The following is a 72,089-nucleotide window of genomic DNA, read 5'->3' as shown; positions in this document are numbered from 1 at the left end:
CTTCGTCGCTATGGTTGCCGATGCACAGCCTGGAGTGGAGCGGAGCGGCGAACTACAGGACCCAGGAGGCCAGCGATGAAATGGAAGGTACGCATATTATATGCTCACCTTACCTTCTGTTGCATCGCCGGCCTCATGGTACTTGTAGTTCGCTGCGAGGACATTGCGATGTACCCGGGAACTACAAGAACCATGAGGCCGGTGGTGGAACGGAAGATAAGGTGAGCATAATACTGTGTGTGTGTGCGTGTGTGTGTGTTTTGTGCGTACATGTGTGTGTGTTTGTGTGGACTGCAAGTGCGGGTTAGAGCGCGGTGGATGAACGAAACCGGAAGTGTGTGCGGTGAGTATTTTGCTCGTCTAGCAAATCTTTCTCGTAAACCGGGTTACAAATTTAAAGAAAGCTTTGCTTGTTAAGCGAAATTCTCGTTAAGTGGGTTACTCGTTAAGTGAGGTTCCACTGTGTGTATATATATATGTATATATATACAGTGTGTCAACCCATATCCTGTCCACTGCCATTAACTTGAGAACGGCGGCAGCTATAGACATTGAAGTGGTGTCTAGGTATAGTAAAGTAGCCATGTGCTACGCAATGGAACCACCTATAGTGCCACCATTGACTTGATGATACCCTACAATTTTTTAATTCACTTTTCTTTTTTATCTCATTCCGTTTTCGAGATAAAAATGCTAACTCCATTGTTTTCCACCAGGTGGTGCTATAGGTGGTTTCATTGCGTAGCGCATGGCTACTTTACCATACCTAGACACCACTTCTATGTCTATAGCTGCCGCCGTTCTCAAGTTAATGGCAGTGGACAGGATATGGGTGGACACACTGTATAGTGTGTGTGTATATATACAGTATATATATATATCTATATCTATATATATATATATATACACACACACACACACACACACACACACACACACACACACACACACACACATAGCTTCAGTGTTAATAAGAGGGCTCTTCCTTTTCAATGGTATGCCAAAAGAATTCTGGACTGATGTTGGCTATTTATAATGCATTGGGAAGTTTTATTATTTGCAGTAATTGATATACTTACAGTATATATGCAGGTCATTTCAGTTAACAACATATATTTGTTTGCATCTATGCCACAGATAACTTAATAAATGTAAATAAAATGAAGTGATTAAATATCTTTTAAAATTTGTAGCCTCTAATTATATTAGAAAACACAGGTTTTGCTTATATAGATCTGTCTAGTAAATATCATACTGTTGATTACTTCCAATTGAAAGACATGGTTTGTCTACAGCTGGATATAGCAGTCATTCGACAATTTTTAATATCTATACCACAGGTCACATCTGCACCTCTCAGCACTACAGCACTCAAGCAAATCCATACCAATATACATATCCAGTAAAATAACATTTGCCATGAATTGTTTATATTATTTCTGCTTATTCTACATACAGTTATGCATTGTTTATATAGCCACATGCTGGGTAAAGCTGACATCTCCGACTAATTTAGCAAATTACATCTCAGTTTGATACAATGCGTATAATGGAGTGTGGAAGAAAAATTCTACTCTAGAGTGTTGACTGCAAAAAAAAATAGTTTCTAGTAATACATAGCCTAGTGTACTCATTAAAATTAGAGAGGGAAGGATGCACATGCTCATAACTCACTGATTGTTTGGCGCTATTTTTGGTTTCATTCTCCAAAATTCATATCCCTTTGTAGATTCTCAGGATTTATTTGTTTCTGAAAATAAGAGCATGGCTAATGTGTCCATTATACATCTCAAGGGCTTTCATTACTAATGTGATACAAACTCATCATCAAATATCATTTCCATACCGAATGATTTGTTATAATTTATACATCAGTTACTTTTAAACAGTTGGTAAAAGTTATAACACTTAAAGGGAACCTGTCATCAGAAATTTAGCTATAAAGCTAAAAGTTCCCCCCTCTGCAGCTCCTGGGCTGCATTCTAGGAAGCTTCCTATAGATTTTGTGTCACCTTTTATCCCAAAATAAACACTTTATAAACTGGTACCTTTTCGTATGTAAATTTCTTAATTTTCCATGTGGGCGGGCTGTCTGATGTACGTTGCTGTTCCTCCATCATATTGACGCCGCCCCCGAACGCTGAATTTGAAAGTTCAGGACACCGCCCCTGGGTGCCCGTGGTCCAGCGCATGCGCTGTTCCACTGTAGTGGTGCCGTGCACTGTGTGCACGTGCGACCGCTGTGACGCTTTGCGCGGGCACGAGGTTATGGGCGGCGCTGTTAGTGTCATCAGTAAGTGCCGCCCATAACCTCGTGACCGCACTTTCCCCTATTCCTCCAGCGTTATGCGCAAGCGCTGGAGGAATGATGCCCGGACGTCCCCTCCTTCCCATCATGCTCAGCACGAGGTCACGAGGTTATGGGCGGCACTTACTGATGACACTAACAGCGCCGCCCATAACCTCGTGCCCGCGCAAAGCGTCACAGCGGTCGCACGTGCACACAGTGCACGGCACCGCTACAGTGGAACAGCGCATGCGCTGGACCACGGGCACCCAGGGGCGGTGTCCTGAACTTTCAAATTCAGCGTTCGGGGGCGGCGTCAATATGATGGAGGAACAGCAACGTACATCAGACAGCCCGCCCACATGGAAAATTAAGAAATTTACATACGAAAAGGTACCAGTTTATAAAGTGTTTATTTTGGGATAAAAGGTGACACAAAATCTATAGGAAGCTTCCTAGAATGCAGCCCAGGAGCTGCAGAGGGGGGAACTTTTAGCTTTATAGCTAAATTTCTGATGACAGGTTCCCTTTAACCGTTGTTTTCATTAGTCAAAAAGATTTACATCATATGCATTTTTGCATGAGTGATACATTCTAGCCTAATGGAAATCCGTCAGCAAAATCAACCCTCCTAAGCCATCTATATAGGCATGTAGGTCCTAAGAAGTTGAACATAATGATTACTTTTTTAAATAAATGATCTTTATTTAAAATATAGGGGGCATTTCCAGTGTGAAACATGTAACTAACACTGAACAGTGGAAGTGAGCTATGTTTTCGTACAATCATGTTACCAATAGTGATGAGCGAGTACTAAAAAGCTCGGGTGCTCGAGGCTCGGGCCGAGCATCCCAAGATACTCGTGTACTCGTCCCGAGCACCGAGTCCAATGTTATCCTATGGGAGAACCGAGTATTTTTATGAAATGACCCCCGGCAGCATGTGGAAACCCTAAAAGTGTCACAAAAGTCTCAGAAGACTGCTCAAATGACATGGCAATAGCATGGGGAAGATCCCTTGAAGCATTTATCACTCAAAAGTCACAGCTGTGAACAATTTTGTCCGCGTTTTACGCCATTTTTACAGACTCACCAGAAAACCTTCCAAAATGACACCAAAATGAATTTTCATGGCGGAAATGTTAAGGGCACATACCCAATAGTGAGATAGAGCTGATGTATGTTACTTTTGGAGATTACATGAAAGATTTTACGTGAAAACATTGTGTGGCACTTCGATGTCCCTGAGAAGAGACGTACATGAAGGCCTCTTGAGTCTAATGTGCCCATTTTGAGGAAGTGGGTCTATTGTAGTATAGCCCTTTGGCAGGGCAGCCAATAATTGGGAGGCTCCACGTTGTCCCTGGATAGAGACGTGCATGAGGGCCTGTAAACCTGAAGTGCCCATTGTAAGGAAGTGGGTCTATTGTAGTATAGCCCTTTGGCAGGGCAGCCAAAAATTGGGAGGCTCCACATTGTCTCTGGATAGAGACGTGCATGAGGGCCTGTAAACCTGAAGTGCCCATTGTAAGGAAGTGGGTCTATTGTAGTATAGCCCTTTGGCAGGGCAGCCAAAAATTGGGAGGCTCCACGTTGTCCCTGGATAGAGACGTGCATGAGGGCCTGTAAACCTGAAGTGCCCATTGTAAGGAAGTGGGTCTATTGTAGTATAGCCCTTTGGCAGGGCAGCCAAAAATTGGGAGGCTCCACGTTGTCCCTGGATAGAGACGTGCATGAGGGCCTGTAAACCTGAAGTGCCCATTGTAAGGAAGTGGGTCTATTGTAGTATAGCCCTTTGGCAGGGCAGCCAAAAATTGGGAGGCTCCACGTTGTCCCTGGATAGAGACGTGCATGAGGGCCTGTAAACCTGAAGTGCCCATTGTAAGGAAGTGGGTCTATTGTAGTATAGCCCTTTGGCAGGGCAGCCAAAAATTGGGAGGTTCCACATTGTCCCTGGATAGAGACCTGTTAGGTTCTTAGTGCGTCCGTGCTTGCATTTAAAAACCGCACGTGTGTGCCTGTTGGTGGCAGCGTTCAGGTGCACTTGTGTGCGTTTTGCACAAACTTGGATATAACGCACAAGTCTAGTGAATACACATCAGCACAGCATTGCAAAATGCGCAAGGGCGTTGGCAACGAACAAGGAAGTGGACGTGATGGTGGTGCAGGCAGAGACCGAGGTCGTGTGCAAGCTCTAATTTCGCCACAACAAAGGGCCACATCTACTCGCTCGCACGTCCTGTCCCAAATTCTTGGGGACCGCAGCAGTACACCGCTCTTGAACCAAGACCAGTGTCAACAGGTTGTTAGTTGGATAGCGGATAATGCTTCCAGTCAGATTGGCACCACCACAAACACTCTGTCTTCCACACGGTCAAGTGTCAGTAGCCGTGATACTGCACCGCACATTTCAGAACCTGATCCTCCTTCCTACCACCAGGCCGAGTACACGTCCACGGACATTACTGATCCCACACTTGGACACTCGGAAGAGCTGTTCATGTTTCCATTCACATATTCTGGCCTCTCGCCAGCTCCTGTTGAAGTGGGCCATGACGAGATTGTATGTACAGATGCCCAAATATTTGAGCAGCCACGTTCTCACGAAGTTGGCAACGTGACTCAACAAGGGGTGGACGATGATGAGACACAATTGTCAGGAAGTCAGGAGGAGGAGCAGGGTGCGGAAGAGGAAGACGACGTGGTGGATGATCCAGTAACTGACCCAACCTGGCAGGAGGATATGCAGAGCGAGGACAGCAGTGCACAGGGGGAGGGAGGCGTAGCATCCCAACAGGCAGTAAGAAGCAGGATGGTGGCCACAGGCAGACGTCAGGCAACCGTTCCCCGGAACAACAACACGACACAAGGTGCCTGTACAAATGTTAGGTCTTCCCGAGTCTGGCAGTTTTTTAAGTTGGCTCCAGATGATTCTAAAAAGGCCATTTGCAACACCTGCCATGCCAGCATCAGCAGGGGTACCATAACTAGCAGCCTGACCACCACCAGCATGATCAGGCACATGTCAGCCAAGCACCCGACTTTGTGGGATGTACAACAGAGTCGAGGAGCAGTGCTTGCTGATGTCACTGCTACGTCTTCGCTTGTTGTGCATGCGAGCCAATCCCCTGTCCATGCTCCCCTTGAACAAGCCTCCTCCGGCCCTGCACCTGCAGTTGCCCACGCAGAAATAACACCATCATCAAGCACGTCCTTGTCCCAGCGCAGCGTTCAGTTATCCATTCAGCAAACCTTTGAACGCAGGCGCAAATGCACTGCCAACGCCCCACATGCCACACTTCTAAATGCTAACATTTCGCGACTGCTTGCGCTGGAAATGTTGCCTTTTAGGCTGGTGGAGACAGAAGCATTCCGCGACCTGATGGCGGCAGGTGTCCCACGTTACTCGGTCCCCAGCCGCCACTATTTCTCCCGGTGTGCCGGCCCCGCATTGCATAACCACGTGTCACAAAACATCACACGTGTCCTGAACAACGCTGTTTCAGCCAAAGTCCACCTAACCACAGACACGTGGACAAGTGCTTGTGGGCAAGGCCGCTACATCTCGTTGACGGCACACTGGGTTAATATTGTGGAAGCTGGGACCCAGTCTGAGCGAGGGACGGAACACGTCCTTCCCACACCAAGGTTTGCAGCCCCTACCTCAGTCAGGGTTTCACCCACACTCTACAGCTCCGGAATGTCATGCTCCTCAGCCTCCTCCTCCTCCTGCGCATCCTCATCCACTTTACCCTCCACACCAGTCCCAAGCTGGAAGTGTCGCGGGCGGAGGAGGGGACGCTGCGCTCTCCCACTGCTCGGGTCCGGCTGCCGCTGCTCGGTGGCTCGAGCGATGGCCGGATCCCGGGGACTCGAGCGGCGCTCCTCGCCCGTGAGTGAAAAGGGGTGGTTTGGGTTTTGGGGATATTGTCCGTGACGCCACCCACGGTTGTGGTGATTGTGTGGACACCACCGCTGCTCTGGACGGGGATCCCGGGAGCCTGTGACAGGGAGCAGCTTTGTTTTTATTTCTCCCCTCCGTGGGTAGGGGGGGTTGGTTGTCCCGGGGCCCGGTGATGGGGTAGAGATGGATGACAGGCGGGTTGCGGGGCCTGATGAGGTGCAGGGTCGCAGGGGCAGCGCTGTGCCGCACGGCACGGAGGTACTCACTCAGCCCAATGATGATGACACAGTTCACGGTAAAACAAGCGGCTGGATGGACGGGTCCCTCGGACGGCTGCGGTTGTTCCTCCCTGCAGGTTAGTGATGACTGTCTCTCCCTGCACCTAAGTTCAGTGTTGGTAGCGATGGGTTCCCACCGGTAACCCGCTCCCCGACCTGGATATGGGCCGGAGGAGCCCCTTTTGCCCACAGGCGCTGGCCCTGGGAGACGGTTGCCCTTGGCGGTGGCGGTGTCTCCCCTTCACGGTTGGATGGTTGCCTTCTATCGGGACTTGGCTGTTTGGAAACCCGGAGGTCCCCTTCACTAACGGATTTGGCAAATTCATGGCGACACCAGGCGTTGCCGGGATCCGAAAGGCCCCTGCCAATGGTGCTGGCTTCTCTTTGTATACCGGTCCGGTACCGCCGAGTCACCACCCGTCCACGGTCCTTACGGCAGACTCCAATCGGCCTCCACTGCAGACGGTCACCACATCCTGCCAACCTTGCTGTCCTGTCCGGGCCACACACCCGGACCAACTTCAGGCTCTTTGCTGTCACTTTTCTCCTCTCTACTACTTTCCTCCTTCCACTTCCTTAACTTAACTCTCACTGCCTGTGTTTTCCCTCCTCCAGGACTGTGAACTCCTTGGTGGGTGGAGACCAACTGCCTGGCTCCACCCCCCGGTGTGGACAACAGCCCCTGGGGAAGGCAACAAGGATTTTGTGTTTTGACTATGATGTGCCTGCAGGGAGTGTGGGGTGTGTAAGTGTTGTGCTCTGTGGCCCCTGGCTTGTCCAGGGCGACACAGAAGCACTGCAGCACTGCCTCGGCGAAGCGGCAACAGGCTGTGCTGAAGCTAATCTGCATAGGTGACAAACCCCACAATGCAGAAGAGGTGTGGACAGCTCTGAAACAGCATGCAGATCACTGGCTCACACCTCTGAACCTAAAGCCAGGAAAGGTTGTGTGTGACAATGGCCGGAACCTGGTGGCGGCTTTGAGGCGAGGCCAGCTGACACATGGTCCATGCGTGGCCCATGTGCTCAACCTCGTGGTTCAGCGGTTTCTAAAGTCATACCCAGAGCTGTCTGATCTGCTGGTAAAAGTTCGCCGCCTGTCTGCACATTTTCAAAAGTCACCTACTGCTTCAGCCGGCCTTGCCGGCTTTCAGCGCCATTTGCATCTTCCGGCTCACAGACTGGTGTGTGATGTCCCCACGCATTGGAATTCAACTCTGCACATGTTGGTCAGGATATGTGAGCAGAAGAGGGCAGTTATTGAGTACCTGCATCACCTAAGCCGTAGGGAAATGGGTCAAACTCCACACATAACACCTGAGGAGTGGAGATGGATGTCCGACCTATGTACCATCCGCCAAAACTTTGAGGACTCCACCAAGATGGTGAGCGGCGATGACGACATTATTAGCGTCACCATACCACTTCTCTGCCTTCTAAAATGGTCTCTGCTCAAAAACAAACATGATGCATTGCAGGCGGAGCGCGATGAGTTGGAGCAAGAAACAGTAGTGGGTGTGGGTGATAACACACAGCCCAGCCTCGTCTCATCACAACGTGCAGTGGAGGACTATGACGAGGAGGAGGATGAAGACATGGAGCAACTCTCCGGCCAAATTGAGGTTATGACATGCAGTCATATCCTCGGTTCAGCGTGGCTGGCCAGAGGACAGGGTAGATGATGAGGAGGAGGAGGAGGAGGAGGACAGCATGTTCAGTCATCGTGTTGGTCAGGATACTGAAGTGATGGCTGTTAAGAGTCTGGCACACATGGCTGACTTTATGGTAAGCTGCCTGTCTCGTGACCCTCGCGTTAAGAACATCTTGGCCGACAATCATTACTGGTTGGTAACACTGTTAGACCCATGCTAAAAGGAGAACTTTATGTCTCTTATTCCCGAGGCGGAGAGGTCAGGCAAAATGCAGCAGTTCCAGAAGGCCATAGTCACGGAAGTAGGCAAAGCATTCCCCTCACAAAACGCTAGCGGCATAGGTCAGGAATCAGTGGACAACCAAGGCGTACAGCCGAGAGGGGCACAAGTCCAATCCGCCAGAGGTAGGGGAACAGTCTTTAAGATGTGGGACAGTTTTCTCAGCCCCTCACATACCACAGCCCCTGAGGTGCGGGGTAGTGCCACAAGAAATCCTAAGTTTGCCCAGATGCTCAAGGAGTACCTTGCAGATCAAACAACTGTACTCCGACATTCCTCTGTGCCTTACAATTAATGGATATCCAAGCTGGACACGTGGCATGAATTGGCTCTCTACGCCTTGGAAGTCCTGGCCTGCCCTGCCGCTAGCGTTTTGTCAGATCGTGTTTTTAGTGCCGCAGGTGGAATCATTACAGATAAACGCACCCGCCTGTCAACTGAAAATGCTGACAGGCTGACTCTGATCAAGATGAACAAGGGTTGGATTGGGCCAGACTTCACCACACCACCAGCAAATGACAGCGGAATTTAAAGTTTGTAACGGGAATTTGCCATGTACCTCCACTCACCCATGGTAACACACTTCTGGACTTTGGCTAATCGCTGGACTGCTCCTCCTTCTCCTCATGCGCCATCATGATGACCGTTACAATAGTTAGGCCGTTGTTTCAGGTATACCCCCAGTGGTAAATTTTTTCGCCCATTCTTTCAGAATGGGCATTACAACGACAGGAGACCCGCTCCTTTGCAATGGGAACAATGTTTTGAGGCCCTCATGCAAATCTCTATCCAGGGACAATGTGGAGCCTCCAAATTTTTGGCTGCCCTGCCTATACTACAATAGACCCACTTCCTTACAATGGGCACTTCAGGTTTACAGGTTATCATGCACGTCTCTATCCAGGGACAATATGGAGCCTGACGCTGCTACCGACAGGCACACACGTGCGGTTTTTAAATGCAAGCACGGACGCACTAAGAACCTAACAGGTTTTTAGGAGCGACAATTACTGAGAAGTCTGACACTATCAGACACTGCTGACTGACGTGTATTATTCACTAGACTTGTGCGTTATATAATAGTTTGTGCAAAACGTGCACCTGTACGCTGCCACCGACAGGCACACATGTGCGGTTTTTAAATGCAAGCACGGACGCACTAAGAACCTAACAGGTTTTTAGGAGCGACAATTACTGAGAAGTCTGACACTATCAGACACTGCTGACTGACGTGTATTATTCACTAGACTTGTGCGTTATATAATAGTTTGTGCAAAACGTGCACCTGTACGCTGCCACCGACAGGCACACACGTGCGGTTTTTAAATGCAAGCACGGACGCACTAAGAACCTAACAGGTTTTTAGGAGCGACAATTACTGAGAAGTCTGACACTATCTGGACTGTTTTAGACTGTGTACACCAGCCCCAGATATGATGAAGGCTGGTATACGGTCACCACTAGGAATGGCTATATACCCTGCCTGCCTGCCTGCCTGTATACTGCTACAATAGTCCTGACAAGGACTCTTCTGGTCACTAGCCTGTATTCCGACCTGGCTATACCCTGCCTGTATACAGCAACAATAGTCCTGAGAAGGACTCTGCTACTGTACTCCGACCTGGCTATACCCTGCCTGCCTGTATACAACTATAATAGTCCTGAGAAGGACTTCTGGTCACACTGTTTGCAGCCCTGCTACGGAAATAACTATAAAGGGCCGCAAACCTTTCCCTGAAGCAGCAACACTCTCCCTGCACTGACTGTCTAGATGGCTGTGTGCAGAGCACAGCGCGCCCGCCGGTATAAAGGCTCGGTCACGCTGTGCAGGCCGGCCAATCACTGCAATTCCACAACTAACAGGGCTGTGGCATTGCAGTGGTCTGCCAGCCAATCCCTGCATGAGGGCTGGCTCTCAAAAGAGCGCCAACATGCAGGGATGAAGACCACGAGTACAGCACGAGTATCGCGAGATTACTCGGTCCCCGCCGAGTAGCCCGAGTACAGTGATACTCGTGCGAGTACCGAGTAGTAACAAGCATACTCGCTCATCACTAGTTACCAACCGTGTTCTCATAGCTCTGTTGTATTGCAACACTGACTGCCTATGAGATGAACTGAAGCTGAAAGGAACCAGCAGATGTGTCAGTTATATTGATGTGCAAGCACCAAAATGCTCTAGTGCTTCTTACTTGAATCGAGCAGGTCCAAAGAGCTCGATTTGAGTAACAAATATAATGAAAGTCTATAAGGATCTTGAGCATTTCTATGACAGACCCCACCCAGGAGTGCTGGGAAGTTTGAAAATGTGCTGAAATTGATGCAAACAGGTGAACCCAGGATAATGTGGGGGAGTCTTTATTCAAACAAACATTTTTTTTCCTATGTCTGTGTGTGTTACTATGTCTGTAAAAGCCTGGATCCGCGTGGTTTCAAAGGTACCCGGGTGCCGAACCCAGTCCCGGGATTCCGGGTGTTTGATCTGGATCCGGCACTCAAGAAATTTAAAAAAATAAAGGAAAAATAAAGAAAATAAGAATGAAGTGAGAGCTTCGCTTCATACTTATCTGTACGTTGCTCCCGCACGGCTGTACACTGCTCCTGCGGCCTCTTCTTCACTACCTGCGCCACTCATCATTGCTCATCAATATGCACTGCATTCCCTGCCTACCGACCGGCCTGGTGTCTGTGACTGGTTGGAGGCAGACGCGCCCCCAGCCTGTGTGACTGAGTGCAACCAATCACAGTTGCTGTCTGCGGGTCAGTATTGTGGTATAAAAATAAATAAAACAATTGACGTAGATTCGCCCCATATTATGATACCCAGCACAGATAAAGCCCACGACTACAGGCTTCAGCCCAAAGCCCTGCACTTATCTTGGCTGTATATTAAAATAAGAGGAACCGCATGCCTCTTTTTCTTTTGAATATTTAAATAAATAATTAAAAAACTGGTGTGCAGTCCACCCAATTTTGATACCCAGCCATGATAAAGCCTGACACCTGGGGGCTTGTGTTCTCAGACTGGGAAGTCCTATGGTTATTAGGCCACCCCCCCAACCTAAAAATAGCAACCTGCAGCAGCCCGGGACTGTTGCATCCATTAGATGTGACAAGCTAAGCGCTTTACTCGACTCTTCCTGATTGCCCTGGTGCGGTGACAATTAGGGTAATAAGGAGTTAATAACAGCGCAAGACTGTGATCAAGCCCAAAATTAGTGATGGGTAGGAGAGGTTCCATGATGATCGTGGCTCTGCTACATCTCAGTCACAGCAAACGGCCATAGAGCATGACTGCCCGCTGTGACTGCAGACAGAGACTGAGCCGCAATGAGCGATGACGTCACTCAGGTAATTTGCAGTCACAGCTGGAGGTTCCCACCTGTGACCGCAAATAAACTGAGTGACCTCATTGCTTATTGTGGCTCAGTTTCTTTCTGCAGTCACAGCAGGCAGTCATGTACACTGTGCATTGAGAGAAAGCTGCTAATCTGTGATGGGAGCAGGGTAATATAGAGCAGCAAACAATTAGTGATAATCTCCTGCTGATAAAACTCTGATTCAACCAATCACAGACGCTGTCTGCTGGTCAGTATCATGGTGCAAAAATAAATAAATAAAATATTTGGTGTAGGGCCACCCATATTAAGATACCTAGCACAGATAATGCATACAGCTATAGGGTGCAGCCCCCAGTCGTGGGCCTATCTTAGCTGTGTATCAAAATATTAGAAACCGCATGCAGATTTTTTTTAAATTATTTAAATAAATAATGATAAATAAATGGCTTGCAATTCCCTCCTACAATTTTGATACCCAACCATGATAAAGTACAAAAGCTGAGAGCTGGTATTCTCAGCCTGGGGAGTCCCATGGTTATTGGGACCCCCCCAGGATAAGAATAGCAGCATACAGCCGCCTCGGAAATGTCACATCCATTAGATGTGACAAGCCAGGAAATGTATTCGACTCTTCCTGATTGCCCTGGTGCAGTGGCAATCGGGGTAATAATGGTTAATGACAGTGAACAACTTTCATCTAGCCCAGAATTAGTAATGGGTAGGGATCTATGAGACCCCTCCATCACTAAGCCTATAAGTAAGAAGAAATAAACACAAACAGAGAAAAATTCTTTATTTGAAATAAAATACAACACCCTCTTTTCCATCTTTATTAACCCCCAAAAAAACCTTGACATTCTGCCGTAATCCACAAGATGTCCCACGACGGTCCTGGCTCGGATACATCGGAGCCTGGAGAAAACAAAAATATGTCCGATTTCTCCAGGCTTCAGGAAAACTGACAAGGGAGACCCGGCTGGTAGCAGTGACGTCACTCAGATTACCAGAGGTCATACCTGGGTTCCCACAGTATGACATCTGGGGACCTAAGCTCTTTGGCTTAAAGTGCAGGGCCATACCATGCACTCTGCCAGACATTTATCACTGACAGTTCTGGCAGGGGAATGCGGGGATGCCCCGCACCATCCTCCCTGACCTGCACTGTCACTGTCAAAGTGCGGGCTGAGCCCCGTCTCCATACCCCGCCATCCCTTTAACACTGACAGTGCCAGCAGGGGGTCGGGGAGTGCAGTCACAGGTGGAGGACTTCAACTGCAAAGGTAACTAACCTGAGTGATGTCACTGCTGATTGCTGTGGCTCATTTATTCTCTGGAGCTCACAGCAGGCAGTCATTGTGCTATGGCCATGCACTGTGAGGTTCAGATGTAGCAGAGGTGAATCATTGTGGGATCTTGTGTGGATTATGTTGGACCTGCAGGGGTGTTTAGGGAGGTTAATAAAGTGGTGAAAGTGGGTGTTTTTTGTTTTTTATTCCAAATAAAGGATATTATCGGTGTTTGTGTTTATTTACTTTCACTTACAGATTAGTGATGAGGGGTGTTATAGACGCATGCCATTACTAATCTAGAGATTAGTGGCAGCTGTGGGCTGTTATTAAGCTCTTATATTTCCCCAATTGCCACCGCACCAGGGCGATCGGAAGAGGCAGGATAAGTGCTGGGTTTGTCACATCTAATGGATGTGACAATTCCAGGATGGCTGTAGGCTGCTATTCTTAGCCTGGGAGCAGCCTAATAACCATAGGACTCCCCAGGCTGAAAATACCAGCCGCCAGCTGTCGGGTTTTAACAAGTCTGGGTATCAAAATTGGGGGGAACTGCACGCCGATTTTTTAAATTATTTATTTAAATAATTGAAAAAAAACTGCATGTGGTTCATATTATTTTTGATACACAGCCAAGATGACGCCCACAGCTGGACTTTATCTGTGCTGGGTATCATAATATGGAGGGACCCTACACCAATTGTTTATTTATTTATTGTTGTACCACGATATTGACCGGAAGACAGTTGCACTACATTTCCTGCCCACTGGCCATCCTGGCGCCTGTAATTGGTTGCAGTCAGCTGACACAGTGCCACTCAGGATGGGGGCACGTCTGACTGTAACAAATCACAGGCCTGTCAGTGGGTGGGGAAAGCAGTGCATATGAATGAGCAATGATGAGTGGCCCAGTAAGTGAATGCGTGACCAAGAAGCAGCATATACCCGCACAGGAGCTGTGTACAGTCCCAGACACCAACGAATTCTCGCATCCGTGTTTTTTTATATACTGTACTTTACGTAGAGTGCTGAAATAAGTTTACTGTTTTGAAAGTGACTAGCTTCTCATAAAGCTGTGCAAAAGTTATCCCTATAATTTTAGTAACAGCAACAGTTTCACTGTTTACCAGATGAAAGAAAGATATTTTAGCAAGCCATATAAAATGTATCCTTTTTATGATAGAAACAGGTTTGCTGTTTTGAAAGTAAAAAAAATCAATGGCTTTGCAACTAGCTGTCCAAAAATTATCCCACTTGTGGGAGCAGAAATATATCCTGAACAGGGTATACCTCTCTGCAGCAGCAACTATATACAGTAACAAACTGAACAAGCAGGAGATGAGTGTGAGCATCTAAGAGCAGCACATTTGGAAGGGGAAGCTGCAGCTACAGTCCTCAGTACAGAATATGACAAAAATGGCTAGGAGATATCTAGCAGCTCCAACTACAGCCATAGACTATAGCTTTATAAAACAGTGCACCAGAAGGAGATGTGTGGAAAGCATGTCTGTGGCAGTAGATGCACAATATAGATATATGATGAGGCAGATAAGGAGGAGTCTGGAACTGTAAGGCCAGCACTGACAGTACAGTATACAGTAGATGACATGATGGACAGAAAATAGATGCCTGGCTGGGCGCGAACCATTAGCACTGGTATCAGCAGAGCAGTGTAAAAGACAATAGACAGGAAGGTACGTCTATGGCCAATCTAATCATTTGTATAAGTGGTAGATGAGTGAAAATTGGCAAGGTTCCATATCTGATTCATGCATGTGTTTTCAATGGTGGATACATTGGTGTCTATAGAGTAGAGGAATAAAATATAACCTATAATATGCTTTTTAAAAACCTTTAACTGTGGACACAATAAAAATACACACATAAAAATTGCTTGTATATTTAATAAATTCAAGAGACATACACAAAGAGGTAGGGAAATATGCACAGGACTATGTATCTCTAATAACATATGACCATAGTAATTACAAAGTATAGGAACTGTCCTACCATAGTCAGGTGAGAGTACCAGATTATTTCATTGGTATTCCTCATGTGGTTTTGGGGAAAGTGAATACAGAAGTCAAATCACATCCATATGGGACTCCCAAAGACAAACTGGAAAAAACAGACCTTCAAACAATTCATTCATAATTTCTTGATGGGTTTCGTCATTTGATTCATCAGGGTAGAGATGAAAACAGCCTGGTCTCCAGTTATAATCATGTCACACCATCACAGTGGTGAGTGGTCTATAGGTCTAAAGTGGGCTTTACACGCTACAACAAATCTAACAATGTGTCGGCGGGGTCACGTCGTAAGTGACGGACATCTGGCATCGTTAGTGTTGTTGTAGCGTGTGACAGCTACGTGTGATTGCGATTGAACGTAAAACCGTTCATTGCATACACATCGTTCATTTCCTTAAAATTGCACGTCGGGTTGTTCAATGTTCCCGAGGTACCACACATTGCAGTGTGTGACACCCCGGGAACGATGAACAGATCTTACCTGCATCCCGCGGCTCCCGCCGGTAATGCGGAAGGAAAGTGGGCGGGATGTTTACGTCCCGCTCATCTCCGCCCCTCCACTTCTATTGGCCGGCTGCCGCGTGACGTCGCTGTGACACCGAACGTCCATCCCACTCAATGAAGTGGATGTTTGCCGCCCACATCGAGGTCATACAGAAAGGTAAGTACGTGTGAGGGGAAATAATCGTGTGTGCGAGATGGTCAACAAATTGAACATGCCGCACATACGATGGAGGCGGGTACGATCGCATACGATATCGTATGTGATATCGTAAGGTGTAAAGCAGCCTTAAATCATTCAATGCAGCTGTTGTCTTTTATAATGAAAGTCTCGCCAAAAAATACTGAGAGATACATACCAAATGTCAAAAAATTACATGCATGCATTGAAACGCATACAAGTGTTTTGATGGAGCGCATAATGTCATTTCCTGTTAAGTGTTGACGTAATTTCCATTTGCTTAATTCAAGGTGGAATACATGACATTGTTCCTATGGTGCAGATGTAACAGTGTAACGAGAGAAACTGGGCATGCCGGGAAACAACAAGGAAGTCAATACAGGACCGCATTGAGAAAGTCTATTGAAATGCGTGTCGGGGTGGAGGAACAACGGAGCTACACCACTGCCATTTTCAAGGTAAATAGATGCACAAGAGCACCTTATTAGCTGAATTTACTATTTAAATTGGATTTTACCTTTCTTATATCATTATTATACTTACCCTATAGTTGCACTTTATAGGTCTATTGGAGACCATATATACAGTCATATGAAAATGTTTGGGCACCCCTATTAATGTTAACCTTTTTTCTTTATAACAATTTGGGTTTTTGCAACAGCTATTTCAGTTTCATATATCTAATAACTGATGGACTCAGTAATATTTCTTCATTGAAATGAGGTTTATTGTACTAACAGAAAATGTGCAATCCGTATTTAAACAAAATTTTACAGGTACAAAAGTATGGGCACCTCAACATAAAAGTGACATTAATATTTTGTAAAACCTCCTTTTGCAAAAATAACAGCCTCTAGTCGCTTCCTGTAGCTTTTAATGAGTTCCTGGATCCTGGATGAAGGTATATTTGACCATTCCTGTTTACAAAACAATTACAGTTCAGTTAAGTTTGATGGTCGCCGAGCATGGACAGCATGCTTCAAATCATCCCACATATGTTCAATGATATTCAGGTCTGGGGACTGGGATGGCCATTCCAGAACATTGTAATTGTTCCTCTGCATGAATGCCTGAGTAGATTTGTAGCGGTGTTGTGGATCATTGTCTTGCTGAAATATCCATCCCCTGCGTAACTTCAACTTCGTCACTGATTCTTGCACATTATTGTCAAGAATCTGCTGATACTGAGTTGAATCCATGCGACCCTCAACTTTTACAAGATTCCCGGTCCCGGCATTGGCCACACAGCCCCAAAGCATGATGGAACCTCCACCAAATTTTACTGTGGGTAGCAAGTGCTTTTCTTGGAATGCCGGCTTCTTTCGCATCACTCTCCCATACAGCTTCTCCTTGTGCAAAGTGCGCTGTATTGTTGACCGATGCACATTGACACCATCTGCAGCAAGATGATGCTGCAGGTCTTTGGAGGTGGTCTGTGGATTGTCCTTGACTGTTCTCACCATTCTTATTCTCTGCCTTTCTGATATTTTTCTTGGCCTGCCACTTCTGGGTTTAACAAGAACTGTACCTGTGTCTTCCATTTTCTTACTATGTTCCTCACAGTGGAAACTGTCGGTTTAAATCTCTGAGATAACTTTTTGTATCCTTCCCCTGAACAACTATGTTGAATAATCTTTGTTTTCAGATCATTTGAGAGTTGTTTTGAGGAGCCCATGATGCCACTCTTCATAGGAGATTCAAATAGGAGAACAACTTGCAAGTGGCCACCTTAAATACCTTTTCTCATGATTGGATACACCTGCCTATGAAGTTCAAAGCTCAATGAGGTTACAAAACCAATTTAGTGCTTTAGTAAGTCAGTAAAAAGTAGTTAGGAGTGTTCAACTCATGACATTGATAAGGGTGCCCATACTTTTGCACCAGTCAAATTTTGTTTAAATGCGGATTGCACATTTTTTGTTAGTACAATAAACCTCATTTCAATCCAGAAATATTACTGAGTCCATCAGTTATTAGATATATGAAACTGAAATAGCTGTTGCAAACACCCAAATTGTTATAAAGAAAAAAGGTTAACATTAATAGGGGTGCCCAAACTTTTTAACTTTTTCATATGACTGTACTTTGATGCATTGGGTGTATACCAAATATTGATACAGAATAGAAATGCTCACTCCATGTTGTGCTTTATTACCTTGAGTATTTATACATTTGTCTGGAATATATGTCCCTCCTAAGTTGTGGCACAGCCATATTATGTACTTTTATCTGAATTAATTATTAAATTTTCTAATAAAGGTATATTTTTTATCATTACTACCCACTTTTTTATTTGTTAAAGTTTATATCACCTTAGCAACTGTTGTTGAACATTCTACCCAATTCCAGACTAATTCTTCTGGGGGATGAAGTGTCTATTGCCAGTTTCTCAGCTACAAAATCAGAATTCTCCAATACAGATTCATTCAGAGAATGTGATTCTTTGTATCCTATAATCTAAACAATATGTTACCCATAGAAAGTACCATCCAAATATGATAGCTGCCAGCTGCAACTAAGCCCTAGATTAGTAATGGGAGGCGTCAATGAAACCCCCAATACTAATCTGCAAGTAAAACTAAATAAACACAAACACTGAAAAAATCCTTTATTTGAAATAAAATACAAAAAACACCCTCTTTCACAACTTTATTACCCAAAAGACCCAGGCCCAACGTAATCCACACAAGGTCCCTCAACGATTCCAGCTCTGCTACATCTAAATTGACAACATGCAGCCATAGAACATGACAATATACCCGTACACTGTAACTTCAGGCAGAAACTGAGCCCCAGCGATCAGCGGTGACATCACTCAGGTTATTTGCAGTCACAGCTAGAGGTTCCCACAGCCCTCCACCTGTGACCACAGGTAACCTGACCTCGGGGGACTTAAAAGAACTCTCACTGAATTCACAGACCTGCATCTCCTGGCAGAAAACTTCATTGTTTTTGCCAAGAAGAGATGTAGATTTGGTGTTAAAATTTTTACACTATACTCCTGCACCCAATCTACACCTCCTCGCAAAAATACATCACTACCACATGCGGTGATATTTTTGCCAGGAGGTGTAGATTGGGTGCAGGCCTATGGTGTAAAAATTTAAGCACCAAATCTGCATCTCTTGGCAAAAAAGGCACAAAAACGGTTTTGACACTATTTTGGTGCAGTTTTCTTCTAGACGTGCAAATTTGGTGCTGAAATGTTTGTACCAGATTTCAGCACCAAATTTGCACCTCCTAGAGTTAATTCCTGCTGGCCTGCTGGCCTGTGAATTACTTTTTAGGTCATGAGTTTCTGGAGGCCTATCACGGCTGCCTCCGCACTTTAAAAAATGATGAAACCTGCTCTTCCATGCTGATAATAGCTTATGCGATTCTGGTCACTGTGCATGGTGAGGCGGCTTCTGGTATACTGTTGTATGTAAGTCTCGTGTGTTGTTGAAATACCTTTCTTGTTTACTATTTCCTCCCTTTTCTTTATTTACCTCTTGAGCACATTTTGTCTATACCTCTGTGAGTGTTTACTATGAGTTTCAGTTTTGTTTTCTCCCTGTCTGTCCTTTGTGTGGGATTAACTGCTCCAGTCCCGGCCCTCTCCTGGGTTGGGGGGTGAGGGAGTATTAGAGCAGAGCTATTCAAGAGTTAGGGCTACGCTGGCTGTCCAGACCTCACCACCATCAGGTGTACCTCCAGGGTCAGTTAGGGACTCCCCTAGCCTGAGGGTCAGTTTAGGAGTCCCATTCCTAGTTCTACATCACCTGTGACAAACTCCTTTGCAAAATACAGTGTCCGCAGTTACGCCTCTTTCCAGGTTTCTACTCAGCTCTTCATAAAAACTAATCAGGATATTTTGAAAATGTCTGTTCTTAGTAAGTATATGCTGGTGATTACTTATTATTTGCTATCTCATATGTCTGTATATAGTCTCTTACAAGTCCATCAAACATTTTTCCCCAATAAAATGAAGCTTTTATAATTACCTGGGAAAGACGTAAAGCCCTTCTTTAAATTGGGCACCATATGACACATAATCTGACAAACAAGAATTGCTGGCTAACATACATAATGAAACATTCCAATATACAAGTGATATCTGTTACCGTTACCGTTTCTGGGTATCCGCGTGTCTCTTTTTTCTTTGCTGTGGCACTGGAGACTATGTTCGGATTTCTTGCTACTGCACATGTGCGAGCGCTGGAGACTAAGTCCTATCTTGGAGCCATTGCACATGTGCGGGTGACATCATCGCTGACACGAGGTCACATGTCTCTGACACCTTCTAAGCTGATTGGCCACTGGTCATGTGCTTGTGACACGAGGTCACATGTCTCTGACACCTTCTAAGCCGATTGGTCGCTGGTCATGTGCTTGTGATGCTTTGCTCAGTGATAGGCCAGCGTGACGTCATTAATGTCGTTCTGGCAGCGGATTGGCTCTGGTGTCCTCCATCTTGGATGAGGCACAGAGTCTATATAAGACCCTGATGCACGCTTCTCGGCGCTCAGTCCTCTTGGTTCATGCATGAGAGTAGACGCTCTGTGCACGTCCCTCCAGGCATCTCTCTGTCTATGCTAGGTGAACGCTATCGGCAGGGTAGCGTTCTTGTACCTTACAGCTTCGGCTGCGGTCCGTATCCTCGCACCTTATTGGAGCGGACATAGGCAGGTGCCTGAGGCACATGGTCAGGCTGGGCCTTGTGATTCTACTCGTAGGTGGACGTTGCCGCTAGGGTAACGTTCCTTATACTGCGTCTGGCAGTTGTTCGTGTCCTCGCACACTAGTGGAGCGAACAGAGGTAGGAGCTTTGTGCGGCTTGTGCTGCTGTCCTTCTCTTTTGCACCACTAGTAGAGCGGACCTAGGCCGGTGCCATATCTAGTGGTTCGTGTCCTCGCACACTAGTGGAGCGAACATAGGTAGGAGCTTTGTGCAGCTTGTGCTGCTGTCCGTCTCTTTTGCACCACTAGTGGAGCGGACCTAGGCAGGTGCCATATCTAGTGGTTCGTGTCCTCGCACACTAGTGGAGCGAACGCAGGTAGGAGCTTTGTGCAGCTTACGCTGCTGCCCATCTCCTGGCACCGCTAGAGGAACGGACCTAGGTAGGTGCCATTTCACACTCACTGCCTGTGTCTCTGTGACCATTAACAGAGACCATACCACACACTGTTACGAGGGGGACCCGGGGAAGCGTGCCAAGATGGGAAATGGACTGCTTCCGCCGGTCAAGGTCCACTGTGCGGTGTAAGGGACCGCCGCTATGGTGGGTGAAGAGTGAGCGGGTTGCTGCTAGCGATCGTCTGGAATGTCACAGACGATCTATGTACACCGATCTGCCCTAACCCGTGAGGGTTGTATGGCACAGATCTCATGGCTCGGTGTACCTGTTGCACGGGGAAGCACAGAGGTGCCCACGCACATGTGCTAGTGGAAGTCACGAGAATATGGCACGAGGGTAGCACAGAGGTGCCCACGCACGTGTGCTTTCAATAACCAGGTGAGTCCAATGGAGACTTGAGGAGCTCACCTGGGACAGGAACACGGCCTGTTGACGGGGGTACTGCCGGAGCAGCAAGGCAGGAACACGGCCTGCAAACGAGGTACTGCCGGAGCAGCAAGGGCCAAGCCCACAAGAGACAGTAATGCCTGAGCAGTGGCGTGGCAGCACGCTGCCAGACATCCAAACATAGAAGGACGGTCGCGCGCCGCCATGATGGCAGGGGGAGCTTTTAAGGAGGTGCAGCTCCACCCGAGGGCGGGCGCGAGGCGGAGATGACGGACTTGACCCAATCAGGGTCCACGACGTCCCAGCCTGGCCAGTCAGGATTCACCACGTCACCAGCCTTGTCATCAAGCCGTGTGACGTCAGTGAGCGAATCAGGACCTACCACGCATTGCACATGCTCACCCTCCTGCCTCTGGGAAATAGAGGCGGGATCCTCGGTCTCACAATGTGGAGAGATAACGGGAATCTCACTGCTTCCCTGAGCAGTAAACCTCTGCACATTGCGCAGCCTCGCAGACCTTCGGGGCCGCTGAGCAGGAGAGTCTGCGGCAGGCCAGGAATGGGAGACCGCTTCACTCCTTGTAACAGGAGAACCACTAGGTGTCACCCTTCTGCTGCCTCTCTGAGAAGGTATCTCCTGCACACTGCGCAGTCTGGCAGACCTTCGGCGCTGCTGAGCAGGAGTGCTCGTGGCAGACAAGGAATGGGAGACTGCCTCAGTCCTTGCCTCAGGAGAGCCACGAGATGTAACAACACACCCCCCAAGTAAGGGAGGAATTGCTTATTTCCTAACTATATTCCTCTGTGAGTTTAACAGAGGTATTGCACTCTGCACTTGTGCTACTACTATTTACACACTTATATATTCTTCCTCAGTATTAACATATCGCTTTTACGTTAATGCTAAATTCGGTAGTCGCTGTGATTTTAACAGTACATGCCGTGATTGGCTCTAGTGTCACTGAGATGTATCAGTGTCAGTACTGCTTCTGTAGTACAAGATACCCCTTGTCCTCTGCCATAGTCTGCAGCAGAGACTTTGCACGGTGGACCCTGACTGTCTGATATCCCTTTTGTTTTTATAATCAGACAGCCCCCCCGTAACAATATCTAGCAATGTCAAGAAATAAAAATATTTAAAAATATCTGTGTTTAATATAACCAAAAACAGTAAAAAGTGGATACTGAGAAACTAGCCCATGGATTTCAAACATATTTCTTAATCACAGCACTGCTTCAAATATAACAACTCCACTAAATAGGCAGACAAAGGAAATGAAGTCAGACAATTTCAAATAATCATGTAATTGAATCCATTCATTGAATAATAGAAAAAAAAATAAAATGAATTAATTTACATTATTTTTTGTAAAGTCTTTGTCGTCATTTCCTTTTTCTAACTATTTAACAGCTTTAAGAACTTTGTTCAAAATGCATAGGCCCATTTCTCAGTTGACACTTTTTACTGTTTTTGCCATATGAAATAAATAAAGAATATTTTGTAATCATTTTCCTTCTTAATGTCTTGCTGCATATCATCACATGTGTATTGGAACTTTTTGCTTTTTGCAACATAAAGCACTCTGTTTTCTGTGCACTGTCCTAAGATGTGAGGTCAACTCCCATTATCTATAATGGGTGAGCTGGGATGCCTTGAATCTATAATAAATACTATCTACAGAAATACCATATTTTAGAGGTCTAAACTAAAGAGGTTTTTTATAGGTCTAGTATCATGCACAAGGTTCCACTTCATCTTACCTTTATAAATGTTAAAACTTTCCTTCCACTCAACAAATTAAATGCCTCTTTATTTTTCAGACATTGGTATAAAATCATTGTAAGACAATTCTGACATAATAAATTTGGACATATTATGTATACTAATTTATATCGAATTGAATTAGAGGCAAATTTCCTGAAATAGGCAGGTGCTGGCAAATATTAATTTAATTTACACAAATCACCCTAAAAATTATTTCACCATTTTACATATTGCAGAAAATTGCATCAGTCGCAGACTGAGCGGGCTTCCCCAAAATTCCTTGCAGCTATACCATGATATGATATAGTACCACAAACCAGGAAACTATCATACCCTATTTCTCTGATGTGGTAATGCGGCAGTCAGGATCGCTTGCTGTGCATGTACCTGAAAATTGGAGGTATCGCTTGCTGTACAAGCACACTAGATCAATCTCTAAATATCTCTCTATTTTTCTCTCTCTTCTTTCTAACTGATGTATACAATAACTACCATCTTACTTAAAAATGGCTAAAGTTTTTCATTAAACATATTAAAATGAATTGCATAATGTCCTTGGAACCTCAACTTCAGCATATTAGACACATCTTTTCAGGGCATTTGGATTAACTAAAATTAATATTTTTTTGGAAAAAATTATAAAGATGTCAAATTTATATTTTAAAAGGTTCAATCATTTCTAATTTCTTATTATATCTAATTAATTAACTATATCTATATTATACTAAATAAATTATATTATAGTATATATTATATTAATTTAATTATATTAATTAAATTATATATAATTAATTATAATCATTTCTAATTATAATTCTTCATTCATACATTTTCAAATCCAACCCCAATCTCTAAATTGTCCACGTCTTATATCCCTTTTATATTAGGTTATAAATGTACAGTATGGATATGCAGTAAGACCTAAATCTGTGTACATACCCTTTTTTTAAAACTTTATGTTATGTAATTTTCCCTACCAGCAGCTTCCTGGCATTGAGTGCTTCAATTTTTCATATAATTCATAGTCTTACTAAGTCACATGTCTTGTTAATTTCCAGATAAAATTTTCTCTTTAGGGTTACTCCACTGACGTTCCTAATAGAAGTTCTAGAAGTCATATTGCCTTGGAAACTGTGGCTTGTTGTGTTCTTTCAGCAATAATAATGAACCACCATTGTTCTGGCTTATACCAGTGTGACTAAGATGAAGATTCCTCAAGCTGTTTTCGATCTCACAGTCAAGGTCAAATGTCTAACAAAGGATTACCAAGAACCATCTGACAGTCTGCTGCAGAGCCTAGGTTATAAGACTTTGGGCCATTATTCTACATGGACATGCAAATTTAAGTAAAACAAATTAATAACTTAGTCCTACTTTAATGCCAAATGAAGGGAGGAAAGTGATAATCATTCTGAACACATTTGGTGCTCAGTCTAAATTGTGTAAAAGGAATTTGCTCTTGGAAATTTGACGACTATTGTTGACTGAACACCAAGACATTGATCCATCCATATCTTAAGATTATTATCTGATGCTTATATTCAGGACTATAATAATAGTTTACCCCATAGGTGTTACCAGCGGTAGGGCTCCAGTTAGCCACTAGAAACTGAGGTAGCACCACGTTTCATGTCATTAAATTCCAAGAAAGTAAAAAATAATGTAGCTTAAGCTTTTAGATACCTTGTAACACAGGTTAAATAAAAATAATCTTTTCAGTGCATACCAAAGCCGGGATATCTGACAAGTAACATTTTTATTGAAACATTTCTTTTTATCGAGCCTTCCTTTTTCCTCTTTCATGTGCCTTTCGTACTTTCCTGATAAATTGTAACAGAAACACTCTGTGACTCAAACTACCTATTGATTTTCTTCTCTCTGGAGCATGGCAGGAGCAATGTGCAGGCTGCTGTGCAATTGTTTCTCTATATGGTTCCCTATCCTCTAATTCATTGCATTTTAATTGTATATTAGAGGCCATGGGGGAACCATTATATGTACAATATTACCTAAAGTGAAAGAGGACTTTCAAATAGATGAGATTTTCTTTCCTGTTTATAAATGTAAGATTAACTTTTATTCAACCTTAGCTATTTCTTTTTAACTTGAACTACTTAACAGCAAAAAAGTAATTAGCAGTTTATTTGTTATAATAAATAATATATCTAACAAGCTTTCCCAGAGTTTCTTTTTTTTATATGAGGCTCTATTATTCAGAATGTACATACTAATTGTGTCTGTGTGGTTCTTAAACAATTGCCAAAGATTATAAAACAATATGTAATATTTTAGCAGAAACCATAGCACAAACAATAGAGAAACAGTAAATTGTTAGATTGCATTCTGTATACGAATTCTAATTTATTTTTATGCAAGTCATTTTATTCATCAGCCTTGCTTTTCCCAGTAATATTGCATTAAAAGAGCTAACGTCATGAAGACACAGTAAATAGATTTAGAGTAAAAAGTCATTAGAAATAGGCTTAAAATAGAAGGAAAATGGCTATCCAAAATAGGACATTTTCAAAGTAAATGAAAGACAATGGTCAGGGTTTACCAGGAAAAAAGAAATGATGCTTGTAGATTGCAACATGTAGTCAAAATATCAGAAATAACCTATTCTTCATCCTGATATGTCTATTTTACAAATTACCTGTATTCTTCATAAAGTAATAATTATGGAACATCTTTTTTTTAACTCTGCATTGTTCTTGTCTCCAGTTTTTATCCTTTAAGTGTTGAAATAAATTAACAACTGTTCGTACGTCTTTGACAATAGGACCTTTCCTGAAGTCTATATAGTCAAGCAGATAATCATCGAATGAGTATTCACATGTATCTGTAAACTTGATGGTGATCACCTGACAAATTGGTAAAATAACTGTTCAACAGGTTATTGGATTGTTTATGCCACCATAAAAATCATCGTTATCGGCAGCACATCAGCCTGTGTAAAGAGAAGATGCTGTTTTGGAGAAAGAAAAAATGGGAAATATCATTTTTGCAGAAAAATATTATATTAAAGAGAACCTGTCATGTCTACAAATACTATTAACCTGCAGATATAGCGTTAATCTACAGGTTAATAGTATTCCGATGTTGTTTGGTTACTCTACTGAAAGTGTAGTTAAAGGGAGAAAATAAACTTTATTCCTCCTGGAAGCTGCCAGTTTTCAGTCATAGAAATGTGCCCGAAATAGCTACAGTGACAGCTACAGTGACTGCTTTCAGTATTATATAAGTACATCCCAGCACTTGACAACTAGCTCTGCACAGATGCACATTAGAGAAAGCTGTAAAATTACCAGGGCATGCTTCTAAGTTATTGATATACAAATATTTTCATATTGCACATTGTCCCTTAATAATTTACAAGAGTAATGTACTCATAGAAAAAAGCCACTCTATGCTGAAATTGAAATGACAAAGGAAACCGGAGCTTTGAGGCTAAAAAATATTTTTTTTTATTTTTACTTAGACAAAAAAATTGTTTAAAAAGAAGTTTATAGAAATTACATACAGAAAATCACAAAAAGGTAGGGTGCAAAATAGACATGTTAATGATGGGTATGTAAAGGCCCCATCACACACAGAGATAAATCTTTGACAGAGATAAATCTTTGGCAGATCTGTGGTTGCAGTGAAATCATGGACATATTGTTCCATTTGTACACAGCCACAAACCCGGCACTGATTGTCCACAATTTCACTGCAGCCACAGATCTGCCGCAGATTTATCTCTGTGTGTGACAGGGCATTAAAGCAAGGGGGAAACAATTTTATATAAACCCACAGCAAGTGAGGAGGTGAGTAGAATAGCTGAGCAGTGATAGTAAGCAGAACCCAATATCCAAATTGTATGTTAGATCACCATATTGAACTACATCAGAGCAATTTATAAGATCCAGTCTAAAATCACCAGAGGGATCAGCAATATAATGCACACTCTGAGTAGAATGGTGTGATCATGTAAAAAAAAAATTGACCCCTTCCATCGCGCGTTTCATGTCCCTGAAGAAGCACATATATAGTGCATGCGAAACGCACTTTGAAAGGAGCCTTTTGGTGCTTGTGAGGGGCTGAGCTGGGCTACTCTTTGATGGGTAGCCAGTCATTATTATTTAATACAATTTTTTATTTGTTTTTTCTTACATGATCCCACTATCTTACTCAGAGTGCGCATTTAATTGCTTATCCCTCTGGTGACTCTAAAGTGGATCTTGTAAATTGCTCTGATGTAGTTCAATGTGGTGATCTAACATACAATGTGGATACTGGGTTTTGCTTACTATAACTGCTCAGCTATTCTACTCACCTCCTCACTTTCTGTGGGTGTATATAAAATTGTTTCCCCCTTGCTTTACATACCCATCATTAGCACGTCTATTTTGCATTGACCTTTTTGTGGTTTTCTGTAACTAATTTCTATAAACTTCTTTTTAAGCAATTTTTTCATAACTTATTGAGCAGTGATGGTAATACTCTGGGTACACCGCTATGACTGAAACCCGGCAGCTCCTGGAAAGTTTATTTTTTCCAGGTAACGGCTTTTTCAGTAAGGCCGCCAGACGATATTGGAATGCTAGAAACCTGCAGCTTGATAAATAAACAAAAATAGAAGAAATTGGGTAAAGAGCCAAAGACTTTTGCACAGGACTATACACAATAAAAGTCAAATATAAATAAGCCATTTTACATATAAAATAATATATATATATATTGTCTTTTACATTGTAATGTTACATGGAAATATTTCTAAAAAAAATCTAATATTTATTTATAAAATTTTATTTAAAAATTGAGCACAGCAAAATGTAATGCTGATATAGATAGATTATATTACAAATTCCAATTGCTCTTTAACAAGTCAGCACCCAACAATAAAACCTGTGGCATACATGTCATTTGACACCCTTGTGATATTACTTTTGTTCCATGCAGGGTTACAATGATGTTATATTCCTGGTATACAGATGGTAATCCTTGATAAAGAGTGATTAGATGATACGTATTGTCCATGCTGCCAGATCAAGCTTTTTCTCAACACTGTCATTAGTAATAATGTCCATGGGACTGTAGTAAAAGATACATTTCCATTGATATTGTTATCAGCAGAATGCAGACCAGCTTAACGTCTACTGAATAATACTGTTCTGAGATTTTTTTTATTATGGTGATCAAAGCATTGTTAAAAATCAGAAAATGGAATTGGGGAGATTGTCTCCTATCTCATACTGAAGTTGTACTTGGATGTAAAAAAATATGAGACGCGAACCTACAAACTAGAAATCCACAGATACCCTGTGGTGCTGCCAAATGCGGACCTCTACACACATTCAGCAAGCAGAACCCTGAAGTGAAAGATTGCATCTGTTTACATGGACAAGTAATATAAGAACAAAGCTTTAAGAGGATGTCTCATTTACATTTTGGTCGGGTTGGATATTTATTACATTGTATATTCCTGATTTTGGCAGAATCTGATAATTTTTTTTTTTAAATGACATCTAAATACAGTATATGCCACATTTACTTTGTCATTTCAGAAAAATAAAACAGGTGAAAAAAGGTGTTTGGGAAGACTAAACATATTTTAGCCTCATTTAACAAATGTAGTGTATTGATAAAAAGGTGCATTTTAGTTGCAAAAAACGAAACACTGCTCCTATAAAAAAAGAAAAATAACATTTGGTCAGAAAATTCTTAATGAATAAGATATATTAAGAGGTGTAATTCTCAATAACTGCACTCTCCAGAAGAGATTCACGAGCTACTGCTGAGTGTTGGGGCATTAGGCCAGAATCACACTTGCTAGTGCCTCGCGTGTAACTCGCGCGAGTCTCTCATGGTAGAACCCGGCTTTGCCGCACACTCCCCTGACAGGAGCGGGTCGGTTGCATGTATCTCTATGCAACTCAGACGCTCCTGTATGCATAGTGTGCGGCCATGCCGGGTTCTGCCATGAGAGACTCGTGCGAGTTACACGCGAGGCACTAGCAAGTGTGATTCTGGCCTTATACTGTGACTCTGTCGGTGGACACTTGGCAGCTCTAAAAATTACTGCTAAGGACAGGATTTGCACAAGCACTCTGTATGGCTATGTTCACACACTGCATCTTTTACTGCGTTTTTGGTGCATTTTTGAGGTCACAAAGATACATCTAAATACATGCATTTCCTTCTCCCAGCAAAGTCTATGAGATTAAATTTTTGCTGTCCACACTGTGCATCTTTTTTTAGCTGCGTTTTTGAAGATGCACCCAAAATGCAGCATGTCAAATCTTTTTTTGCTTTTTGCCAGCGTTATTGAGCCCTTCCAGTCAATAGATTTGACTTAAAAATAAACATTGGGCAAAATGTGGTAAAAACGTGGTAAAACGTGTAAAAAATGCATGCAGTTTTTGACACATTTTTGCCGCAGTGCATTTTTTGGGGCCAAAAGCGCTGCACCTTTGTGGTTAAGAAAAGATACAGTGTGAGAACATAGCCTATATCAGATCCCAGGTGTTGCCTTGCCCTTCATTCTTTAATTACCCCCTCTTCCGTGCAGGGATACGGACATTCACAGTGGTTTCTGCGTTGAGGCCACACAACCAGCTGGTGGTCGATGATGCAGCTTAGTAGGAGTAGTCAGGTAGCTGGGTCAGAACCAGGAGGGCAGTTAGGCTAAGTTCACAAAGGGCATCTTTTAATGCATCTTTGGTGCATCTATGGTACGTTTTTGACATTACAAAGATGCACCAAAAATGCATGCATTTCCTTCCTCCAGCAAAGTTTATGAGATTTCTATTTTGCTGTCCACATTAGGCATCTTTTGTTGGCTGCATCTTGGCTGCGTTTTTGAAGATGCAGCATGTCAAATATTTCTGCGTTTTTGCAGTGTTTTTGAGCCCTTCCAATCACGTGGCAAAAACGCAATGCCTTTTTGCCGCGGTGCGTTTTTGGTGTGTTTTTAGTGCATTTTTTGATGCACTCAAGATGCACTGGCAACAAGATGCCACATGTAAGCCTAATGTACAAAATAAGGAAAGGGATGTGTAGTCATGGAATGGACCAAGGTTTTTAACAGAAGCACTAGGACAACAGAAGCTGAAGTCTAAAGATGTAAATAAAGCAAGTGAGACAGTCAGTAAGCTGAGAGTATAAGTAGGGTGTGGTGCTTTTCTATTCGCCAATGCAGGGAACTGAATTTCTCCATATGGGCAGCACACACCCCATTGCCTGACTGGACAACAATACAGTTCCCAACCAGTGGCTGGATGGAGCCTGCACTACCCAGAGCTTCTGGTCCGACATCTCCTCATCACCAGTGCTACCTGTAGAATGAATACTCCAGTGCTTGATAATAGATGCAGGTATTGCAGGAGTAGGTCCCATAAGAGATCTGACAGCTGTGTTCTCCAGTCCAGTTTAGAAATGTCAGAAATATTTGCAATGTTTGCAGATGTACATAGTGCACAAAGCATCCAAAATCATCTGAGTTGTACTGTAGTGGGGCAAATACCAGTAATTCAGGAACATTTCATATACCAGCAGAACAATATGCAAAAAAAAGTCATCTAAAACCTACACAATTCTAGTTCACACAGCCACTTCTTCTCCAGGGTAACAATTCACTTCATGACAAATGAACAAAAGACGAACGTACAATGTTCTGTCAAAATAAATTAATATTCTAGCCTTGTATGTAATAATGGGTTGTAAGAATGTAGAAACCATAAGATTGGTCACATGTGGTGCAAAACATTCACTGTACGTCTGCACTGTTATTACCTATAAATACAGAACTAAATTATGCGTTTTCACAGAGAAATATAGTGCAGTGGCTCTTTGTTAATTTAATTGAGAAAATGAAACATGACATCACTACATTTATTTTTATAACTCATCTAACTATGGTACTTGGCCCATACATGTTACTATATGAATAGTTCATTGGACCATTTCAAAATAGCATTGTTGTTCTCTTTTCGGTATAAGGTCAAGATCACACTAACGTATAACATTTGATGATCGGGCATCGGATGCGATATGCCAATGACACTAGGGTCAAATTCTGCTGCGAGGGTCATTCTGCTGTGCTTCAATTCTCTCGCACATGAGAATTGGAGCACAGAAGAGAAAGAGATATTAATCTCCCCATCTTCTCCATTGCTTGTCCCTGCGCATATTAGATGACATATGAGTGCACTCAGATGTTTCACTTGCACCAATAGACTTGTATGGGTGCTCGTGATCCAAGATGCTCTGTAGATTTTTTGCTCAGTCTGATTAGAGCTAAGGAAAAACCCTCAGATCTAACCTGCATCATTGACTAAGTTTGGTCAAAGTGCAATGCAATTTTTTTTCACATTGCAATCGTCCATTTCATACACAAGTGTGAGTGAGTGTCATGCGTCGGAGTTCAAACCCTTGAGCCTGTGCTTTGTGGTTGGTTTATCTATTCTTTAAGCCAGAGCAGATACATCTTTTTTCCTTTGTTTATCTTCTGTTATCCTTGTTTTAGTCTTTTAGGTTAACAGGTGTTTTTATTTACTCATTTGTCTATCTGGTCACCTTTCGAGAGTGGCTATACATATCTTTCCCTGCTGGTATTTCCTGTGGGTGATATTTTCATTTGGATATCAAGCCATACTGCAGTCGTTTATATCAGACAGTGAAAGACCAGCTAGGGTTTTATCTCTCTGCTGTTTATGCTTTTCATTCTTTACCTAGTGGCATCTATCTACCAGGACGTACACTATCCTTTCATTTCGTGTTCCATGGTTTGTCTTTACTCATTCTGCAGCATGTCTTCCTTTCTGTAAGTATATTGCACACTGCTTTGCCCACCAGTTCTTTAGGATGACCATGAAGCACACAAAGGCCTTTCAGGAAGTATAGGTCCGAGTTGATATCATTTAATGAGGGGTTAGGGCTATTTCAGCCTATGCAGCGACCACTATAGAGACTGTGGAGTCTGAATCTCTAGACTGCACAGGAATTGGCTAGTCAGTTGTAGTATTTATAGTGTTTTACCTATTTATCCCGTGTGAGTAGATTATGTGGAGGGAACAGGACAGGCAGTGGTAGACGTGTGTTCAGGGGTTGCCAGGCCGCAGCACAGCCACTCGGTAACCCCTTGCCTCCCTGTCACCACAGCACTTAAAGGATGCTTCCGCAACAGTCCATTCTTTCCTCCATTCTTACTCTGAGTCAATAAATTGGACACCGTAGTATTCTTTTCCAACAACGAAACTTTACTTCTTCTCTTTACAGCATTTACAGCATCTAAATTCTTAACGTTACTTCTGGTCTTCACAGCATTTATAGCATCTATCTTCATCTGCACTACCTGGGTACTGCTTCTGGTCCCATTTGGGTTCCCTCCAGACTTCACTCCACAATACAATTTAACAGTTGACTGCTTTCCTAGCACCTGGGCTCCATAAGATACTGCTAAGCCCCTCATTCCCCTGTCTGATTTCACGCTAGCATGAACCAATTCAAATAGTCTTTTAAGCCTATCCGTCCCACCCACAAACATTGCTTTCTCGTTCGAAGGGCTATGTGTGACAGCACTCCTCTGTTCATGCCTTAGCCCAGGACCAAGACCTACCCTACTCTTGAGGGTGCAATTGACATTCGGTCTTGCAGGGAATTTCTTAGGGTATTAATTTCAAGAAAAACAGACACCTCCCCGACCGACTGGACTATACCCAGCTTCTGGGGACTCAGTTACACAATCCTCTACATGCAGGATGCCATGTGTCTGTATCACAGGGGTGACCCTTAGGGTTTAACAATTAAAGTAGATTGGTTTGGGTTATTTCTCTTTAGCTCCTACTGGGGACTCTCCAACCCTTCCTCCCTCATATGTCACTTTTATATGCTACTCTCCACCTCTTACTTAACTCCTAATCTGCTTACCCAGGTGGCAGGACTACTGTCCCTAAGCCACACTGCCACCTGGTGGCCATTAACATAAACACAGTACATTTGAATATAACCCTTCAGTGTTTCGGCTACTTATGCAGAGGTGGGCATTACATAAGCATAAAAGTGATCCCTAAGGAGCATCATTTTCTAAATCATAGCATTGAGAATAGACTTTAGGTGAGATGCTCTACACACTTCTGATTCTATTGATCATCTGTAAAAAAAGAAAAAAAACAAAAAAACCCACAATAGGATTACACATTTAAAATCTGATCCATGTTTCCTCCATCCCAGTCCTTGGAGAAAGCTCCTCAAGCACTTTAGATATTAATGTGTTATTCCCATTTTACACATTTTTGCATAGCAAAGGATGTCTCACAAATGCAAGTACTTAAACCCCTGGTGCTGCAGCTGCACCAAGAGATAGATGCTGTTCTCATATGTGGGACATGTATTTCCTATGGATATGACCCAAACATATGAGATGGGAATAATCCTTTAAATTGTCACTGGAGCTAAGCAAAGTTGGTGGGATTAAAGGAATTGTCTACTATTTTGACAGTGCTCTCAAATAACTAGGTTATCCCTGAGTAAAATAATAACAACTATGCTCAGATCCAGTCTCATCACCATTCCAACAGTGTTAACACTATTTCTCCTTCCATAGGCAATATCTGCAGGAAGTGGTAGCTGTGGCTGCTCTCTCACTTCCTACAGATGTTTGATTTATCCAAAGGAGGGGAGAGTGAAGTGACACCTCTGATTGGCTGCAGGGATCATGTATCATAACAATGTCATGCAAGCCCTGGGAGTGTCAGTGCCAGCATCATTGGATGGTAAATAAAACTGTTATCATTTACTTGTGAGAACCACAGTGTTTGAGAATGGGTTGTCTGAATAGTGGACAACTCCTTTAAAAGATCCCACCAACATTGTATTAATAAACAGACATATTATTTAATAGCAATTCTAGTCCACCAGAACAGGAGCTGATCCATGGCTTGTAAAAGGGTTCTCAGCAAGGAATCCCTAGCTCTGATTTCCATAGACTATTATGGGGCATATTGAAATTCATTGTCTTCATGAAACAATCCTATACCGCCCTGAGAGGGGCCCGGCCGCTTCTCCGCTTGCTCGGGCCGAGCCGCTCGAGATCCGGGCTTGGGTTGTCCGTGGCACGAGCGCCTCCGGACCGGGGGCCACGTCGCTCTGTTAAAGGGGAGGCAGTAGGGTGGTGTGGGACGAGGCGTGCAGCCGGGGAGGGCCGCGTTGTCGTCCTACGGGTCGTGACGCCACCCACGGGTCGTGGTGATGGGATGCACCACCGCTGCGTCTGGCATGAAGGCGGGCTCATCCGGGATAGGTGTTGTGCCACAGCCTAGATGTTAGCCCCTCCGTGGGTAGGGGCGGTGTGTCCCGGGGCCCGGTGGTGGGGGACCGATGGCGACGGTGTTGTTGTCAGGGTGCAGGGTGCCGTGCTGCGGTGTAGTGTCGTGCCCGGATGACACTGGTGTACTCACGATTAATTCACACTCAGAGTCACTGGTAAACCAAAGTTCGGGTATGGTCGGGTCCCGCAGCTGGCTGCTGATGTCCCCTGTGAGGTTGATGGTGGCCCCTTTCCCTTGCACCTCTTGTGTGGTTTTTCGGCCCCCCTGCCTGGGCAGTGGTAGCCTGCTCCCCGGTGTTGAGCTGCCGGAGGAGCCCTTGGTTTCCCGCAGGCGCTGGCCCGTCGGGTGTTTGGCCCTTGGCGGTGGCACTCACCCGGAATCGGTGGGCTTTTGCCTTCTTTCGGGACTTTGGGTGTGGATGAACCCGTGAGGTCCAGCCAGCAATCAGTCAATTTGCCTAAACTCAGTGGCTTCTAAGCTAGGACGGGGTCTGAGTACCCGGTTTCTGGTGCTCCGGTACACGGTTGACTCCCCAGTTCAGGGCCGGCGGGCTCCAACCCTGGCCCGGTCCCTACAGTTCCGCTGGTTGCTGTACCGGTACTCCTGCAGACGGCCACCACCGTCTGCCTGCCTGATGTTTCAAGGGTCCCAGGCTCCTACCCAGGTCCCTGACAGCTCAGCAACTCCACTCCTCTCACTGTCACACTCTACAACTGTTCTGTTTGTATTTCCTGCCTCAGGCCAGTAGTCTCCTCGGTGGGCGTGCCTTTCTGCCTGACTCCACCCACCTGGTGTGCCCTACTGGCCCTGAGGGAGGCATCAGGTCTCCCTTTCGGGTGACGGGTGTGTCCTCACAGGGGATGGGGGGGATGTGTAATGTGGTAGGTGTTGTTACCTGTGACCCCTGGGATCCAGGGCTTCACAATCCCTTTAACAACCTATAAAGATGTTCTATCATAATTCAAGTCATCACATGCTAATATGTAAAAGGCATGCCTGATTTAAAACCTTTAGGAAATAAATGGGTGTCTATAACCTTAACCCTCATGTAATAGGCAAGTATTTCATACAATGGTGGCTCAGTTGTTAGCACCTTTGCTTTGCAGTTTGGAGACCTTCATTCAAATCCCACCAAGGATAACATCGGAAAGTAGTTTGTATGTTCTCCCGTGTTTGTGTACTCTGGCTCCTTCCCACACTCCTCCGTCAGCCCCGTTCTGATGCTTCATAGACTTATATTGTAAAAGCCACTTCTGGGTCATGCAGAGCACAGTGTGACCCAGACAGTCTGCAGAGCACTGATGTCACTCAGAAGTGAAGAAGTATGGTGCTGGACACCAGACAAAACAGAGGTAGGTGATTATAATACCACACTCACACTATATTACATTCATGTATAAGCACATTTAATGAATTAAAAACTTAACAAGAGTATTTCTTTAATTGTAATGTCATATACCCAGTCAAATCTATCATGAGCTACTGCTAAATGTATTTTACTTCTAGATGTGGAAATAAACAGAATTGGAAAATAACTGTGAGGGTGAGGCAGAGATGAAGGACAGGGATTATACTACTGTGTGGGGAGTAAAGGCTGTTGTCATTACAGTGATTGAGAAAAGAAGCGGCAAGAGCGTGACTGTGGATACGTTCCTCAGCTGCATCTTCTCTGTGTACAGCAGTTCACAACAGCAACAGAAAAGTCCCACTCACAGTTAATATGATCCATCTCTGCTTCTCTGTTAGTAGAGACAAATCTAACCTACCGACAGAAAGAAAACAATAAGTTATAGGCGAGGGAAGCATCTAGTGGCTGGGACATTTGTTCATTGTTACAGGGCCAACATTTTCTGTAAATAAAGTGATTTACAATTTTGCTATTTTGTACACAGGCTATAAAGTGGAGATTTTATTTTGTTCCTTTGTATCTACAAATTCATGGTTTATTTCTCCTTAGTTGGATCACGTGATCTCATGACAACCTCCTGAGAATTATGCGGCTTTATGTTCTCTGAAGAGGATCACCATCTTAGTCACCGGAAGTTCCTGAATTATGAAATTGCATTGAGTGTACCAATGAAGTTCTTTACAGGGAGGGAATAAGAGAAAAACGAATATCACCGTTTGTGAAAATTATTACACAGCAAGTGATGACAACAGAGACTTACTGACTGTTTATTATTTCATTACTTAACAGCCTTCAGCTCGATTCAGAGCAATGGCGACTTGATGGATGAACATTCTGTAGGAAGATCGATCTTGTGCAACTCAAAATAGGTCCACTTCGGTCTTCTACACCGCTAATTTGATAGAATCAAGCCATCTGCTATCTCAGCGGCACGATGGCTCAGTGGTTAGCACTACAGTCTTGCAACACTGGGGTCCTGTGTTCAAATCCCACCAAGGTCAACATCTACAAGCAGTTTGTATGTTTTCCCCATGTTTGCATGGATTTCCTCCGGGTTCTCCGGTTTCCTCCCACACTTCAAAAACATACTGATAGGGACTATAGATTGTCAATGCATGTAAACCACTATGAAATTAATGGCGCTATATAAGTGAATATCTTCCTCTTCGTCTTGTTCCTTAACTTCTTCTGACCATGATGTCCTTCTCCAGTGATTTCTCACTTTTTATGATGTGTCCAAAGTAGGCAAGTCATAGCTTGGTGATCCTTGCTTGAGTGACAGATCTGGCTAGAATTGTTCCAAAACTGTATACTTTTAATCTATCAGTTTATTAAGGAGAATATAGCGAGAAAGATAATCATACAGTCCCCTCATCAATCAGGGATAGCACTGGTTTTAGCTGTCCATGTATGACTCTACAGATACCTCTTGAGATTGATAGCAGACAAAAGACGAATAGAATGCGGAGCTAAATCTGAACCTGAAGATGACAGCTGAAGAGGAGTTAAATTACGTTGATATAAATTCACCATGTATAAGAGAAGTACTAAGTATGGGACAAACGGGTGGGGATGGAAAAAAAAAATCACTGCACTGCTTCTTTAATTGTAGCATTTGTCCATAATGCTTAAGGCGGGCTTTGCACACTACGACATCGCAGGTGCGATGTCGGTGGGGTCAAATTGAAAGTGACGCACATCCGGCATCGCATGCGACATCGTAGTGTGTAAAGGTTCGATGATACGATTAACGAGCGCAAAATCATCGTAATCGTATCATCGGTGCAGCGTCGGCGTAATCCATAATTACGCTGACGCGACGGTCCGATGTTGTTCCTCGCTCCTGCGGCAGCACACATCGCTATGTGTGAAGTCGCAGGAGCGAGGAACATCTCCTACCGGCGTCACCGCGGCTTCCGTAGGATATGCGGAAGGAAGGCGATGGGCAGGATGTTTACATCCTGCTCATCTCCGCCCCTCCGCCGCTATTGGCCGCCTGCCGTGTGACGTCGCTATGACGCCGCACGACCCACCCCCTTAGGAAGGAGGCGGGTCGCCGGCCAGAGCGACGGTCGCAGGGCAGGTGAGTGCATGTGAAGCTGGCGTAGCGATAATTTTCGCTATGCCAGCTATCACACGATATCGTACCTGCGACGGGGGCGGGGACTATCGCATGCGACATCGCAGCATCGGCTTGCGATGTCGCAACGTGCAAAGCCCGCCTAAGTCTCAAACAAAGCAAAATATTTTCAGAGCAAAGTGGACTATAAATATAATTCTGTACTCTTGAAATAAAGAACATAATACAAGTTATGAATAAATAGCATGGTCTGAGTTTTATTCTTATTAATTCCTAATATATGCAAAATACTATTTTTACTATTAATTACTGCAGTGGACTTCTCAGGATTTACATTTATACTGATTGCAAAGAGCTTCATGTGCTTCTAAATATAACATTCTGGGTTTTTTTCAATTTGATATTAATGCTATTCCACAACACCAAAATATTTTTACATGTAAAATGAATGAATTGGTTAATAGGGATTTAGAATTTTTATATATTGTTAAATTTAGGCACTGAGGTAATACAGAGTATTTCAAGGTAACTTGAAGGAAATTTCATTAATGTGAAAGTATACTTTTTGAAAAGTTTAAGTGTTTTTTTTCACAAACATTTAGTGAGGAATTGAACACATTTCAAGGTATGTATTTTTAAAGAATATATTATATCTTCGAAAGTAAATGAATTACTGACCTGTATAGCCTCATACTTGTGACATATAAAAATATTAATGTAAAACTCCAAAATTCAAGCAATTCAAGGTTTATTGTAAATCATCAGTAATGTAAAACAAAGTAAGAAAATCAGTAAAGAGGGGAAGAAAAAATACAGGAAGAATGAGGGAAAAGGTAGGAAGGACTGCTAAAGGCCATAATACCATGAGATATTCTCACTTATTTAGTAAATTGGTTTAGGAGAATTATTGAAAAATCAATAATTACCTAGACTTTACCCAGTCTAGCCAAATATGAAAGAAACTATCAGCATTGGTTCCATTATATGTTGAGAGCTTCTTCATTCTACACAAAATTTCCATTTCTGAAGCCCATTCCATTATTGACAAGGTTGTCTTAGGGCTCGTGTGCATGTTGCGTAATTGCATGCATTTACGCTGCGTATTGCACTGCAGCGTAAATGCATGCGACCTGCGTCCCCTTTACAATCTATGAAGATTGTGCATAATACGTGTGCACGATGCTTTTATGAACGCAGCGGTTCGGGTGCTAAAAGTTTGACCCAAATCCGTGCGTTCATAAAATGAGTATGTCAATTATTCCGTGCGCTATGGATGCAGCTCCCACTCTGTCTATGGCGGGGGCAGCAGCCATAGCGCTTGAAATCGCCTTTTTTCTACAAAAAAACTGCATCCATTATGCAGTATTTCTGCAGCGATTTGAAGCGCACATGTGCTGTCAAAACACAGCAGAATATTCATCAGGTACATGCGCATGAGCCGTAAGTGTGCCATCTTCCCAGGATAATGGAGCGAGTGGCTATTAGACAGTGTTTCAATAGTCCCTATGTAATGGATTTAAAGGAGCCTGGAATCATAGAAAGAAGTCCTATCTGAGGGGTAGCAAGTAAGTCCTCTCCCAAAATGTGTTTATGTTCTCTGATGAGCAAAAGGGTAACAATGTTTTGAACTTTCAACTTTCAGGCTCCATATCTCACCATCTACTACAGCATCGAACATGAGACGACCTTCATTTTATAGACAATCATCTTGGCTATCTCAAACATAACTTTAACTTGCAACTATTTAGCATATGATTAGCTATGCAGATTCTTGTCATGTAACTCCATTTTTACTGTTTTGCTCTTAAAAATATAAATTTTAATTATTATTACTTTGTTAGTATTTTGTAAATCCCCTTTTGGCTTTCAACACTGTCTGAAACTTTCTGGGCATGCTCTCGATCAGATTCAAGCATGTGTTGACTGAAATATGATCCCACGTTTCTTCTACATGTTCTTAATGTTAGTGCATACTGGTCAACTCACTTGGTTATGTATACAGTTTTTTCTTCAACTCTAGCCACGAGTGTTTGATTGGGTTGAGGTCTGCGGACTGTGAGGCCTAATTCAGCACTTTTACTTCATTGTTATTGAACCATTTCTTTGCCAGTCTTCATGTATGCTTTGGGTCGTTGTTCTCCTGGAACACTATGTTGTCCTTGTCATACCCATACTACCCAAGTGTATGAAACAACATGTCTTGTAGTATACTCACATGTAGCTCAGCTTGAGATCACCATCGATCTTGGTCAAGTGTCCAATGCATTTGCGAATCAACTCCATATCATCAAGCTTCCTCCACTGAACTTAAAAGTTCCTTACATTTTTCAATCCTTTAGCCCCTTTTTCCCTTGTATCTTCCAGACTCATTTGCACCCATCGTAGTTTAGTCTATTAACACTAGAACTGCTGAGGTAGTCATTTTGACTACTTTGCACCATGTATTTCTATATAGGTGTCACGAGTCTAGTAGTTCTAGTGTTAACTTTCATCCCATCACTCCAAATCACCAGTTTCAATCTTCTACTGTCCACTTTTTGCACTTTCATATATTGAAGTCAAGGTTTACTTACCTATTTCAGTCCAGCATTCCAGACTTGTGTTGCACAGTGCTTGCATGGATGTCTGTGATCTCACTATTATGAAGCATACGAGCCACCACCACTGCCATGTTTGTCGTGTCAGAACTGATAGACTTTTGTGGTGAGTCAACTTGTTGACTACAATATTTCGGCTGGATGTCCATCTCTTGGCTTTTGAATGGATGGACAGACTTCATTTCATATTCAACCAACTTTCATGGCTCTCACATGATGCAGTTTGGCAATTTTCTTGTCCGTGAGACCGCTATCGATGAGTTGGATGATGCTGTTTCTCTTTTGTTGGGAAATGTTTTTCATGACTGCTCCTGGATTCAAACCAGTGATCTTTTGCTTTTTAAACACTCTAATAACACACTGAGATATTAGAGAATATGAGAACAGATTGTAAATTGTAGTATTCTGAAGAAAATATATTTTTCTACCACCAGAAGCAAACCAGTAACAATGCAGTGACATGGCATGAATTTGCATGGCTAATCATATGCTAAATAGTTGCAAGTCAAATTTATGTATGAGATAGCCAAGATGTTTGTCCCTCAAATGAAGATAGTCTCAAGTTCGAAGCTGTAGTACAGGGGTGGGGAACCTTTTTACTGCCGGGGCCATTTGGAATTTCCTACTAACCTTTGGGGGCTGCACAACATTATTAACTTGAAAAATAACCCTGTTATATTTCGTCAAACGATTAATTAACTCACTCCTACTGTGGTGGCCAGAGCTGCTTCTCTTTGGTGCAGCTGTGATGTTCGGTGATATTGATCATCTTGTTTCTCACAGCTGCTTTTCCAGGTTTGTCTCGGTCTGGAGATGCTGGGGGCATACACATCACAGGAGGGGCTGTGGCGCATAAATTACAGGAGACACTGGGAGAACACATCATAGGAGGGGCTGGGGCATATACATCACAGGAGTGGCTGGGGAGTATACATCACAGGAGGGACTGGGGTGTATACATCACAGGAGGGGCTGGGGCGTATACATCACAGGAGGGGCTGGGGCGTATACATCACAGGAGGGGCTGGGGCGTATACATCACTAGGGGGGCATGGACAGCCCAGGCGGTGGCACAGACATGACTGGGGACAAGGACAGTACTAGGTGGCAGCACGGACAGCACTAGGTTGCAACATGGACAGCACTAGGTGGCAACATGGACAGCACTAGGTGGCAACATGGACAGCGCTAGGTGGCAACACAGAAAGCACTAGGTGGCAGCACGGACAGCATTAGGTAGCAGCACGGATAGCCCTAGGTGGCAGCATGGACAGCACTAGGTAGCATCACAAGGGAGACACAGACAGGACTGGGGGAGCATAGACATCAACAAGAGGGCACTGACTGGGGGGCATAGACAGCAGTGGGAGGGTACAGACACAAGTGGCGAGTACAGAGCACTGGGGGTGTCACACAGCACTGGGGAGCACAGACAGCATAAGGGAGGCACAGACAGCACTGGCCGTGGCAAGGACAGCACTGGTGGCAGCATGGACAGCATTAGGTGGTGCGGATGGCACTGGGGGAGCATAGACATCACCCAGGTGGTACAGACAGCACTAGGGGGTACAGACAGCACTAGGGGGTACACACAGTACTAGGGGGTACAAACTGTATTAGGGGGTACACACAGCACTGGGGGGGTACACAGCATTAGGGGGTACACACTACTAGGGGGTACACAGCACTGGGTGGTACACAGTTCTAGGGGTACACACAGCATTAGGGGGTACACACTGTACTCGGGGATACACAGCACTGGGGGGTACACAGTTCTAGGAGTACACACAGCATTAGGAGGTACACAGCACTGGGGGGTACACACAGCACGAAGGGATACACAGCACTGAGCGGGGGGGCAGCGATGGGTCGAGTACTCACAGTACTGGGGATGGGAGGAGGAGTCACACACACAGCACAGCACAGGTCCGGGAGGCCGGTAAATCTGCTGCAGCTCTTCTGTGAGTTTATCGCAGCATGCAGCTTACCCCGCGCACCAGAGCACACTAGCACAGGCCAGGGTTAAGTCTAGAATGTATGGGCTGAAGTCAGGTCCTGGAAGTCAGGATCTGGATAGAGCCCATACATTCTAGCATCTACCTTCAGGGAATCAGGCAGTGGGATTTAAAAGGCCAGCAGCCGGGAAAAGTGCGGCTGCCGCCAGAACACAGCGGTCCCCGGGAATGTGCCCGGGGGCCGCATAAAAAGTCATCACGGGCCGCATACGGCCCGTGGGCCGGAGGTTTCCCACCCCTGCTGTAGTAGATAGTGCGATATGGAGCCTGAAATATAATAAAAGATAATCTCCATATAGTGCAAGTTTGTGTGTATTATGGCCCATATTTATACCATTAATATGCGGGTTGTCCCTCAAAGCTATTGTTAAGTGTTCCAGTACAATATCATACAACAAAAGGGGAAGTGGGCATTCATGTCTGTTCTATTCAAAACTGTAAAATAATCTGAAAACATTCCATTACATCTAACCTTAGCTGAGGTGTTTTGATTCAAGGCCATAATTTGGTTAAACATATTAGGACTTAGATTGATCTATTTCAGGGCACTTTGTAAAAAGGACCAACTAACGAGGTCTAATACCTTTTCTGCATCTATTTTTTAAATCAAATAATTTTTATTAGGCAGTTTAGGATCAGAGAAAATGCGCATACACGCAAGTATGCAAAACATTCTCCATCCGACCCCCCCACCCTCTTTCCAAAGAAATTCCCTTGCCCGACTCAATATATGAAAAATGTATATATACATGTTTATATAACTAGGCAACACACAGGAACACATAAATTACCTGTCATGACTATTTCTTGGCTCTGACGGGATTAAATCAGGTGGAAAGGGTCTGTTCGGTCGTGCCTCGTTTCGGGACTCTCGACGCTTTATTATTGTGTGGACTCCTCCGGGACGCCACCAGTAATAGTTCCTGCTCTGCAGCGTGCACGCTGGTTCCTGTGAGTTTGCTCTGATCTGTCCCGTTACCTAGCTTTCCTCTCCCTGACCTCCATTTCCTCAGTACTCTCTGTCCACCCTGTCTACCGGGCCCTGGTCCTGTCCTGTGTTTCTGCTTCCATCCCCACCTTTGTACTTATGTGCTCTCTGGCCTCTGACCACGGGAATGTCCCCTGACTACGGCTCTGCTCTGCATCGGCTCCTTACGTTACTTCTCGGCTTGACCCCCTTGCTTCCATTTGACAAAGGCTTGCTCACTCCCCTGTATTAACGTGACATCCCAGTTTGATTTGGGCTTGTCTGACTACTTTTACTCTTGTGCTAGCAACCTTGCGTGGGTTTTTGTATTACTGCACTTTGGAGTTCACTCTCCATTAGGTCCCTACGCCCCCTACTGGAAGCTGGAAATTAACTGACTGGAGCGCACAAAATCTGACTTTATACATCCCTTTCTAAGAAGATAAACTAAAACATGCCCGCCAGAAAGGATCTAGCCCACGTCAGCGTCACTTGAGTTAAATTTGGCGTGTCCAGCCATGGAGCCCATAGGTCCTCAAACTTATTAAATGCCTTCCTCTTTTGGTATACATATTTCTCAAGTCTGAGTGTATGGTTTACTTTCTCAATCAGCTCTATTAGGATTTGGGGCCTTACTGTTTTTCCAATATATTGCTATGATCTTTCGTGTTTGGTATAGAATATGCGCAATAGCTATCTTATGGCTTGCTTGGATGGGAAGTTCCACAGTGTACCCTAGAACTCATGTCAAAGGTCCGCGATCTGTACAACAATTATACACCGAGTCAATAAGGTCAAGTACACCCGTCCAATATCTTCTCAGACGCGGACAATTCCACATAAGGTGGATCAAATCCACATCTGCGACTCCACATTTCCAACAGCACGAGTCAGGGCTAGCCCCTATTTTGAATAAAAATACTGGGGTCATATATACCCTTTATACTAAAAATAGTTGTGACAGCCTCTGTGACTCACTTACTGACAGTAGTCGAATATTATGCACTACCTCTTTCCATACCTGCTCTGAGATATTCCCCACATCCCTCTGCCATTTATCTCTAAGACCGCAAGTCTCCGCCTTAAATTTGTCATCTTGGAAATACATGTAGTACTAGGAGATTGCCCCCTTAGTACCCCCGGCTGTCACTGAAATATCCAGTAGTGGTGTCCGGTCCACCGTTGACAAACTCATAAATCTAGACTGTACCTCACAAGCATGCCTAAGTTGAAAATATTGGAGAAATCTGGTATTTGAGATATCAAATTCCTTCCTAAGTATCTCAAACTTATTAACACGCCCCTCATCAAACATTTGCTGCACCTTCTTGATCCCCTTCCACTGCCATAACTCAAACCCCTGCAACTTATCCAGCTCAGGGAAATTCAAGTTTCCCCAATAAGTGAGTGGTGACTGTCCCCACCTTCAATACATCTTTTACCTATTCGCAGGTTTTCTCCATCTCCCTTAAGGTATGATATGTAGGAGTAGCTATTCTCCAGAATCCTCCTGAGTCTAATTCCACAGGCAGATCCCTTTTGCCTAGCGCCTGATGTATCATTGCCACTATTGACGGCGATGTTCCCACACCTTCTTCCTCCCAATTCTTAAAGTGCTGCAGCTAAAGAAATGGGTCCGGAACCACTAATCCTCCTCTCATTCTGGGCTTCTGCAATTTCTGTAATTTTATACATGCTATTCCCCTCTTCCAGATTAATTCTCTAAAGTTAATTTTATAGAAGATACGTTGGGACAGCCAGACGAGTGCGTTATGTAATAAGTATACTGTCTGCGGCATACGTACCATTTTCTCTAAGTTAGCAACTACAGAACACTGAGGGCGGACGCTTGCACCAAGCCTTGACTTTCTGCTGGAACCTATTCAGAAGAGGTGTGATGTTGAGTTTCTCATAGTCTGTCACCTTTTCAGTAACCCAGAAACCCAAGTACTTAAATGAGGATGCTAGCTTCAACTGTCCTATCAGACCCTTAGGGGCAGAAGACATGGGCCCTAATGTCATCAGATGATTTATTCCAGTTGATTGTTAGTCCAGACATTATACTAAAGTGGTCAATGACTAATATCAGTTCTTTTAGGGAATTTGGCCAATCAATTAAGAACAGCAGTATGTTGGCTGCGTAAAGTGCAACATTCTCTGTCAGTTCACCATGGGAAAAACCTTTCACACCTCTTCATGATCTCAGGACTGCAGCCAGGGGTTCAAAGGCAATGGTGAACAGCAGCGGAGACAGTGGGCACCACTGCCTGGTCCCTGTAGCCAAGTGAAAACCCCTCTGATAGCAAACCATTGACCTTCACTCTTGCCTTAGGAGCCACATACAACTTCCCCCAAGAAATTAATTTTTCACCAGAGCCCATATTAGCCAATAGCATCTATAGGAACTTCCATTCAACACTATCAAATGCGTTAGTGGCATCTAAAGAGACCACCACTTTAAACTCATCCCCTTCCAAAGGTAGCTGAAGGTTCAGATAAAGCCGTTGGATGTTAATGGCAGTAGATTTGTTTGGCATATAACCCATTTGATCATGGTGTATAAGAGATGTGATTACCCAAGCAAGTCGGTTAGCCAGGTCATTTGCAAGAATTTTGAAGTCAACAGGTAGCAGGGATATCGGGTGAAAGGATTCTGGCAAGCTGGGGTCTTTATCATGCTTTGGAATTACCACAATAATAGCTTCATTTATGGAGCACCAAATCCTCCCATTCTCCAATGCTTCATTGAATACTTCCAGCAACTGGGGCAGTAAAATAGAACAGTAGGATTTAAAGACCTCAGCCAGCAAGACATTTGTGCCCAGGGACTTATTTTTAGGCATTGATGACAGAACGTGCTCTAATTCTTCTAGACTAAACAGAGCATCTAGCGCCTGTGTATTGTCGTGCGAGAGTGCTGGTATATTTCCTTGCATCAAGAAGGCTTATATGTCTTCCACCAAATGCCCTACTGAAGAGGAATAGAGCTGCCCTAAAAATTCCCGAAACACCATTAACACATCCCTTTCTGACTGTGTCGGTGCGCTATCCCCCTTCTTTATTTCCAAAACAAAGGACATTCCCTGTTGAGCCCTTAACACCACTGACAGCATATGACCCACCTTCTACCCCTCTTCAAAGTAGCCTTGCTTTTTCAAGAATAGCTTATCACCAGCTTTTGTCAACATATGTGTTAGCTGCTGTTGTGCGTGTTCCAACGTAGCCTTAAGGCCCAGTCACACTAAACAACTTACCAGCGATCCCAACAATGATACAACCTGATAGGGATCGCTGGTAAGTTGCTAGGAGGTCGCTGGTGAGATGTCACACTAAGCGACGCTCCAGCGATCCCACCAGCAACCTGACCTGGCAGGGATCGCTGGAGCGTCGCTACATGTGGAAGCATGCTGCGCTTGGTAACTAAGGTAAATATCGGGTAACCAACCCGATATTTACCTTAGTTACCAGCGCACACCGCTTAGCGCTGGCTCCCTGCACACCTAGACACATTACACATCGGGTTAATTACCCGATGTGTACTCTGCTACGTGTGCAGTCAGCAGGGAGCCGGCTTCTGCGGACGCTGGTAACCACGGTAAACATCGGGTAACCAAGAAGCTCTTCCCTTGGTTACCCGATATTTACCTTCGTTACCAGCGTCCGCCTCTCTCACACTGCCAGTGCCGTCTCCCTGTTCCCTGCACTCCTAGCCACAGTACACATCAGGTTAATTACCCGATGTGTACTCCGGCTACGTGTGCAGGGAGTCGGCACTGACAGCTGAGAGCGGTGGACGCTGGTAATGAAGGTAAATATCAGGTAACCAAGGAAAGGGCTTCTTGATTACCCGATATTTACATTGGTTACCAGCGTCCGCAGAGGCCGGCTCCCTGCTCACTGCACATTTAGTTGTTGCTCTGTCGCTGTCACACACAGCAATGTGTGCTTCACAGCGGGAGAGCAACAACTAAAAAATGGTCCAGGACATTCAGCAACAACCAACGACCTCACAGCAGGGGCCAGGTTGTTGCTGGATGTCACACACAGCAACATCGCTAGCAAGTTGTGCCACAACAGCGATGTTGCTAGCGATGTTGCTTAGTGTGACGGTACCTTTAGTGTTATCCAACGAGTGGGAACATAAGTTGACTCGGCCTCTTGGGCCTCCCTTCTCAATGTGTTTTCGAACTCTTTAGATGCGTTTTTGTTCCAATTTACCTCTTTAATAAAAAGACAATTAAGAAATGCCTTCATTGTATCCCATACCATGGCCACCAAGGATGACCCTTTATTATGAAGAAAGAATTCCTCAGTAATTGGGAGACGTTACTACCCTTAGGGAATATAGAGAGCCAGCATGGATTAAATCTCCAGGGGATAGGTGCACCCCCCTCCCTTGTTCCCAGCTGTAGCACTAGTCGAAATGGGGCATAGTCTGAGATATTGTGTGGCAAATACTCTACCAAACTCATTGTCTTTGACATCTGCGAATTTCCAAGAGCCAGGTCAATCCTTGAAAGGGAACCAAAAGAGGTGGAGAAACAAGAATAGACCTTTACACCTGGGTTACGGATTCTCCATAACTCCAGCAGTCCAAACTGAGTCAGTCCTCCTCCTTCTCCCCCCCTGACCTTATATCTCATCCTATCCAGTTCCTCATTGATCATATTATTAAAATCCTCGAGGACCAGGAATGGCAGCAGAGGCACGTGTGCTGCAAATTGGAGAGCTTCCTGGAGAACCTTTCCCGAGTATGGAGGAGGAATGTAGACTGCCACTATAATATACATAGCCCCTGCTAACTGTGCTAAAAGACAAATATTCCTCCCTCTTTCATCCATTTTGACTGATTTACAAACAAAAGGAACATTTTTACTAAGCTGACCTCGTAGCTTAATTCGAATAGGTAGCATGGAAACTATGACCAATCCACCCCACCCTCAATAACTGGGTTCTATCCTTAGTCAGATGAGTTTCTTGCAGACACACTATCGAAGATGGGAAGGATTTTGCTTAGTCAAGGACCGCCCTACGTTTCCCTCCGTCATTTAACCCTCTAACACTCCAGGTCACCATCATCACCTGTTCCACCGTTATGTTACGTTGGGCAAAGTGAGCATACCATAAATCAGATTTTCCCCCAAATCCTATAATAGTGTCCTGGCTACAGATCTAGGCTATATTCTTTAGTCGAAAGCTGTACCTTCCCCACCTCCCCCACCCCAACAACATAACAACCATAACAACTGGTTATTTGACAGTAGGGTCTATCAAAAACACTCCTCGCCAGTAGGAGTCCAGACCAAAAACCACCGTCAATACTTTACTACTCCTACCCCGTGGGGAACATATGCTAATCAATTATTGTTTCCTACCTAAGGCAAGCTCCTTCAGCCATTTTACATAGGTATATAATGTTATCACAATGTTATGGCACTTCCCATCCACCACAACACCCCACATTAAATCACATTCCCTTTATATCATATTACAGAAGTAAAGGGATGCTAAGGAAAACAAAAAGGGGTGTGTGCGGAAGGGGCAATATTAGAGAAGTGGAAAAGCCAGGAAAGCCAGCCAGATAACCCGTGAAACAGAAGTAGTCCCAGGAGTTCGCAATCTATTCTTGACAATTTTGTGCTCTAAAATTCATATGGCGCTATTTCCCTTCTGAGCCCTGCCGTGCACCCAAACAGTCGATTTCCACAACATATGGAGAGTTGGTTTACTCAGAAACAATTGCACAATAAACTGTTTGGTGCATTTTCTCTTGTTCCCTTTGTGAAATTGTAAAATGTTATACCTAAAGTAACATTTTGAGGAGAAAAAGTAACATTTTTATTTTTTCCTTCCACATTGCTTTAGTTCATGTGAAGCACCTGGATGTGGTTTTGAGCAGTGTGAGGGGTGCAGTTTTTAGAATGGTGTCACTTTTGGGTATTTTCTGTCACCTAGGCTTCTCAAAGTCACTTCAAATGTGATGAGGGCCCTAAAAAAATTGTTTTGTAAATATTGATGGAAAAATAAGATATTCCTGATATAGTTTGACCGCTTCTAACTTCCTAACATAATAAAATTATGTTTCAAAAATTGTACTGATGTAAAGTAGACATGTGGGAAATGTATTTTTATTAACTATTTAGTGTGACATAACTTTGTGGTTTAAATTCATAAAAATTAAAAGTTTGAAAATTGCAAAATTTTCAAACCTTTTTGCCAGATTTGTGATATTTTCACAAATAAATGCAAAATATATCATCCTACATTTACAACTATCACAAAGTACAAGATGCCACGAAAAAACAAACTCAGAATCACTTGAATCCGTTGAAGCATTCCAGATTTAATAACTGTCAAAATGACAATGGTCAGAAATAAAAAAAATATCCTGGCCATTAAGGCTGCTTTCACACATCAGATTTTTGCTCTGCGGAACAATCCGGCTCTTTGCAGAAAAAACGCGAACGTTTTTTTTTTGCAGCCGGTTGCGTTTTTTCCGCATAGACTTTCATTAGTGCCGGATTGTGCCGCATGGCCTTGCGTTCGGTCCGGTTTTTGCCGGATGCGGCATATTTAGCCCATGCGGCGGCCAGATGGAACGTTGCCTGGCACGTTTTTTTGTCCGGCAAAAAAAAACCGCATCGCGCCGTATCTAGCCGATGCGGCGCTTTTTCCAATGCATGGCTGTGGATGCCGGATGCGGCGCGATGCGGCAAAAACCGCATCCGGACGCTGCATGCGGTTTTTTGCACAGCACATGCTCAGTAGCGTGCCACAACCGGCAAAAAACGGACGGGCCACATGTAAAAACGTATGCAAAGGATGCGTTTTTTCGCCGCATCCGTTGCATAGATTTTAGAGCCGGATTTAGCCGCACTGCTAAAACCGGATGTGTGAAGGCAGCCTAAGGTGAAAATGGCCTTAAGGGTGAAGGGGTTAGTACTAGAGATGAGCGAACCGGTCGCGGTTCGGCTCGAGGTCGGTTCACCGAACGGAGGTCCCGTTCGAGTTCGGTTCGTCGAACGTTCGACGAACCGAACTCGAACTGCATAGGAAACAATGGCAGGCAATCACAAACACATAAAAACACCTAGAAAACACCCTCAAAGGTGACCAAAAGGTGATAAACAACTCACAACACAACACAAAGACATGGAAAAGTAACAAGGACATATACTCATGCGAAAACAAAACAGCTGGACAAGGAAAAAGAGGAGGAGACACAGATATATGAGTATATGCAAAAAAACATCGATGCCATTACTGTGCAACTTGAGCCCTCCTCATTTTAGGCTTCCAATCTGGATAAATTGCCTGAGCTCATCACGTACGCCTTGGGGATCTTGTTGTGTCCTGCAGCCAGCGTTCTCTCTGAACCTGCCTTCAGTGCTGCTTGGGGTCTGCTGGCAGATAAGCACACGTGTCTGTCCACTGACAATGTGGACATGGCTCTCAGAGGACTTTTCTTCCCCTGGGTCAGCCAGGGGACGGGAAAGGCACGCGTATTTTTGAGAGTGCTTCATGCAAAGCATCTTTTTCTTTTTCAAAAGGGGGGTCAACTGATGCCAGTCAAGTGGGGTGTGCATGGCCCAATTAGTGGCAACGAGGGAGACTGTAGTTGGAGTCCCCTCGCTGTGTTTCTAAAAGAACCAAGATGAACAAGTCATGGCCCTCAGAGGACTTTTCTTCCCCTGGGTCATCCAGGGGACGTTAAAGGCACGCGTATTTTTGAGAGTGCTTCATGCAAAGCATCTTTTTCTTTTTCAAAAGGGGGGTCAACTGATGCCAGTCAAGTGGAGTGTGTGTGGCCCAATTAGTGGCAACGAGGGAGACTGTGGTTGGAGTCCCCTCGCTGTGTTTCTAAAAGAACCAAGATGAACAAGTCATAGCTCTCAGAGGACTTTTCTTCCCCTGGATCAGTCAGGGGAGGCGAAAGGCATGCGTATCTTTGATAGTCCTTCATGCAAAGCATCTTTTTCTTTTTCAAAAGGGGGGTCAACTGATGCCAGTCAAGTGGGGTGTGTGGCCCAATTAGTGGCAACGAGGGAGACTGTGGTTGGAGTCCCCTCGCTGTGTTTCTAAAAGAACCAAGATGAACAAGTCATGGCTCTCAGAGGACTTTTCTTCCCCTGGGTCAGCCAGGGGATGGGAAAGGCACGCATATTTTTGAGAGTGCTTCATGCAAAGCATCTTTTTCTTTTTCAAAAGGGGGGTCAACTGATGCCAGTCAAGTGGGGTGTGTGTGGCCCAATTAGTGGCAACGAGGGAGACTGTGGTTGGAGTCCCCTCGCTGTGTTTCTAAAAGAACCAAGATGAACAAGTCATGGGTCTCAGAGGACTTTTCTTCCCCTGGGTCAGCCAGGGGAGGCGAAAGGCACGCGTATTTTTGATAGTGCTTCATGCAAAGTATCTTTTTCTTTTTCAAAAGGGGGGTCAACTGATGCCAGTCAAGTGGGGTGTGTGGCCCAATTAGTGGCAATGAGGGAGACTGTGGTTGGAGACCCCTCGCTGTGTTTCTAAAAGAACCAAGATGAACAAGTCATGGCTCTCAGAGGACTTTTCTTCCCCTGGGTCATCCAGGGGACGGGAAAGGCACGCGTATTTTTGAGAGTGCTTCATGCAAAGCATCTTTTTCTTTTTCAAAAGGGGGGTCAACTGATGCCAGTCAAGTGGACTGTGTGTGGCCCAATTAGTGGCAACGAGGGAGACTGTGGTTGGAGTCCCCTCGCTGTGTTTCTAAAAGAACCAAGATGAACAAGTCATGGCTCTCAGAGGACTTTTCTTCCCCTGGGTCAGCCAGGGGAGGCGAAAGGCATGCGTATCTTTGATAGTCCTTCATGCAAAGCATCTTTTTCTTTTTCAAAAGGGGGATCAACTGATGCCAGTCAAGTGGGGTGTGTGGCCCAATTAGTGGCAACGAGGTTGATTGTGGTTGGAGTCCCCTCACTGTGTTTCTAAAAGAACCAAGATGAACAAGTCATGGCTCTCAGAGGACTTTTCTTCCCCTGGGTCATCCAGGGGACAGGAAAGGCACACGTATTTTTGAGAGTGCTTCATGCAAAGCATCTTTTTCTTTTTTAAAAAGGGGGTCAACTGATGCCAGTCAAGTGGGGTGTGTGTGGCCCAATTAGTGGCAACGAGGGAGACTGTGGTTGGAGTCCCCTCGCTGTGTTTCTAAAAGAACCAAGATGAACAAGTCATGGCTCTCAGAGGACTTTTCTTCCCCTGGGTCAGCCAGGGGAGGCGAAAGGTACGCGTATTTTTGATAGTGCTTCATGCAAAGCATCTTTTTCTTTTTCAAAAGGTGGTCAACTGATGCCAGTCAAGTGGGGTGTGTGGCCCAATTAGTGGCAACGAGGGAGACTGTTGTTGGAGTCCCCTCGCTGTGTTTCTAAAAGAACCAAGATGAACAAGTCATGGCTCTCAGAGGACTTTTCTTCCCCTGGGTCATCCAGGGGACGGGAAAGGCACGCATATTTTTGATAGAGCTTCATGCAAAGCATCTTTTTCTTTTTCAAAAGGGGGGTCAACTGATGCCAGTCAAGTGGGGTGTGTGTGGCCCAATTAGTGGCAACGAGGGAGACTGTGGTTGGAGTCCCCTCGCTGTGTTTCTAAAAGAACCAAGATGAACAAGTCATGGGTCTCAGAGGACTTTTCTTCCCCTGGGTCAGCCAGGGGAGGCGAAAGGCACGCGTATTTTTGATAGTGCTTCATGCAAAGCATCTTTTTCTTTTTCAAAAGGGGGGTCAACTGATGCCAGTCAAGTGGGGTGTGTGGCCCAATTAGTGGCAATGAGGGAGACTGTGGTTGGAGACCCCTCGCTGTGTTTCTAAAAGAACCAAGATGAACAAGTCATGGCTCTCAGAGGACTTTTCTTCCCCTGGGTCATCCAGGGGACGGGAAAGGCACGCGTATTTTTGAGAGTGCTTCATGCAAAGCATCTTTTTCTTTTTCAAAAGGGGGGTCAACTGATGCCAGTCAAGTGGAGTGTGTGTGGCCCAATTAGTGGCAACGAGGGAGACTGTGGTTGGAGTCCCCTCGCTGTGTTTCTAAAAGAACCAAGATGAACAAGTCATGGCTCTCAGAGGACTTTTCTTCCCCTGGGTCAGCCAGGGGACGCGAAAGGCATGCGTATCTTTGATAGTCCTTCATGCAAAGCATCTTTTTCTTTTTCAAAAGGGGGGTCAACTGATGCCAGTCAAGTGGGGTGTGTGGCCCAATTAGTGGCAACGAGGGAGATTGTGGTTGGAGTCCCCTCGCTGTGTTTCTAAAAGAACCAAGATGAACAAGTCATGGCTCTCAGAGGACTTTTCTTCCCCTGGGTCATCCAGGGGACAGGAAAGGCACACGTATTTTTGAGAGTGCTTCATGCAAAGCATCTTTTTCTTTTTTAAAAGGGGGGTCAACTGATGCCAGTCAAGTGGGGTGTGTGTGGCCCAATTAGTGGCAACGAGGGAGACTGTGGTTGGAGTCCCCTCGCTGTGTTTCTAAAAGAACCAAGATGAACAAGTCATGGCTCTCAGAGGACTTTTCTTCCCCTGGGTCAGCCAGGGGAGGCGAAAGGTACGCGTATTTTTGATAGTGCTTCATGCAAAGCATCTTTTTCTTTTTCAAAAGGGGGGTCAACTGATGCCAGTCAAGTGGGGTGTGTGGCCCAATTAGTGGCAACGAGGGAGACTGTTGTTGGAGTCCCCTCGCTGTGTTTCTAAAAGAACCAAGATGAACAAGTCATGGCTCTCAGAGGACTTTTCTTCCCCTGGGTCATCCAGGGGACGGGAAAGGCACGCGTATTTTTGAGAGTGCTTCATGCAAAGTATCATTTTCTTTTTCAAAAGGGGGGTTAACTGATGCCAGTCAAGTGGGGTGTGTGGCCCAATTAGTGGCAATGAGGGAGACTGTGGTTGGAGTCCCCTCGCTGTGTTTCTAAAAGAACCAAGATGCAAAAGTCATGGCTCTCAGAGGACTTTTCTTCCCCTGGGTCATCCAGGGGACGGGAAAGGCACGCATATTTTTGAGAGTGCTTCATGCAAAGCATCTTTTTCTTTTTCAAAAGGGAGGTAAACTGATGCCAGTCAAGTGGGGTGTGTGTGGCCCAATTAGTGGCAACGAGGGAGACTGTGGTTGGAGTCCCCTCGCTGTGTTTCTAAAAGAACCAAGATGAACAAGTCATGGCTCTCAGAGGACTTTTCTTCCCCTGGGTCATCCAGAGGACGGGAAAGGCACGCGTATTTTTGAGAGTGCTTCATGCAAAGCATCTTTTTCTTTTTCAAAAGGGGGGTCAACTGATGCCAGTCAAGTGGAGTGTGTGTGGTCCAATTAGTGGCAACGAGGGAGACTGTGGTTGGAGTCCCCTCGCTGTGTTTCTAAAAGAACCAAGATGAACAAGTCATGGCTCTCAGAGGACTTTTCTTCCCCTGGGTCAGCCAGGGGAGGCGAAAGGCACGCGTATTTTTGATAGTGCTTCATGCAAAGCATCTTTTTCTTTTTCAAAAGGGGGGTCAACTGATGCCAGTCAAGTGGGGTGTGTGGCCCAATTAGTGGCAACGAGGGAGACTGTGGTTGGAGTCCCCTCGCTGTGTTTCTAAAAGAACCAAGATGAAAAAGTCATGGCTCTCAGAGGACTTTTCTTCCCCTGGGTCATCCAGGGGATGGGAAAGGCACGCGTATTTTTGAGAGTGCTTCACGCAAAGCATCTTTTTCTTTTTCAAAAGGGGGGTCAACTGATGCCAGTCAAGTGGGGTGTGTGTGGCCCAATTAGTGGCAACGAGGGAGACTGTGGTTGGAGTCCCCTCGCTGTGTTTCTAAAAGAACCAAGATGAACAAGTCATGGCTCTCAGAGGACTTTTCTTCCTCTGGGTCATCCAGAGGACGGGGAAGGCACGCGTATTTTTGAGAGTGCTTCATGCAAAGCAACTTTTTCTTTTTCAAAAGGGGGGTCAACTGATGCCAGTCAAGTGGGGTGTGTGTGGCCCAATTAGTGGCAACGAGGGAGACTGTGGTTGGAGACCCCTCGCTGTGTTTCTAAAAGAACCAAGATGAACAAGTTATGGCTCTCAGATGACTTTTCTTCCCCTGGGTCAGCCAGGGGAGGCGAAAGGCATGCGTATTTTTGATAGTGCTTCATGCAAAGCATCTTTTTCTTTTTCAAAAGGGTGGTCAACTGATGCCAGTCAAGTGGGGTGTGTGGCCCAATTAGTGGCATTGAGGGAGACTGTGGTTGGAGTCCCCTCGCTGTGTTTCTAAAAGAACCAAGATGAACAAGTCATGGCTCTCAGAGGACTTTTTTTCCCCTGGGTCATCCAGGGGACGGGAAAGGCACGCGTTTTTTTGAGAGTGCTTTATGCAAAGCATCTTTTTCTTTTTCAAAAGGGGGGTCAACTGATGCCAGTCAAGTGGGGTGTGTGTGGCCCAATTAGTGGCAACGAGGGAGACTGTGGTTGGAGTCCCCTTGCTGTGTTTCTAAAAGAACCAAGATGAACAAGTCATGGCTCTCAGAGGACTTTTCTTCCCCTGGGTCAGCCAAAGGAGGCGAAAGGCACGCGTATTTTTGATAGTGCTTCATGCAAAGCATCTTTTTCTTTTTCAAAAGGGAAGTCAACTGATGCCAGTCAAGTGGGGTGTGTGGCCCATTTAGTGGCAACGAGGGAGACTGTGGTTGGAGTCCCCTCGCTGTGTTTCTAAAAGAACCAAGAGGAACAAGTCATGGCTCTCAGAGGACCTTTCTTCCCCTGGGTCATCGAGGGGACGGGAAAGGCACGCGTATTTTTGAGAGTGCTTCATGCAAAGCATCTTTTTCTATTTCAAAAAGAGGGTCAACTGATGCCAGTCAAGTGGGGTGTGTGGCCCAATTAGTGGCAATGAGGGAGACTGTGGTTGGAGTCCCCTCGCTGTGTTTCTAAAAGAACCAAGATGAACAAGTCATGGCTCTCAGAGGTCTTTTTTTCCCCTGGGTCATCCAGGGGACGGGAAAGGCACGCGTATTTTTGAAAGTGCTTCATGCAAAGCATCTTTTTCTTTTTCAAAAGGGGGGTCAACTGATGCCAGTCAAGTGGGGTGTGTGTGGCCCAATTAGTGGCAACGAGGGAAACTGTGGTTGGAGTCCCCTTGCTGTATTTCTAAAAGAACCAAGATGAACAAGTCATGGCTCTCAGAGCACTTTTCTTCCCCTGGGTCAGCCAAAGGAGGCGAAAGGCACGCGTATTTTTGAGAGTGCTTCATGCAAAGCATCTTTTTCTTTTTCAAAAGGGAAGTCAACTGATGCCAGTCAAGTGGGGTGTGTGGCCCATTTAGTGGCAACGAGGGAGACTGTGGTTGGAGTCCCCTCGCTGTGTTTCTAAAAGAACCAAGAGGAACAAGTCATGGCTCTCAGAGGACTTTTCTTCCCCTGGGTCATCGAGGGGACGGGAAAGGCACGCGTATTTTTGAGAGTGCTTCATGCAAAGCATCTTTTTCTTTTTCAAAAAGAGGGTCACCTGATGCCAGTCAAGTGGGGTGTGTGTGGCCCAATTAGTGGCAACGAGGGAGACTGTGGTTGGAGTCCCCTCGCTGTGTTTCTAAAAGAACCAAGATGAACAAGGCATGGCTCTCAGAGGACTTTTCTTCCCCTGGGTCAGCCAGGGGAGGCGAAAGGCACGCGTATTTTTGATAGTGCTTTATGCAAAGCATCTTTTTCTTTTTCAAAAGGGGGGTCAACTGATGCCAGTCAAGTGAAGTGTGTGGGGCCCAATTAGTGGAAACGAGGGAGACTGTGGTTGGAGTCCCCTCGCTGTGTTTCTAAAAGAACCAAGATGAACAAGTCATGGCTCTCAGAGGACTTTTCTTCCCCTGGGTCATCCAGGGGACGGGAAAGGCACGCGTATTTTTGAGAGTGCTTCATGCAAAGCATCTTTTTCTTTTTCAAAAGGGGGGTCAACTGATGCCAGTCAAGTGGGGTGTGTGTGGCCCAATTAGTGGCAACGAGGGAGACTGTGGTTGGAGTCCCCTCGCTGTGTTTCTAAAAGAACCAAGAGGAACAAGTCATGTCTCTCAGAGGACTTTTCTTCCCCTGGGCCAGCCAGGGGACGGGAAAGGCACGCGTATTTTTGAGAGTGCTTCATGCAAAGCATCTTTTTCTTTTTCAAAAGGGGGGTCAACTGATGCCAGTCAAGTGGGGTGTGTGTGGCCCAATTAGTGGAAACGAGGGAGACTGTGGTTGGAGTCCCCTCGCTGTGGTTCTAAAAGAACCAAGATGAACAAGTCATGGCTCTCAGAGGACTTTTCTTCCTCTGGGTCATCCAGAGGACGGGGAAGGCACGCGTATTTTTGAGAGTGCTTCATGCAAAGCATCTTTTTCTTTTTCGAAAGGGGGGTCAACTGATGCCAGTCAAGTGGGGTGTGTGTGGCCCAATTAGTGGCAACGAGGGAGACTGTGGTTGGAGTCCCCTCGCTGTGTTTCTAAAAGAACCAAGATGAACAAGTCATGGCTCTCAGATGACTTTTCTTCCCCTGGGTCAGCCAGGGGAGGCGAAAGGCATGCGTATTTTTGATAGTGCTTCATGCAAAGCATCTTTTTCTTTTTCAAAAGGGTGGTCAACTGATGCCAGTCAAGTGGGGTGTGTGGCCCAATTAGTGGCATTGAGGGAGACTGTGGTTGGAGTCCCCTCGCTGTGTTTCTAAAAGAACCAAGATGAACAAGTCATGGCTCTCAGAGGACTTTTTTTCCCCTGGGTCATCCAGGGGACGGGAAAGGCACGCGTTTTTTTGAGAGTGCTTTATGCAAAGCATCTTTTTCTTTTTCAAAAGGGGGGTCAACTGATGCCAGTCAAGTGGGGTGTGTGTGGCCCAATTAGTGGCAACGAGGGAGACTGTGGTTGGAGTCCCCTTGCTGTGTTTCTAAAAGAACTCAGATGAACAAGTCATGGCTCTCAGAGGACTTTTCTTCCCCTGGGTCAGCCAAAGGAGGCGAAAGGCACGCGTATTTTTGATAGTGCTTCATGCAAAGCATCTTTTTCTTTTTCAAAAGGGAAGTCAACTGATGCCAGTCAAGTGGGGTGTGTGGCCCATTTAGTGGCAACGAGGGAGACTGTGGTTGGAGTCCCCTCGCTGTGTTTCTAAAAGAACCAAGAGGAACAAGTCATGGCTCTCAGAGGACCTTTCTTCCCCTGGGTCATCGAGGGGACGGGAAAGGCACGCGTATTTTTGAGAGTGCTTCATGCAAAGCATCTTTTTCTTTTTCAAAAAGAGGGTCAACTGATGCCAGTCAAGTGGGGTGTGTGGCCCAATTAGTGGCAACGAGGGAGACTGTGGTTGGAGTCCCCTCGCTGTGTTTCTAAAAGAACCAAGATGAACAAGTCATGGCTCTCAGAGGACTTTTTTTCCCCTGGGTCATCCAGGGGACGGGAAAGGCACGCGTATTTTTGAGAGTGCTTCATGCAAAGCATCTTTTTCTTTTTCAAAAGGGGGGTCAACTGATGCCAGTCAAGTGGGGTGTGTGTGGCCCAATTAATGGCAACGAGGGAAACTGTGGTTGGAGTCCCCTCGCTGTGTTTCTAAAAGAACCAAGATGAACAAGTCATGGCTCTCAGAGCACTTTTCTTCCCCTGGGTCAGCCAAAGGAGGCGAAAGGCACGCGTATTTTTGAGAGTGCTTCATGCAAAGCATCTTTTTCTTTTTCAAAAGGGAAGTCAACTGATGCCAATCAAGTGGGGTGTGTGGCCCATTTAGTGGCAACGAGGGAGACTGTGGTTGGAGTCCCCTCGCTGTGTTTCTAAAAGAACCAAGAGGAACAAGTCATGGCTCTCAGAGGACTTTTCTTCCCCTGGGTCATCGAGGGGACGGGAAAGGCACGCGTGTTTTTGAGAGTGCTTCATGCAAAGCATCTTTTTCTTTTTCAAAAAGAGGGTCAACTGATGCCAGTCAAGTGGGGTGTGTGTGGCCCAATTAGTGGCAACGAGGGAGACTGTGGTTGGAGTCCCCTCGCTGTGTTTCTAAAAGAACCAAGATGAACAAGTCATGGCTCTCAGAGGAATTTTCTTCCCCTGGGTCAGCCAGGGGAGGCGAAAGGCACGCGTATTTTTGATAGTGCTTCATGCAAAGCATCTTTTTCTTTTTCAAAAGGGGGGTCAACTGATGCCAGTCAAGTGAAGTGTGTGGGGCCCAATTAGTGGAAACGAGGGAGACTGTGGTTGGAGTCCCCTCGCTGTGTTTCTAAAAGAACCAAGATGAACAAGTCATGGCTCTCAGAGGACTTTTCTTCCCCTGGGTCATCCAGGGGACGGGAAAGGCACGCGTATTTTTGAGAGTGCTTCATGCAAAGCATCTTTTTCTTTTTCAAAAGGGGGGTCAACTGATGCCAGTCAAGTGGGGTGTGTGTGGCCCAATTAGTGGCAACGAGGGAGACTGTGGTTGGAGTCCCCTCGCTGTGTTTCTAAAAGAACCAAGAGGAACAAGTCATGTCTCTCAGAGGACTTTTCTTCCCCTGGGCCAGCCAGGGGACGGGAAAGGCACGCGTATTTTTGAGAGTGCTTCATGCAAAGCATCTTTTTCTTTTTCAAAAGGGGGGTCAACTGATGCCAGTCAAGTGGGGTGTGTGTGGCCCAATTAGTGGAAACGAGGGAGACTGTGGTTGGAGTCCCCTCGCTGTGTTTCTAAAAGAACCAAGATGAACAAGTCATGGCTCTCAGAGGACTTTTCTTCCTCTGGGTCAGCCAGGGGAGGCAAAAGGCACGCGTATTTTTGATAGTGCTTCATGCAAAGCATCTTTTTCTTTTTCAAAAGGGGGGTCAACTGATGCCAGTCAAGTGGGGTGTGTGTGGCCCAATTAGTGGAAACGAGGGAGACTGTGGTTGGAGTCCCCTCGCTGTGTTTCTAAAAGAACCAAGATGAACAAGTCATGGCTCTCAGAGGACTTTTCTTCCCCTGGGTCAGCCAGGGGAGGCGAAAGGCACGCGTATTTTTGATAGTGCTTCATGCAAAGCATCTTTTTCTTTTTCAAAAGGGGGGTCAACTGATGCCAGTCAAGTGGGGTGTGTGGCCCAATTAGTGGCAACGAGGGAGACTGTGGTTGGAGTCCCCTCGCTGTGTTTCTAAAAGAACCAAGATGAACAAGTCATGGCTCTCAGAGGACTTTTCTTCCCCTGGGTCATCCAGGGGACGGGAAAGGCACGCGTATTTTTGAGAGTGCTTCATGCAAAGCATCTTTTTCTTTTTCAAAAGGGGGGTCAACTGATGCCAGTCAAGTGGGGTGTGTGTGGCCCAATTAGTGGCAACGAGGGAGACTGTGGTTGGAGTCCCCTCGCTGTGTTTCTAAAAGAACCAAGATGAACAAGTCATGGCTCTCAGAGGACTTTTCTTCCCCTAGGTCAGCCAGGGGAGGCAAAAGGCATGTGTATTTTTGATAGTGCTTCATGCAAAGCATCTTTTTCTTTTTCAAAAGGGGGGTCAACTGATGCCAGTCAAGTGGGGTGTGTGGCCCAATTAGTGGCAACGAGGGAGACTGTGGTTGGAGTCCCCTCGCTGTGTTTCTAAAAGAACCAAGATGAACAAGTCATGGCTCTCAGAGGACTTTTCTTCCCCTGGGTCATCCAGGGGACGGGAAAGGCACGCGTATTTTTGAGAGTGCTTCATGCAAAGCATCTTTTTCTTTTTCAAAAGGGGGGTCAACTGATGCCAGTCAAGTGGGGTGTGTGTGGCTCAATTAGTGGCAACGAGGGAGACTGTGGTTGGAGTCCCCTCGCTGTGTTTCTAAAAGAACCAAGATGAACAAGTCATGGCTCTCAGATGCCTTTTCTTCCCCTGGGTCAGCCAGGGGAGGCGAAAGGCACGCGTATTTTTGATAGTGCTTCATGAAAAGCATATCTTTTTCTTTTTCAAAAGGGGGGTCAACTGATGCCAGTCAAGTGGGGTGTGTGGCCCAATTAGTGGCAACGAGGGAGACTGTGGTTGGAGTCCCCTAGCTGTGTTTCTAAAAGAACCAAGATGAACAAGTCATGGCTCTCAGATGCCTTTTCTTCCCCTGGGTCAGCCAGGGGAGGAGAAAGGCACGCGTATTTTTGATAGTGCTTCATGCAAAGCATATCTTTTTCTTTTTCAAAAGGGGGGTCAACTGATGCCAGTCAAGTGGGGTGTGTGGCCCAATTAGTGGCAATGAGGGAGACTGTGGTTGGAGTCCCCTCGCTGTGTTTCTAAAAGAACCAAGATGAACAAGTCATGGCTCTCAGAGTACTTTTCTTCCCCTGGGTCATCCAGGGGACGGGAAAGGCACGCGTATTTTTGAGAGTGCTTCATGTAAAGCATCTTTTTCTTTTTCAAAAGGGGGGTCAAATGATGCCAGTCAAGTGGGGTGTGTGGCCCAATTAGTGGCATCAAGGGAGACTGTAGTTGGAGTCCCCTCGCTGTGTTTCTAAAAGAACCAAGATGAACAAGTCATGGTTCTCAGAGGACTTTTCTTCCCCTGGGTCATCCAGGGGACGGGAAAGGCACGCGTATTTTTGAGAGTGCTTCATGCAAAGCATCTTTTTCTTTTTCAAAAGGGGGGTCAACTGATGCCAGTCAAGTGGGGTGTGTGTGGCCCAATAAGTGGAAACGAGGAAGACTGTGGTTGAAGTCCCCTCGCTGTGTTTCTAAAAGAACCAAGATGAACAAGTCATGGCTCTCAGAGGACTTTTCTTCCCCTGGGTCAGCCAGGGGAGGCAAAAGGCACGCGTATTTTTGATAGTGCTTCATGCAAAGCATCTTTTTCTTTTTCAAAAGGGGGGTCAACTGGTGCCAGTCAAGTGGGGTGTGTGGCCCAATTAGTGGCAACGAGGGAGACTGTGGTTGGAGTCCCCTCGCTGTGTTTCTAAAAGAACCAAGATGAACAAGTCATGGCTCTCAGAGGACTTTTCTTCCCCTGGGTCATCCAGGGGACGGGAAAGGCACGCGTATTTTTGAGAGTGCTTCATGCAAAGCATCTTTTTCTTTTTCAAAAGGGGGGTCAACTGATGCCAGTCAAGTGGGGTGTGTGTGGCTCAATTAGTGGCAACGAGGGAGACTGTGGTTGGAGTCCCCTCGCTGTGTTTCTAAAAGAACCAAGATGAACAAGTCATGGCTCTCAGATGCCTTTTCTTCCCCTGGGTCAGCCAGGGGAGGCGAAAGGCACGCGTATTTTTGATAGTGCTTCATGAAAAGCATATCTTTTTCTTTTTCAAAAGGGGGGTCAACTGATGCCAGTCAAGTGGGGTGTGTGGCCCAATTAGTGGCAACGAGGGAGACTGTGGTTGGAGTCCCCTAGCTGTGTTTCTAAAAGAACCAAGATGAACAAGTCATGGCTCTCAGATGCCTTTTCTTCCCCTGGGTCAGCCAGGGGAGGAGAAAGGCACGCGTATTTTTGATAGTGCTTCATGCAAAGCATATCTTTTTCTTTTTCAAAAGGGGGGTCAACTGATGCCAGTCAAGTGGGGTGTGTGGCCCAATTAGTGGCAATGAGGGAGACTGTGGTTGGAGTCCCCTCGCTGTGTTTCTAAAAGAACCAAGATGAACAAGTCATGGCTCTCAGAGTACTTTTCTTCCCCTGGGTCATCCAGGGGACGGGAAAGGCACGCGTATTTTTGAGAGTGCTTCATGTAAAGCATCTTTTTCTTTTTCAAAAGGGGGGTCAAATGATGCCAGTCAAGTGGGGTGTGTGGCCCAATTAGTGGCATCAAGGGAGACTGTAGTTGGAGTCCCCTCGCTGTGTTTCTAAAAGAACCAAGATGAACAAGTCATGGTTCTCAGAGGACTTTTCTTCCCCTGGGTCATCCAGGGGACGGGAAAGGCACGCGTATTTTTGAGAGTGCTTCATGCAAAGCATCTTTTTCTTTTTCAAAAGGGGGGTCAACTGATGCCAGTCAAGTGGGGTGTGTGTGGCCCAATAAGTGGAAACGAGGAAGACTGTGGTTGAAGTCCCCTCGCTGTGTTTCTAAAAGAACCAAGATGAACAAGTCATGGCTCTCAGAGGACTTTTCTTCCCCTGGGTCAGCCAGGGGAGGCAAAAGGCACGCGTATTTTTGATAGTGCTTCATGCAAAGCATCTTTTTCTTTTTCAAAAGGGGGGTCAACTGGTGCCAGTCAAGTGGGGTGTGTGGCCCAATTAGTGGCAACGAGGGAGACTGTGGTTGGAGTCCCCTCGCTGTGTTTCTAAAAGAACCAAGATGAACAAGTCATGGCTCTCAGAGGACTTTTCTTCCCCTGGGTCATCCAGGGGACGGGAAAGGCACGCGTATTTTTGAGAGTGCTTCATGCAAAGCATCTTTTTCTTTTTCAAAAGGGGGATCAACTGATGCCAGTCAAGTGGGGTGTGTGTAGCCCAATTAGTGGCAACGAGGGAGACTGTGGTTGGAGTCCCCTCGCTGTGTTTCTAAAAGAACCAAGATGAACAAGTCATGGCTCTCAGAGGACTTTTCTTCCCCTGGGTCAGCCAGGGGAGGCAAAAGGCACGCGTATTTTTGATAGTGCTTCATGCAAAGCATCTTTTTCTTTTTCAAAAGGGGGGTCAACTGATGCCAGTCAAGTGGGGTGTGTGGCCCAATTAGTGGCAACGAGGGAGACTGTGGTTGGAGTCCCCTCGCTGTGTTTCTAAAGGAACCAAGATGAACAAGTCATGGCTCTCAGAGGACTTTTCTTCCCCTAGGTCAGCCAGGGGAGGCGAAAGGCACGCGTATTTTTGATAGTGCTTCATGCAAAGCATCTTTTTCTTTTTCAAAAGGGGGGTCAACTGATGCCAGTCAAGTGGGGTGTGTGGCCCAATTATTGGCAACGAGGGAGACTGTGGTTGGAGTCCCCTTGCTGTGTTTCTAAAAGAACCAAGATGAACAAGTCATGGCTCTCAGAGGACTTTTCTTCCCCTGGGCCAGCCAGGGGACGGGAAAGGCACGCGTATTTTTGAGAGTGCTTCATGCAAAGCATCTTTTTCTTTTTCAAAAGGGGGGTCAACTGATGCCAGTCAAGTGGGGTGTGTGTGGCCCAATTAGTGGAAACGAGGGAGACTGTGGTTGGAGTCCCCTCGCTGTGTTTCTAAAAGAACCAAGATGAACAAGTCATGGCTCTCAGAGGACTTTTCTTCCCCTGGGTCAGCCAGGGGAGGCGAAAGGCACGCGTATTTTTGATAGTGCTTCATGCAAAGCATCTTTTTCTTTTTCAAAAGGGGGGTCAACTGATGCCAGTCAAGTGGGGTGTGTGGCCCAATTAGTGGCAACGAGGGAGACTGTGGTTGGAGTCCCCTCGCTGTGTTTCTAAAAGAACCAAGATGAACAAGTCATGGCTCTCAGAGGACTTTTCTTCCCCTGGGTCATCCAGGGGACGGGAAAGGCACGCGTATTTTTGAGAGTGCTTCATGCAAAGCATCTTTTTCTTTTTCAAAAGGGGGGTCAACTGATGCCAGTCAAGTGGGGTGTGTGTGGCCCAATTAGTGGCAACGAGGGAGACTGTGGTTGGAGTCCCCTCGCTGTGTTTCTAAAAGAACCAAGATGAACAAGTCATGGCTCTCAGAGGACTTTTCTTCCCCTGGGCCAGCCAGGGGAGGCGAAAGGCACGCGTATTTTTGATAGTGCTTCATGCAAAGCATCTTTTTCTTTTTCAAAAGGGGGGTCAACTGATGCCAGTCAAGTGGGGTGTGTGGCCCAATTAGTGGCAACGAGGGAGACTGTGGTTGGAGTCCCCTCGCTGTGTTTCTAAAAGAACCATGATGAACAAGTCATGGCTCTCAGAGGACTTTTCTTCCCCTGGGTCAGCCAGGGGACGGGAAAGGCACGCGTATTTTTGATAGTGCTTCATGCAAAGCATCTTTTTCTTTTTCAAAAGGGGGGTCAACTGATGCCAGTCAAGTGGGGTGTGTGGCCCAATTATTGGCAACGAGGGAGACTGTGGTTAGAGTCCCCTCGCTGTGTTTCTTAAAGAACCAAGATGAACAAGTCATGGCTCTCAGAGGACTTTTCTTCCCCTGGGTCAGCCAGGGGATGCGAAATGCACGCGTTTTTTTGATAGTGCTTCATGCAAAGCATCTTTTTCTTTTTCAAAAGGGGGGTCAACTGATGCCAGTCAAGTGGGGTGTGTGGCCCAATTAGTGGCAATGAGGGAGACTGTGGTTGGAGTCCCCTCGCTGTGTTTCTAAAAGATCCAAGATGAACAAGTCATGGCTCTCAGAGGACTTTTCTTCCCCTGGGTCATGCAGGGGACGGGAAAGGCACGCATATTTTTGAGAGTGCTTCATGCAAAGCATCTTTTTCTTTTTCAAAAGGGGGGTCAACTGATGCCAGTCAAGTGGGGTGTGTGTGGCCCAATTAGTGGCAACGAGGGAGACTGTGGTTGGAGTCCCCTCGCTATGTTTCTAAAAGAACCAAGATGAACAAGTCATGGCTCTCAGAGGACTTTTCTTCCCCTGGGTCATCCAGGGGAGGCGAAAGGCACGCGTATTTTTGACAGTGCTTCATGCAAAGAATCTTTTTCTTTTTCAAAAGGGGGGTCAACTGATGCCAGTCAAGTGGGGTGTGTGGCCCAATTAGTGGCAACGAGGGAGACTGTGGTTGGAGTCCCCTCGCTGTGTTTTACATGATTTTTGAAGGGCATGACATGCCTAAGAGGTTGAGTTTCATCATCTGCAACTTGTTGGCAACAGAAAGGCTGCCTTCACACCCTTTTGAGATCAAGGATTTTCGAGACCTTATGCCCATTGCAGTGCCCCAAGAGCCGATGGCCAGTCGTCACTCCTTCTCCAAGAAAGGCGTGCCCGCGCTAACACAGCAGGTCGCACACAACCTCACCGATTCCTTGAGAAACTCTGTGTGTGACAGGGTGCATTTCACCAGAGATACTTGGACCAGTAAGCATGGACAGGAGAGTTACATGTTGCTGACTGGGCACTGGGTAACTATGGTGAAAGATCCAGAAGGGTTTGCTGTACAAGTCTTGCCATCCAGACGACTTGTGTGTCAATCCTTCATCTGTATGTACAAGTTCCTCCACTGCTTCTGCCTCCTCAACCTCGTGTGGGTCCTCCACCTCGGCCCAAACCCTGTGTGGTCAGGCCACCCGCGTTGTAACTGCGCCCAAGGAATCCCACACACCTCCTTACTATGCTGGCAGCAGAGCTCAAGGCAATCAGGCGGTCAAATGTTTACTTTGAAATGTAGGGAAAATGTGAGACACCGCTGAGGAATTGTGGACGGTTAGCTCTGGAGAGTGAGACCGAGTTTCATCAATGGTTGTCTCCACTCAACCAGCAGCCAGGGAAGGTTGGGTGTGACAATGATGCAAACCAGTCTGCGACCCTTCTTCAGGGCAATGTGGCACACGTGCCTTGTATGGCTCACGTGTTGAACCTGGTTGTCCAGCAATTTTTAAAACACTATCCTGGCCTACATGGTCTTCTGCAGAGGGCACGGTGTAACGCCTGCCTGGATCGACACACTCAGATGGGCTGTAAAGGATAGGCTAGAGGCAAGCCACTCACCAAGCTGGACACCCAGAACCCTGAAACCCTTTAACCCCTATACAGTGATTTGGAATTACACAGGGCCCAAGTTGATCAATACCTGTGGAAGGCTGCAGTTCCAGAGAATAGTAGTCATGCAGGGTCAAAAACATTAATTGAGGAAGAGGAACAGAATGGGATGGCCAGGACTTAATCAGAAAACAAGCAGAGGTGAAATGCGGATCGGCCAACGAGGTACATAAACAGCAAGCAGGAAATGTAGTCAGGTAACAAGCACACAAACTCATAAAACTGAACTGGGGGTAACAGTAACAAGAGGTTCATAGCTTTGTCTGGCAGTGGTCTGCAGACAGGAGGGGCCTAAAAAAGGGTGTGGTGTCTTCAGATTGGGACCAGAGTACAAATTGATTGAGTGGACTATGTTGGTGACTTAACAGCCGTGTGCGGCAATGATGCAAACCTGTCTGCGGCCCTTCGTCAGGGCAATGTGACACACGGGCCTTGTATGGCTCACGTGTTGAATGTGATTCTCCAGCAATTTTTAAAATACCATCCCGGCCTACATGGCCTTGTGCAGCGGGCACGCTGCTATGTGCTCACTTTCATCCTTCGCACCCAGCAGCTCAACAACTTTCATCGCTCCTGAAGTCTTAGGGTCTGGCGGTTAAACGCCGGAAATGCGATGTTCCGACACGCAGGAATTGGAATCTGCACATGTTGCAGCGTCTGTGGCAGCACCGCAGAGCCCTGCTGAAATACGGTCTGACGTATACCCCGGGCTAACTTGATCCAGAGGTGGTGCAGATCACGCTGCTGGAGTGGTGTCAGATCAAGGACCTATGCACCCTTCTACACAGTTTACAAATGTCGACGAAGATGTTTAGCACTGGCGATGCCATTCTCAGCGTGACAATTCTGGTCATCTACAAGATGGAGCACACTGTAAGTATTATTCGGAGTCAGGTGTTGGTCCAAGAGGAAGGGGAGGAAGTCCAAGAGGAAGGGGAGGAAGTACAGGAGGAGGAGTCATATGCAGAAGGGATAATAAGATGTACAAGGTCCATACGGTGAGCGGCACCTAGGCGGCAGTCATGGTGGGGGATAGGGATTAACAAGGGCGCATAGTATCAGCAAAAATTGTTGAGGAAGGTGCAGGAGCCCATGAAGAAATGGAGGACGAACTTGCGATGGGCATGGAAGACTCAGCAGATGAGTGAGAGCTTGCTCACATTTCGGTTGTGCGAGGTTGGGGGGAGAGGGCAGAGATTCTCACCTCTCTGCCACCAACACACCAAGGACTTGGTCCTCCTGGATGCACAAGACACATGAGCGCCTTCTTGCTGCACTACCTACAACATGACCCTCGGATTGTACGAATTCGAAGTAATGCTAACTACTGGGTTGCCACACTGTTAGATCCCCGGTACAAGACAAAATTTGGCGAAATAATTCCAGCGATAGAAAGGGACGCACGTATACAGGAGTATCTGCAGAAGGTGGTACGGATTCTTAGATCTGCTTTTCCAGTAAACACCAGTGCTGCACAGAGTGAATCTCAACGCTTTGTTATAGATAACGATTTGTTATATATGGATAGGAGGAAATGGGCTTTTACTTGTCCACATGTGAGGGACCGAGGGCTGGCTGCTGGGCTGAGATGGCATTGAGTTCGGTGTCCCTGCAGAGTTGCACTTTTGGTCATATACCAAATGAGTTGAAAAAGGACAAATGCTGGTGGAAAGGGGAACAGGTGTGTTGGAAAGGGGAAAAAAGTTTTTGTCCGTGGGTTTGGTGGTTAAGCAAAAGTAACATTTGATGAAGAAACGCCATCTGTTACAGTGGGACTGGCAGATTTGGATAAGGTGGTATATACTATGTTAACGGTATATAACGAAAATTAATAAGAAAAGAAAGAGAAAGGTATATATCCCCATCAGCAGTCAATGTCCACCGTGCTCCCAGATGGAAAAGGAGAGGTTGGCAACTGGAAGGTTAGGTGGAGGAAACAGAGCTGTGTGGCTATGAAACTAATAGTTGCCTGAACCGAGTTAGACGCCACTCGGATCTTGAGAGTGGGAGCCCTGTTAGCGTCACAGGGTCCACACGCCCACCCAGCCCAGGAACTCCCTGTTAACATCACAGGGGCCATTGAGTACGCTGACCGTGTGCATTGGGGCCACACCTGTGGACAGCAGGCGCATCAGCAGCAGCAGGCCTGTTAATGCCACTGGGCTGCACAAGCAGGACTTGTAGGACAGGAGCTGGTCTTAACCGTTCTGCGTTACCAACTGTGGTGGCGGCCTGCATCGACGCCCTATCCCTGCCTACCTCTGGCCTAAAGCCGCAATGGGTTCAACACATGGAGGTGTGCTCTTTCGGAGCATAATAGAAGACTGCGCACCTCCTTGTTGGCTCCAGCCCGTTTTATAACCTGGGTCCGCCCCAAACCAGGGTGGACCACAATGCACCTCCTGGAGACAAAAGCAGAGTGACACGTCATGAGTGGCAGAACTAGCGTCCTATTTGGAACCGCAACTTCAATAATGACCTCATGGCTGCCACGACACAAACACCTCACCAGTCATCGTCTGACCATCAATAATGAGGTGACAAGTCATAGGGGCAGGCCTCTGCAAGCCATTTGGGAGTGGCCTGGCCACATCGTCAGGACACGTGATGCCCTGTGGTCTATATGGGCCCCCCCACATCAGGGCCAGGGCCAAAGAGTTCATTACCGGACCTAGTTTCTGATGCAGTAAGTGCCTGAGCATGGTCAGTTGCATGAAATAGAGTCTCTGAAAAAAGACTATCAGCTTTAGCATGGTGTCTCGGCACAAAACAGGACTTAGACCTGGCACGGAATGCAAGTACCTGTGCAAAGAGGCTTTTCACACTAAGTGTGGGAGCATGCGCTGTATCCTGAAATGAAGACTTAGCGTCAGGAATGGCACAGTCAGGCTGAGCATACTCACTAGGCGAAACACTGTAGTTAGGCTGCGGCTGGGGTAAATCGGCACATGCATGCGCACTAGCTGCCTCCCCACACTTACACGTGGAGGAGAAATTGCTCTTCGGGTGTGGACTTGGAGATGCTGTCTATGAACAGAAGGAAAAGCTAAAGAAAGCCTCACTTTCTATCCCTCCGAATTATCAAATGCAGCAATGAATTCCCTGAGTTTGCTATAACATTAGCGTAGCAAAATGTGCATGAGGGTGTCCTGCACAGGTGCTAGAAATACCTTGCACTAGTGGGGCACTAATGGAATACAACATCCAGTTCTATGATGCCACTAAATGGCAGTATTTTTTGCTATCAATATAGCTTATTAAAAACAGAGCAGGAGGGTGTCCTGCACAGGTGCTAGAAATAGCTTGGCACCAGTGGGACAATAAAGAAGTCCAATAGCCACGTTTAGGAGGCCACTAAGTTTCCTCAGTGTTTGCTAGTATAATGGCTTAGTTATAATGAGTTTGAGTGTGCAATGCAGGCAGACGTGCTGCAAATATCTTTGCACTAGTGGGACTATACAGAAGTCCAATAGCCACGTTTAGGATGCCACTAAGTTCACTCAGTGTTTGCTAGTATAATGGTTTAGTTATGAGTTTGAGTGTGCAATGCAGGCAGACGTGCTGCAAATATCTTTGCACTAGTGTGACTATACAGAAGTCCAATAGCCACGTTTAGGATGCCACTAAGTTCACTCAGTGTTTGCTAGTATAATGGTTTAGTTATAATGAGTTGGAGTGTGCAATGCAGGCAGACGTGCTGCAAATATCTTTGCACTACTGGGACTATACAGAAGTCCAATAGCCACGTTTAGGATGCCACTAAGTTCACTCAGTGTTTGCTAGTATAATGGCTTAGTTATAATGAGTTTGAGTGTGCAATGCAGGCAGACGTGCTGCAAATATCTTTGCACTAGTGGGACTATACAGAAGTCTAATAGCCACGTTTAGGATGCCACTAAGTTTCCTCAGTGTTTGCTAGTATAATGGCTTAGTTATAATGAGTTTGAGTGTGCAATGCAGGCAGACGTGCTGCAAATATCTTTGCACTAGTGGGACTATACAGAAGTCCAATAGCCACGTTTAGGATGCCACTAAGTTCACTCAGTGTTTGCTAGTATAATGGTTTAGTTATGAGTTTGAGTGTGCAATGCAGGCAGACGTGCTGCAAATATCTTTGCATTAGTGTGACTATACAGAAGTCCAATAGCCACGTTTAGGATGCCACTAAGTTCACTCAGTGTTTGCTAGTATAATGGTTTAGTTATAATGAGTTGGAGTGTGCAATGCAGGCAGACGTGCTGCAAATATCTTTGCACTACTGGGACTATACAGAAGTCCAATAGCCACGTTTAGGATGCCACTAAGTTCACTCAGTGTTTGCTAGTATAATGGTTTAGTTATGAGTTTGAGTGTGCAATGCAGGCAGACGTGCTGCAAATATCTTTGCACTAGTGGGACTATACAGAAGTCTAATAGCCACGTTTAGGATGCCACTAAGTTTCCTCAGTGTTTGCTAGTATAATGGCTTAGTTATAATGAGTTTGAGTGTGCAATGCAGGCAGACGTGCTGCAAATATCTTTGCACTAGTGGGACTATACAGAAGTCCAATAGCCACGTTTAGGATGCCACTAAGTTCACTCAGTGTTTGCTAGTATAATGGTTTAGTTATGAGTTTGAGTGTGCAATGCAGGCAGACGTGCTGCAAATATCTTTGCACTAGTGTGACTATACAGAAGTCCAATAGCCACGTTTAGGATGCCACTAAGTTCACTCAGTGTTTGCTAGTATAATGGTTTAGTTATAATGAGTTGGAGTGTGCAATGCAGGCAGACGTGCTGCAAATATCTTTGCACTACTGGGACTATACAGAAGTCCAATAGCCACGTTTAGGATGCCACTAAGTTCACTCAGTGTTTGCTAGTATAATGGCTTAGTTATAATGAGTTTGAGTGTGCAATGCAGGCAGACGTGCTGCAAATATCTTTGCACTAGTGGGACTATACAGAAGTCTAATAGCCACGTTTAGGATGCCACTAAGTTTCCTCAGTGTTTGCTAGTATAATGGCTTAGTTATAATGAGTTTGAGTGTGCAATGCAGGCAGACGTGCTGCAAATATCTTTGCACTAGTGGGACAATACAGAAGTCCAACAGCCACGTTTAGGATGCCACTAAGTTTCCTCAGTGTTTGCTAGTATAATGGCTTAGTAACAAATGAGTTTGAGTGTGCAATGCAGGCAGACGTTCTGCAAATATCTTTGCACTAGTGGGAC

Source organism: Anomaloglossus baeobatrachus, chromosome 1 (assembly GCF_048569485.1).
Source record: "Anomaloglossus baeobatrachus isolate aAnoBae1 chromosome 1, aAnoBae1.hap1, whole genome shotgun sequence".
NCBI classification, from domain to species: Eukaryota; Metazoa; Chordata; class Amphibia; order Anura; family Aromobatidae; genus Anomaloglossus; species Anomaloglossus baeobatrachus.
The sequence above is the reverse complement of the archived record's forward strand: the minus strand, read 5'-3'. Positions refer to the sequence as shown.